The sequence below is a fragment of the Delphinapterus leucas genome, chromosome 2 (genome assembly GCF_059928025.1).
Source record: "Delphinapterus leucas isolate spDelLeu-1000000601 "Yukka" chromosome 2, BTC_Dleu_Yukka2, whole genome shotgun sequence".
NCBI classification, from domain to species: Eukaryota; Metazoa; Chordata; class Mammalia; order Artiodactyla; family Monodontidae; genus Delphinapterus; species Delphinapterus leucas.
The window spans coordinates 50,149,934-50,222,022 of NC_143130.1; the positions used below are offsets into that span (position 1 = coordinate 50,149,934).

Below are 72,089 nucleotides of genomic sequence, written 5' to 3' on the forward strand. Positions count from 1 at the left end.
CAGAACGAGAACTTATCTGGGGACAGGGTCTTTATTTACAGAGGTAATCAAGGTAATGAGGTCATCAGGCTGGGGCCTAATCCAATATGACTGCTGTCCTTATACAAAGAGGAAATCTGGACACAGAGATCCATAGAGAGGGAAGAAGATGTGAAGAGACGTAGGGAGAAGATGCATCCCTATGGCCAAGGGAAGAGGCCTGGAACAGAACCAAAGCTGCCAACACCTTGATTTTGAACTTCCAGTCTCCAGAACCCTGAGACAATAAACTCCTTCTGTTTAAGCCACTTAGCCTTTGATACTTTGTTACAGAGCCCTAGAGCACTAATATACCAACTAATTTTAACCATCTCAGTAACTTTAAATATCCCCTAGAATCAATACTTCAAAAACTACAAAACAAATTTAAATGACTTAAAATTATTTTTACACTGTTCTATGTAATGGGAATACTAACAGAACTAATACTTATTATACATCTACTATGTCCAGGATAGGATTTGCAGAACTTTGTATATATTTTTGTTCATTTTACATGTATAGCCATGCTTTCAAAATAAAATTTTATCTAATTCAATCGAAGCATATTTTGTGCAGTAAGAACATTTACAGTAAACATGAGTAATTTAACTGAGTACCAATTAAGGGGATTATACCTTGCTCAGCATATTTCATTAAATTATGTATCATAGGAGGTGGAATCATCTCTACATTATGAGCAACGATACTTGTTGAATTCTTCTCCAACATTTCACCCACGTTTTTGATGTGCAACGTAATTGACTGTTGAAAAGTTTATAGTAGGTTTTGTCAAGGACCCTGTTGTGAACAGAGATTATAAATAACCACACAGTAAGTCAAGCAGGTTTATCAAGTAAGCGCTCTGTATAAAGTCCTAGAAGGAGGAGAGGAAAATGTAGAGGATCCACCTCCTATCTTTGGGTAACTAAGAGTCTAATTGGTAAAAAAGGCCAAAGGCAAGTCAAGAAAGTGAATTAAAATTATACTTACAAATAATATCTCATCATTCTAAAAGAAAACAAACTCAGGAAAAGGAACCATAGATCTTGTATGCCTGCAATGCTAGTCCCACTTTATACCTGTTGTGTAAGCTTAATTGTTAAAAGGGCTTTCTTTTTTTATTTTTAAAAATTTATTTTATTGAAGTACAGTTGATTTACAATGCTGTATTAATTTCTGCTGTATAGCAAAGTGATTCAGTTATACATATATATATTCTTTTTCATATTTTTTTCCATTATGGTTTATCACAGGATATTGAATATGGTTCTCTGTGCTATACCATAGGACCTTGTTGTTTATCCCTTCTATATATAATAGTCTGCATCTGCTAATCCCAAACTCCCAATTCATCCCTCCCCCTTGACAAGCACAAACCTGTTCTCTATGTCTGTGAGTCTGTTTCTGTCTTGTAGAAAAGATCATTTGTGTCATATTTTAGATTCCACATATAAGTGATAGCATATGGTATTTGTCTTTGTCTGACTTACTTTGCTTAGTATGAAAATCTCTAGGTCCATCCTTATTGCTACAAATGGCATTATTTCATTCTTTTTTATGGCTGAGTGGTATACCATTGTATATATGTACCACATCTTCTTTACCCATTCATCTGTCAGGGGACACTTAGATTGTTTCCATGCCTTGGCTATTGTGAATAGTGCTGCTATAACATAGAGGAGCATGTATCTTTTTGAATTATAGTTTTCTCTGGATACATGAGGAGGGCTATCTTTCACTCCTCAAAATGTCCAGATTTTAATGAAAAAGTCTGCAGTCACCCTAAATCAGGGTTTCTCAACCTGGGCACTATTAACATTCTAAGCGGAATAATTCTTTGTCGTGAGGGCTGTTCTATACATTGCAGACGTGGCAATATCTCTGGCCTGTATTCACTAGATGCCAATTGCAATGCCCTCACCCAGTTTGATAACGAAAAATGTCTCCAGACATTGATAAATGCCCCTGGGGGTAAAAGAACCACTGTTCTAACCCAAGATTACATAAAGGTGAGGAGGGGGTATGGTACAGGAATGAGGATTAAGCCAGGAAAAACTATCTCAGGAAGGTTAGATTTCAACATCCGTAGATAAGGAAACTGAATTGGCTGAAGAAGGGGGACATTCTGCATTTAAAAGGAGGAGAATGGAAAAGAGTAGGTTGAGAGTCAGAAGTACAAGAGAAGGCAAAGATTGGGACATTAAACAGGTTAACCAACCTGTTTACCAAGCTACACCTATATCTATGTACCCCTCGACAACGTTTAAATAATAATAAGTTGCTAAAATCTCTTAATTCTTGGGGGTCCACAATCCTTGACATAGTGCCCCAGAATTAGCCTGGTTGCATTTCTTAGCTTCTTTAATATAAATAGAGGAGCAGAGGGTGATAACCCTTCCCTCCCCCAATTTTTTCCTGAGAGAAGAACAATTGAGAGCATGAAAACAATAATACTAGCAGCAGTTTATTTGTGCCCTCTGTATCCCAGACCTTTTTCAGACATTATCTGATTTAATCCCCTCAAGACCTTGGCAAAGGCAGCGTTCACTTCCCTGGGGCTCAGTTTCCTAAACTGCGGAGCGAAGGTTGGTGGCATCACACATATAGTGTCCGGTCCATGACTTGAATCCAGATCCAGCGACACCAAGCCCGTGTGTGTTGACCTTGTCGCACAGCACGAGCTGGCAAGACAGGAGGCAGAGGATTTCCCAGTTGAGAGGAACTCAGCCAGCTTAAAGACAAGAACAAAATGATCATTCTTTATACCGAAGCTCTAAAAAATGTGAGAGGGTAGTAAGGCTCGCTCTTCTTTACATCACATTAACCTTTAATGATCGCAAGTGTCCTAATTCATCAAAATGAAGTGATCATCCTCTGGTTTATTTCACTGAGTTGTTAGGCAATCATTTTGGATTAGGAGTTTCTAGACTGCCTGATGTTTAATAGAAGTATAACAATATGATTCTGAATCCTGGTTGTGGTGAAACCCCTCAAAATGAAGACTTAAGCTTTTAATTTTTGTTTAAGACTCTCCCAGGTAAGGATATTCAATATCCAGAGGCAGGCTCTCTTCCCAGCTCATTTCATTCTTAGTTCTTCACTTAGTAAATTTAGCTTGCACTTGCAGCTGGGAGGAAGTCATCTGGTTGAGGAAAGACAAAGTCCTCACAGCTCCAGTCTTGAAAAAAGAACTTTCATTTAAATGTAGTCACATGTGATTTGGACAAAGGAGAATTATTAATACCTTCCACAGAGTGAAGTAGGGTGTCAGCTGGGTCAGAAAGTATGCTTTTTGTCTGTCCGAGTTGAACAAGCATGATGTCTTACAATAGCTATCTCACTGTATCCACCCCCGAAACCCAGAGATAGATGTTTTATAACCCCAATACAGAGTTGGAAAAGGGGAAGATCAAGAGAAATTAAACAACTTGCTTGAGGTCACATGGTTGGGAAATAACGTGGTCACAGTTCAGACCCAGGTCTACCTGACCCCAGAGCCTCTGTTCTTTCCACTAAGACAAGTAATTCAAGGAAAATGTAACTATTTAGCTTAAGAAAATGAGGAGATCACATTTCCAGCCTACCCCAGAGAAGACAAGGTGAACCTTGGGTCAAAGGAGTGGTACTGAGATTTTCAGGTTCCCAGGTTGCGGCTCCAGTCAGCACCCTGCCGTGCACCTAAATACCACACCCTCTGAGAAAAGTAGCTGTTGAGCCTTACCTTCTTGTCTCAAAGACTTAATGACTCTTTACCCTCAGGATGTCAACATCATGCTAGACTGTGGCTTTCAATGATCATTTCCAGCATACATGATATTGCAGAATGTTCAATGGGAAGCAGACGAGTTCCCTGGGATCTGAGCACAGGCTTTTTCTCTTGCTCATGTTCCCCTGCGTGCCATCAGCCAGGACCCTCGGGCTGGACACAACCTGTTTCCTGGATGGGTCACCTGTCCACATGCTCTGCAGCCATGTAGAAGGACCCAGCAGCGTAAGCTATGAGGGAGCAAAGAAGGTGGAGGGTTTCACGGGCTTCCCTCTTGGCCCTCATTCCTCTGTTCATTCAGTGCTCTGGGAGAGGATTTGCAGTAGGAAGGAAGACCCACTGGTTCTGTTGCTACAGAAAAATATGAGAGTGAGGGAGGATGGGGAACACATGAAGAAGCTCATAAACTTCCAAATCACTTCAACAAATACTTATCTGCCATCACCTGAGTGACAGATGCCCTTCTAGGAACTGGGGTCACAGTTGTGAATGAAGCAAAGTGCCCCCATGCAGCTTATATTCCTGCAGGTCAACGAGAAGATCCAGGAGCAAATATAGGAGGTCAGAGGATGATATGGGTCGGGGAGGTGCAATGGTCTATAGTGTCTTCACACAAGACCTTTCCAAGGAGGAGACTTGAGAGCAGAAAACCAAATAAAGCACAGAAATGAGCCACAAGGATATCTGGGAAAAGAACGTTCCAGAAAGAGGGAACCACTAATATAAATCCCCCGAAGGAAGCCAGTGTGGAGGAGAGAAAGGAGGGTATAACAGGCAGTTGAACTACTGGGAAATCTACATCATGAATTTTAATTCTATATCGTATTCCTTGTAGAAATAAACCATATTTATTAATTCCTCTGTTGACATACATTCAGGTCATTTCCAGTTATTCACAATCACAAGCTATGATGCCCACGCTAAGGTTTCTCTTATGTACATATAGGGAAGTAGAATTGCAGATCACAATGAACGCACACCTTCAGCTTTGTTACATGTTGTCAAATTATTCTCCACTGGGGTTGTTCTAATTTACAGCCCCTACAATGGTATATGAAAACTCCCTTTTCCTCACATTTTCTCTAATATTTGGTGATACCAGGTTCTTCTTTTTTTTTCATTTTTGCCAATCCAATGAGTTTGAAACAATCTGTCTATGTCATTTTAATTTTTGCTTCCCTCATTACCAAGCAAAGGCAAGGAGTACATTTTTTTTCAAATGTTTCTTGTTGATTCAGGTTTCCTCTGTCATGATTGACCTTTCATATCCTTTGTTCATTTTGCTATGGACTATTTCTCTTTGATTAACTTGTAGAACTTTTTACTATATTCTTGATATGAATTATTTATTTTTATTATTATTATTTAAAATTATTTAACACTAATTAAAAATGTTATCTTTGAATGTAGGATTTCAAAAATATTTGGGGTATCTGTAAACAAAGAGAAGAGTTATCATAGAAGGGTTTTAATTTAATTTAATCAGATTCATTAACCTTTTTAAATTTGCACTTTCGGTACTGAAAAAAATTATTGCCTCTCATAATGTCATAAATGTATTCTCTTCCATTTTTGTCGAAGAATTTTAAAGCTCTGCTTCCTGATTTTAGTATCTGAAGTTTTTTATATATGTATATGTATAAGATATCTGTATCTATTTTCTTTCATATGGAAAGCCCATTCTTTCCCATTGGTGTGTAAGACCACCTCTTATCCACTGCCCATGTCTATGTGGGTTTGTTTCTAGGATTTTTTATTCTACTACCTGTGTATCACCAGAACACAATTTTGAATGTGATAGCTTTAAAATAACTCCATATCTAATGGATATGTGCTGCTTCTTTACTCTTACTCTTCAAGATCACCTGAGCTACTTTGGGCCCTGATTTTTCAAGATGCATGAGCTAGTTCCATATGCATTGACTAGCTCTGTGGGAAAAGAAAAAAAAACTTTTGAGGTTTTAATAAAAATTTTTGATTAGTTTTGGGAAAATTTATATCTTTAGGAAAATAAATTTTCCATCTATGAAATATATATCCATTATTGAAGTCTTTGTGTGGGTCCTTTCAATATTATTGTATAATAGTCTCCATACAGGTCATCCATTTATTTTCTTGAATTTATTCTTACACACCTGGTGGGTATTGTGCATGGAACCCTTTAAAGCTTCCATTTTCTGATTGGTCATTGCTAATAGTTAGGGACACAACTACATACGTTAATATTTAAATATTGACCTTGTATCTGTCAACTGTCTACGATCCTGATAATTTTTTCACTCCAATAATTAAAGTTCATATTTCCTTTCCCGGGGGTCTAGGCAAGTCATGTGCTGCCTAGGACCTAGAGAGGGTAACAGGGGAGCTCATTGTCTTATTCCTCACTTTGAAGGGAATATTCCTCATATTTTACATCAAACATGATTTTTCCTTTAAATGTTTGTAGGTTTCTTTATCAAAATAAGAAAGTTCCTTTTGTTTCCAAAAAACTCAAGGAATTCTGATACACTTGTGGAAATTTAATTGCCATTCCTGGACTGGAATCACTCAGGTAATGAACGTGGTCCTTTCTCCACCAATACAATGATAAATACTAACAATATAAACGTCTACATGTTCATACCATTTATAGAGGATATACTTGTTAATTGCTCTTCTGTGGGCTAATATTTGAGGTTTAGCAGTGGAAGAATGTAGGATTTTCTATAAAACCAGTCTCTTTGGGTTTAAAATAGTCTCTTCTGAGCAGCATCTCTAGTATTTAGCTTTAGATTCCTAGAGTAATGGAACTCTGTCTCTTGTCTCACAAAAGTAATGTTGAGAGCTCAAAATGTAGAAAATTATCTACAGAAAATTACCAGAAAATTCTTACAAAAAGTATGAAACTAGTAGACCATACTAAACTCAGTTTTCAAATCTTTTATTCTTACCAGCATTTCATAAATAACTTGGGATTTCAAATGGCCTGTCAAAGTGATATGCACATTTCTAGATTAATTTATTTGAAATGAGTGTATTTTTCGAGAACTTTCTTGATAGGTCCAAAACTACTCTCAAAACTTTATTTTGTTTCCTGTTTTACTATTAATCACACTTACTTTTCTAATGGTGAGAAATATGCTTTTAACTATATATAACTGAAATTGAAAAATGATATAATAATTTAAAATCTTTCAGAAATGCAATACAAACTATTTGAAGGGGTTGGAGGGGGTGGGTTGAATTATTGGAATATACCAGGATAATCCACAGATTCTTAGTTATCCAAAGAAATAACTAAGGAAATAACGTACCTTCAAGGGTCTCAAGGATTAGAACCAGACACAGGATGCTATTTTCTCTCTCTCTCTCTCTCTCTCTCGTCTTCCATTCATCCATCATATCTCTCATCTCCGCTTCTCTCTCTGAGCCTTCCTCCAGTAGTGGAGAACACGGATGCCCTGTATAATATTTGAGAGGTCCGTAAGACCACCCTCGAGTTCAATAATTTACTAGTAAGGCTCGTAATTCTGAGAAAAGCCATTATACTCAGAGTTATGGTTTACCACAGTGAAAAGATACAGAATAGAAACAGCAAAAGGAAGAGGCACATAGGGCAGGGTTCAACACATGCCAGGCATGGAATCATGTGTATAGCCCATATTACCCCAGTGACCATGTGCAGCAACATGCACAGAATACTCCCAAACTGGGAAGCTCACCCAAGCTTTGTTGTCCAGAGTTTTGATTAGGAGTTGACTATCTGTAGACAGGGTGATCATACACAAGAATAATCTTAGTCTCCAGCCCCTCTAGAACTTGAGGTGGCACCACATGACCCAAGACCATCCACCAAAAATTATACTGTTAGCATAGACTATCTGGCCTGGCTGAAGACTCCTAGGTAAAGAAAGATGCTCGTACCAGGCAGGACATTGCAAGGGTTTAGAGACTACCTCCCTGGGGCTGGGGGCAAACAGCCAAACTTTTCTTTGGCCAAGGTTAGTCCTTTACTGTACATCCTGAGTCATGGAGAAGAGCTTTAACAAACCAGGAAGGAAAAATTTTATTCCCTGTTAGTTGCAGTTAAAAAAAAAAAAACAAAAAAACAAGGAAGAATTCTGATACGCCCAGCTTGGAACACCATTGTTTATAAAATGAGGAATATGACCAGCCCAATTTGTGCCATGTGTTCAGCTTTGAAGTCAGAGAACTGGATCATTTACCAGAAAAATTTCATGTTTGTCAAGGAAAATAACCACAACAATTATTACAACAACAAACCTAGACATTAAAAAGGAAAAAAAAAAAAGGCAATAATTTATTATCTTGTTCTTCTTGTTTTGAATTAAGTTCTGTTTGCTGAATCCAGGGGTCCATTGATCTAAGGCAAGTAGGTCTTCTCTTATGTTAACTAATTGTATGATACCAGAAATATCCAATCAATTCCTTCATATTTATATTATCAGTGGGAAAATATATATATAAGTCAAAACAGCTGAGTGAGATTTTAATATTTTTTAATTTTTGCCACTCTGACTAAAACTCAGACAGTTTTCAAAGTTTTTATTTTGCATGCTCTGATTCCTATTGGAGATATCATTACTTCTGCTGAGAACCAAAATTCCAGTTTTATTATTATAAACCAAAAATATTATGAGTTTTAAGAAAACAGGAAATTATTAGAAATTTGGATTTTAAAAAATGTTATCACAAATATCCTTTCATAGCAATTACTTAAATTATTACACTATGATTTAATTCTGTACTTATTCCTGCTTTTATAGAGAATAAATCTTAATATGGAAAAAGCTGGATATTGGCAAGTTATAGCAAACTGAAAAGAAATATGTCCTTAAAAGCATTCTATTAAACCCATTTCCTGTAAACAAAACAACTCCAGATATTCCTTGAAGTGATTACCCAATTAAACTCTGGAAATAGACGTTCCTGAGATTTCTTTTTATTCCTGACTTGGAAAAAATATCTTAGATTCAATAGGGAATCATAGGACATAGGTCTATGACACCTATGGTTTTAGCTGAATTCACTGATAAACTAGTTGCAAAGTAAATTACAACACAAACAAAACTATCTCCCAGGGCAATGTACTTGGCATACTGCAAACTTAAAAAATAATAACAATAACTATTATAAATCATCTAGCATCACAACAATGCAATTTTGACATGCTTTTCTTCACAAATGTAGAAGATGCCTGTCAAAGAGCACCATACACATGACCCAGGGCCATAGGTAACAGGTGACAATGGAGAAATCTGAATTCAAGGCTCACTCCAGAGTGTATGCCTTAGTCAAGTAACCTGAGAAAGACAAGGTTACCTCATGGAATCATCATCGGTCTCAGACTCTCCTTCAATACTGGTTTTATACTATTCACTCTCATGTCAATGCTTTCAGCCATCAAACTGACTTTTCCTATGCTCACCTGTCTCCCGTGATTTTCTACGGTTTCCTAACTCCATGCCTTGAAGCATGTGGAAACTGGTGCCATGGGGAAGGTGGAGAGAAGGAAGGAAGGAAAATTTTTGCAGCTGGAGGGGAGAGTATAATCCCATCCAGCCATTCTTTAAGACTCAGGTCAAACCTTAACCTTCTACCCAAGGCTTTGATTGGGGAGTGCATGCTGTTGACCACGTTGCCAAAGACCTGCCACGCTCTGGTTGGCAGACAGCTGGGATCTCACCATCCGTGGTTCCCAAGTGTCACGAATGCTAAGCCTCATCTATCCCAAGACTGGACAGTCCCCCGTCAGGACAGCCATACACCAGAAACAAACATCATCTATGGTCACTGTTTAATTTAGACCTTGTTAGCAGTAAAGACATTTCTGATAACATTTTTTAAACCATCTAGTTATTTGTACATTTTCAAGAAGTTGTATATTTTTCTTAACTGCTTAAGTTCAATTGTTGCTATTTATCTTGAAGTAAGACTAAATATTTTAGAGTTTGGAATGACAAGCTGATATGCTCTGAATTCTTTTACCTCGCCAAATTCTCATTTTTTATAAGGATAGTGTTTGCAAATTTATTTTGGAAAGGACAGTTGCCTCAGAAAGTCATTCTAGAGCTAAGTGGATTTCTAAAGTCTATGTTATTGTTAGGCTGTCTAATCCTTTTTCCAATTCCCTGATGGTCAGGGAATGTATAAAAAAACAGAAAAAATAAGCAGGTCTAAGACATGCCAAAAATAAAAACTTAAGGTTTCAAGTCTTTATAGATTGTCTCTCTTCTTGATGTTTTGAAAAAGTTTTAATTTGAGAAAGAAAAATAATTCTATCGCCAGTGATATTTTAGGTTCATGAAGGGACTTTTTTATACAGTGCTCAAATGACTTTTCATTTAGTCTCAAGACACTTAAGTAAAAATAAACAGATGCAAATAATATATTAGCATGTTTCTCAAATACTCATTATGCCTCAGACACCTGACCCATACCATTTCATTGAATCCCCACTGAAAGGCAATTTTAATCACGTTCTTGCAAATAAGGAACTGAAACACAGAGTGATGGAGGAATTGGTTAAAGCTGCACGGAGATGGTCAAGATTTGAACCTGGGTTGTGTGTCTCTAACCTTAAACACTGTACTGTGGTGATTATGCCAAGAGGGCTTATGACCAGGGCAGCTGTGGGGAGTGCAGTCTAGAGCGAAGCTCCAGTCTCCCTCTCCACCTGACCTCACACTATCAAAGGTCACCAGACTGTTCTCACCCATCTGGTTCCTGTCCATTCAGGATAGGATGAGAGATGCACTGCTATTCATGTTAATCTTGCTTCAAATACTAGATACACCTGTAATTGCAATAAAACTGTCCTCTTTATTTCATTTTAGGTACTTAGAATTAGAACTTCTTTTTCGAGACATGAATTGAACATGAAACATTGTATCTTCAGGCCATAACCGATACCGCTAGTAACAAGGGTTACACTGCTCATCTATTTCCAGTTTAACATTTTCTTAATTTGGTCTACATAGGATCACAGAATTTGGAGTTTTGAAAAAGAGCTCTTAGATTCATTCTGTTTGTTTCAGTAAAAGTGATCCAAATGGTTAAGAATTTACTAGTCCCTTTAGGAGATGTTTTATCACTAGCTATAAGTTGTGTTATTTTTATCATGATCTATATAACCAAGGTTATTCTTAAAGTATACACAGACTTACCATCTGCGATCAGATTTTCTCCATATACGTATCCACTCAGTAGTTGTTTATTTCTACCCCAGATAAAAATGGCACCACGTGTTAGGTATATGGTACACGTGTCACAAAGTTTTCCAAGTCTGTGCATTTCTCTGACTTCTGGCATGAGACAGACTCAGGTGAAATCTCTCCCCTAAGTGCAATCTTGTAAACAGGTGGGAGAATTATCAGCTTCATCTCTAAACACCAGTTTTATAGTTTAGGCTTGCAGACCCCAGCTGCTCCCTCAGTACGAGTCTGTTGAAATGATAGAAACCACCAGTAAATCTCAAACTCTACTGTTTCCAAAATATCTTTGGAATGTAACATGTTTTGAGTTTAATAATAATGAAGTAGACTCTTAGATTCAATACCAGGTTGGAAGAAATACTTAAGTAATGACAACAGGTATCATAGACCCACAACACAGCCCCACATCCTGATTCATTTGTCTTTGATGTAGTCATTTTAAAAGCCATTAAATCATGAAGAGCTCTACTAGGCAGAAATGTGAGTTGCTGGATTAATGCTTCCCAAGGAGAAGATCTCATTTCTGGCCCTAGGTTCCCTCCTACACATCTCCAGGATCTCCCTCAGGATTTCCCAGGGCTTTTCCACTGGTGTGTACACATAGGAGGGTCTCCAGGTCAAAAGCAGCACTGGGAGGGCAGGGAGCTAGAAAAGGCCACAAGACAGATAGATATCAGCCCACCTGTCTCTCAGGGCTCAGATCCAGGAGGGGCAAAACCATGGGTCCAGAAAGAGCCTCGGACTGCAACCGCTCTGTACTTCACTTTACAGAAGAGGAAATAAAGGCTCTGGGAATAGATCCCTGGCCATGGCTCCACTAGAGTCCAAATCTCTGGGTTTCTTGTCCAGTACACTCATTTATAACAGTGGCCCCCAAATTGGGGTCCTCACAGCTCTTAAGAATTCCCAAAGGTAGCAATGGAAGCCCTACCATTATTTCCTACATTTTGTAAAGCCCAGGAAACTCCACGTTTATCTTCAATTAAGCCACACAGTGTACTTAATAAACGCAGTGGGATATTTTTCAATTAATGATATTCATGAGGAGTCAGAAGCAGATAATTAAAGGGGTCCTTGATTAAAAAGAAAAGTCAGGAACACTTGCACTACAGCCTAAAACACGCTCTGAAGAGCTATGGGGGGAACACGTGTTTGCATGCACATAATTTACGTGGTCACATGAGCAGATGCACATGTGTATGTGCCAACTTTGCAGGGTGTCAATATCCATTCAACCTGCGGTTGATATGCCGGCAGCTACTCCTTTTAGGAGAATGCATTTGTTTGACTGAGGTGACAATCACCTCAGCAGAAATAAAAGGAAAGGGATGGGGAGAAAAAGAACAGACAAAGAAAGAAAAGCAAAAGAAGGTCTAAGAATTATTCAGGCACATACTTTCTTCTCTTTAGCTTTATGATAAGACCTGACCTAACCTAAGACGTGGAGATTCAGTGGCAGAGCAAGGAGATTTGGGCTAGGGCTGGAGGAAATGGTTTCCCTACCTTGCAAATGGAGAAGGAAAAGAAACCAGTTGTTCTTTTTCAAAAAGGATATATGCAAACAAGGAAATCTCGGGCATCTCCTAGTCAGCCAGATCTATGCATTCAGTTTGCCGATGCCTAGAAGGGAGATGGATTGAGAAATGGGACACATGATCTGGATGTTTGCTGATTGTTCTTTATCTACAGTATCAACAAATGTGATCTCTTGTACTCAACATGTGCTGCTTCAGGGACTGCTGCATGGAAGGGACCCCAGTGCCACTGGCTCTCCTGTGAGGCCCACGTTTGGTTGGCATGGTGTTCCCGAGCAGATGACCCCAAACCATCCTGCCAGGAAAACAGTATGTGCATTGTGTCAGTAGTTTAGGGGGTGGCTTAGCATCCCAGAATTCCAGCTGAGAAGTTTGGGTCCTATAGTTCCATGCCTGGAAAATAAATAAATAAATAAGTAAGTTAAACAAAAACGTGGTTACTCCAATTATTTGCATCTTTTTATTTTTCTAGGATTTATTCATGAATAGCAAAACAACACAATTTTTGCAGGAAATTGAGATTTAAAAAAATTAATGCTTAGGGGCTTCCCTGGTAGCACAGTGGTTGAGAGTCTGCCTGCCGATGCAGGGGACACGGGTTCGTGTCCTGATCCGGGAAGATCCCACATGCCGCGGAGCGGCTGGGCCCGTGAGCCATGGCCGCTGAGCCTGCGCGTCTGGAGCCTGTGCTCCGCAACGGGAGAGGACACAGCAGTGAGAGGCCCGCATACCGCCAAAAAAAAAAAAAAGAAAAAAAAATTAATGCTTAGAATTTTAGTGTTAGAATTTAATTTTTCCAGATAACTTTTCTCAGTACCAAAGAACACCTTTTTCAAAGGAAACCTTAGCCAGAGCCTCAGTATACGGCAAAAACAAAGAGCCAGGGCGGCTTATGGAGGGATGGTGCATCCTCACCCTCCCTCTCCCAGCCTTCTGAGGCTCAGAAGAACAGGCTTTAAAAGCTGCTAAAGTTGGGATTAACATACATACATTACTGTATATAAAATAGATAGGCAACAAGACCTACTGTATAGAACAGGGAACTAACTATGCTCAGTATTTTGTAATAACCTATAAGGGAAAAGAATCTGAAAAAGAATACATATACATGTAAAACTGAATCACTGTGCTAACACAGCATTTTAAATCAACTCTACTCTAATAAAAAAATAAATACAAATAAAAGCTGCTGAAAGACACTGATCCCTGTCAAACAGAAAATATCCCCTTCAAAGATACCCATTTATATTTTTATCAAGCATTTACACCTAATGTGAATAAAGGCAAAATTAGGGAAGCTTGTGGATATTACATAAATAATTACTTCTGGGTCAGGTGCTCCCATGATGGATGGAAGTAGGAAGAGGCTGTGCGGTCCCTGTTTCTCTGTGAGGAGTCCCAGCTTACCGTTCAGTTTTAACAGCATTGATTGAGCCCCTAATATTGCAATAAATCCTAGGGACGTGTAGCTGAAGCCCAGAAGAATCTTGTTTAGCTAGCAGTATAGCACTAGCTTCTAGGTCAACCCCGGACCTCATGGGACAAGGAAATAAAAAGCCACATGCCCTGTCATATAACAGTCCCCCCAACTCTAGGACGTTCTTACCAACCCTGAACAGACTCTAGACATTATTCCCCAGAGGTTGCCCACTAAGCCCAAAGGTTGCCACCAGCCCACAGATGTGCCTTGTTTGATTTTCACAGTGTATGATATGATATGTGAAATAAAATGTACATATAAGATAAACTGTATTTATAAAATAATATGTGTATATATAAAATACTATGTATATATAATATGCATGTATAATATATGTGATTTTTTTAATCTAGAGATTTAATATTTTAAAGTTATAAAGTTCCAAGTCAAGGCCCCCATTTTCACATGAAAACAGCAGACTGAAGCACAACTTCTCCTGCAGATGTGTAAACACTGTCATGTTTGCCTCCCCAAAGCAGTTTCACTCATTGCTTTTGTGAGGCTTAAACGAAATAATATACGTAAATGACATTAAAATGTCCCTGGCACATAGTAGGTGTGCAATAAATGGTAACTATAATATTATCATTTGTTTATTTGCCTTGCCAGGTGAGGTATTTTGAGTTTTAACCCCTGTTTTTCACCCAGAGTCCTTTAGAAACCACTTGTGAATTTACATTTCCCACATCTTAAACACCATATATTGTCTGGGGTCTGTTTAGTTCAGTCGATTTCCAATACAAGAAAGTAGAACATATGTGAACTTTTAGAGGAGAATGAATGACTGCATTGTGTTTTTTTTTAAATAATAACTTCCTGAGGTTTTATGAAAGAAAAATATGGATGGTAGAAATGGTGTGGAAGCCACTTACATTCTCTCAGAATTTGTGCTTCTGAGAGAGGTAAGTCCAGGGACTGTCCAACTGCCAGAACTTTCAAGTACTTGGCCCAGGCCTGGGTCAAATGGAGATGCTAAACAAGATGCTGAATTCATTAAGGGCTTGTCCTGAATCCTGAAAATGGTGCCAAGGGAGCCATGAGAGGTGTGGCCACAGTAGAAATATGCAATCAAGTGGAAAGTTCTGGCAGTACCAATGGCCAAATGATTAAGGCCAAAGATATTTCCAACCCATCCAATAATCCAAACAGTAACCAAAAATGTTGCCTCTGCTATGGAGAAAATATAGTAAAACAGTGCAAAGAAGGGTGTATCAGTCTGCTTGAATGTGATCAGCCAACTCAATAACTTTTTGGATTTAAGCAAGGAGAGAACAAAAAATAAGTCTAAATTTATAACTAGTAAAATTATCTCCGCATGTAGCTATTTTTTTAAAACTTCCCAAGACAAGCTGTAAAATGAACGTATAAATGAATGTAGGTGTGTACTCAGTATGAGTATTGTTTCTATATATATAAATATATCTATACATATAAATATATTCAGTATTTATTAAATGCATAGGTGTCAGGAATTTAAAACACAAATTACGTGATAATTCTGTAAATCCTCAAAGACTGTTCCTACAAAAAGATGATTCAGTAGTGGGGCTGCCTGATTGAGGACCAAATGTAATGTGAATGTTCCTCATATTCTCCCAAAGAGTGGTAAATTCCCTAAACCAATGCTACTGGAAAATGTGAGGGGGAGGGGAGAAATTGGAGCTGGTAGAGGTGACAACATGGCAAGGAAGTTGGAAGGAGTTGTAAGTTCTCTTAGGAAACTGGGAAGAAAACTCAAGTTGGACTCAACTTGAACTCCTTTCCCACCATCACCTTCCCACCCCCAGAGGATGGATCTGCTGTAACATCTTTCCTTCTAGCCCTAAGCACATTAGGACTCTGCATGGTCTCTTGAAGGTTTCCAAGTTATTTGCCCCACATGTCTTCAGCTGAATGGAGACTCAACGTGGTGAAACCTAGGGGAAGAGGATCAGCAAGACCAGGAAATCAATCAACCCATCTGAGCTGTCTCTGCTGAGACATCAGGCAAACAGGTCTAGAGAAGAAAAGGAAAGCAAGCTACTAAGTTGCACTCCCAGCACTCATGTTCTTATTTTTCTTTCCCAAAAGATGGTGAGCCTTAATTATTTTCATATCCTCAAATTGAAGTCCATAGTATACTACCCCATAGTATTTGCTCAATTAGATGTTTGAGTGATTGTGCAAACTTAACTTGGGGGCCCTCTGGGGCCTTATTTTAGAAAGCACAATGGCATACCATTCATGCCATTCCTTCTCAGCTCCTTTTGCTGGATCCTCTTCCCCTATTTTATCTCCAATTGTTGGAATAACCCTGACTTTCTTCTCTTCTCCGACTATATTTTTATTCACTCAAAGTTCTATCTCTACATTTTCCTTCTCTACTGAGCTCCAGATACATGTATCCAACTGCCTACAGGACATCTTTGCTTAGATTTTAACATAACAAGGCCAAATCATATCTCACAATTTCCCACACACCAAACTTCTATTCTCATCTTAGTACTCCGTGTACTTACTATATGGCTCTAGCCAAAAACCCACGTGTCCTTGATCCTTCTCCTTCCCACACTGCCTACATTAAATCCATCCAAAAATCCTTCTATATCCATCACCACACTGCTCTGACTCTATGGCTACAATCCTAGTTCACAGCACTCTCATTTCTTGCCTCCAGTCCTGAAATAGCCTCTTCACTGGTCTCCCTGCTGCTACTTTTGTTATTCTAGAATCTATTCCCCACATGGCAGGCATTGATCTCTAAACAAAATAAATCAGACCATATCACTCCCCAGCTTCAAAATCTCCCTTGACTTCCTAATGCATTTACCATGAAATCCAAACTCTTTAATTTGACTTACCAGGTCCTACAAGGTGCTTTACCTTGCGCTAACAATTCCCCCCACCCCCGTGCTCACTACATGCCAGCTTCCAGAGTTGTTTTTATGTTTTTTAAACAAGGAAATTTTATTTCCATCTTAGGGTTTTTAACTTCCATCTTAGGTTCCCCCTGAGGGTCCTACCCCTGCTTGGAATTTCTGTCCCAATACTTTCACACCAGCTCTTTTCAGTTTTCAGTTCAAATGCCATATACTCAGAGATATTTTCCTGATCACCTAAATAATGCTCTGTCTCCTTCTTGCAAAGATATCACTTTCTAGCCTATCATCCAAGGTTTTTCTTTTTAGTTGCCAAACTCTTACCACTGTCTGAGATTACTTTCTCTTCCATTTGTAGGCGTGTTTATTTCACATCATTTCCCTTTAGAATATGAGCTTTCTATTCTATGAGAGTCTAGCCGATCTTATTTAACAATGTGCCACCACAGCGCAGCACAATACGTGTCTCAGAAGAGGTGACCTGTTAAATGAATACTCTGCACATCACCACTGCATTGGTCCTAATAAGAAGACAATGCCAATGGTAGAGGCAACATAAGTTCTTGCCCTGCTCATCACAGCCTGCTTGACCTTGGGCAAGTTGCTTAACTTTTCCAGACTGTGAAGTAGGAATTAAGGAAGAAGGCTGAACCTTTCATGAAGTTGAAAAGTAAACTCTTCAAATGGAAGAAATGGCAAAGATAACAAACAGGGGATTGGGATCTTGGCAAGGAGAAAGGTGGGAAAGACTAGGGTCCAATATCTTGGGAGTAAAACTGTCTGGTATGTAGGTGATGGGAAAGACCTGTGAAGATGAAAGTCACCACTGTTTAAGGAATGGCAGAACCCTGCAGTTATGGTGTGAGAAGGGATTTACCCTCTGATATTTGGAAACATTTTCTGTGTCCTTCCCTCTTTTATCGGGATGGAATGTCCTTGCCCATCACATTTATTAAGTGGAACACACTGACCTAACTTAACAAACAAGCACCAATAGCATGTACTATCTGTATCAGTTCTCTTGAAAGTGGGCAAATGGCCCCACTGGGTGGGTGGAGAAAGAATATCAGAACACCTATGAATATTGATGTTGATTTATCTCATTCTTCTTATTACTATTTTTGTCTATATTTTTTTTTGATGTCTGATCTTATTTATTTGTTACTCTAAGAACATCTCATTTTTGACTGGACTCAGACTTAGAAGTAGAAGTTCTCAGAGAGGACAGCCTCCGTCTCTTGGCAATCTGTTCCTGGCGTTTTTCTTTGGCCTCCTTCATTCTCTTGGCCAAAAGTTTAGCATATTCTGCAGCCTCTTCCTTATTTTTCTTAGTACGCTGTTTCTTCAGAGCAAATCGCCGACGTTTGTGTTGCAGAACACGTGGAGTAACAAGACGCTGAATCTTGGGTGCTTTGGTCCTAGGTTTCTTACCTTCTTTGTTTAGGGGCTTTCTCACAACATACTGGCGGACATCATCTTCTTTAGAGAGACTGAAAAGTTTGCGGATTCTGCTAGCTCTTTTGGGCCCCAGGCGACGAGGCACAGTAGTATCAGTGAGTCCAGGAATATCCTTCTCCCCTTTTTTTTACAATGACCAAATTGAGAACGCTCAGATTGGCATCCACAATGCAGCCCCGTACAGATTTGCGCTTTCTTTCTCCAGTCCTCCTTGGTCTGTAACAGGAATGCCCCTTACTCAGTAGCAGGCGGACTCGGCCATGGGTCAAGACACACTGCTTCATGGGGAAACCCTGTTTGTCGTTCCCACCACTGATTCGGACCACATAACCCTCCATTCTTCACCCAGAGCGTCAGCAGCAACTTCTGTGGCCATACGCTTCTCATAAAAGGTTCGAAGTTTTCGTTCATCGTCCACTTCAATGAGTTTCTGGCAGCCAGTGGCCGGGAAAGAGATGTTCAGCTTCATTCTGAAGCTGCCGACCGCCTCCGAGGCGCCACGAAAAAGAGGTATTTTTGTCTATATTTAATGTGCGTAACATTTTATTACAGTAGTACATGTAAAATGCGTATAAATCCATATACAAAAGCAAGACTACATGCAGCTGTAGTTTTTTTTTTTTCCTTCCTAATCAGAGTCTTTGGTCAGTTTTAGATATGACTGGTTTTGATGACATATGTAACTCCATATTCCACTTTATATTTCAATCATCTTTTTTAACTGTATATATAGATTAAGTTTCTACAATCAGATTATGCATTTATTAAAGGTAGGGCCCTTGTCTCACACATGGGCATATTCTCCATAGAGACCATCAGAACATCTTAAAGTATGACCTCTAGCACTCCATAAAATCATCACCCTCATCACCATCATAGGTATATGTAAGTGTATACATATGTATTGTATATGTATGTTTGACATCATATGTATACATATCCTTTTCACAATGTATACCCCATATGTCATATATATACATACATATATATAGGGTATCTCCAACATACAATATAGGATATATGTGTATATTATACACACACACAAAAGACTGAAAACTTGGTTATCTTTTTAGAGTCACAATGATACATAATTTTCTAAGAAGTCAACATAAAAGGCATATGTGATGTTTACTATAGCTTTGGCATTAGAAGACTCTATGAAAATTCTTTGATCTACATTCATCTGTGCTCCAGGTATTGCTAACTTAATTGCCAGAAATGTAAATATAAATTAATGGATAATTTTTTCAATTGTCATTTTATGGATTGAAGGAATGGTAAGCATTTCTTCTGAACATCCATAATTATTTAATGATATCTACATAAAGGCTTTTAATTATATGGGAACAGTGATAATAATTATAAAGGCCCACACTCAACGGATAAAACATAATTTCTCCAGAAAAAATTATTATGTCTCTTAAAAGTGAATTCTTTCTGCCATTGAATGGCTCACATGACATTTTTCAACAATTAAAGCATAAGCAGCCTGCAGTTTTTACACTTATTGGGGAAAATTTTTTTCTGTTTTTTTAACCCCCCTCCCTCTAAGATTTTATTTATTTTTTAGTGCCAAGCATATGTCTACCAAAAAAGACTAGTAAAACGGAAAATCAGAGTTGATTTCGTATGTCAAAACTTAGTTTAAATTTGATATTGTTGCATAATGGAATTAAGCGTTTATACCCTCGTGTTTGTCAATGTGTGCTTACCAGCAACTAAATAGCATCTGTCTGTCTGTGGAAGCGTCTTGTCACATCTTTTCATTTCTTAACTATAATGTCAACATCCAAAGTTCTATAATTTTTATATATATGTATATATATATATATTTACCAATATTTGTAAAATTAAGATGAAACAAAAATCTAGTATTTATGTGTGTGATAACTTTTATAATAGTGTTTCCTTCTGCTATATAACTTGCACTAAGATTACCATAAATAATGTGACAGAGAAGATCATTGTCATTTAAAAATTACTGAAAATTGATGATTCAGTGTCCTTAGGTGACGCTGGCAGCTAACTAAACTGCATTAGAGACATTATTGCAATGTCAATAAGTAGTCTTACTACAATTTCTTTTTTCTGAAAACTTAAAAAGGGAGCTTTTATTGTTGCAAAACTGTTTACCTTTTTTTGGCTTCATACCAAAAAATAATGCTGAAATGACCAGCTGAAGTTAGAATATTTCTATACTGCATTTCAAGATTTGGGTTCAGGGAGTGGGGGATGGAGAAATTAAGGCTGGTCAATGAGATTAATGTTTTAAAAATAAAAGAGAGAGAGAGAGAGAGTCCAATTAGAATATCCTGGGGTTATTAGCGATAACGGTGCTCATATCCAATTAAGATGAAAACCATTTTACCAGCTTAATGTGCCACCTCTGGCAGTGTGGGTTTATTAGTTTTATCAGACTTGAGAACTGAAACTTGAAATGATACGTATGCTGGATACCAAAGAGACACTGTTAAGACTTAGAGATAATTGATATAAAATGAGAAGCCTCAAAAGTTGTTGATTAACAAGCATTGTGGATGTTGGAGACAGGAAGAAATTGGTGTTTTCAGGCAGTGTTTGAAATGAAAAAACTCACTGAGCTGTGCAGTGACATTCTGAAGTCAGAAAGGAACCATGACCTTCCTTAATGTCCAAAAATTTAGTAATATGGCATATTCATATGGGACAAGACAGCCTTCAAATCCATGACACACCATCTCTATAAAAACTCAAATGAACAAAAGCGATTTTTTGTGATGAATGTCAGGTTTCTTGTTTTCCTTTACAGATTAAAGGATATAATAACTAATGATTAGTATTAATAATTAATAAGAAAATCTCTTGTATTATCCTCAAGCTTTTCAAGATAGGCTACATAACCAATAAAACTTATTTTCATTAAGTTATATTCCTTTATGCTTTTAGACAATCATTTGAACTTTTCTAAAAAAGTATTTACATTTCTATACCATCCATTTGGGTATCACAGAATGATTAAAAGCAGACAAATACATACACAATAAAGCTTCCCACTTAGGCAGCAATAAAATCACTGTTGCGTTGCTTCAATAGACATTTCCTTGACTAATAAAATTCTCGTCACTCATTTCTGAAGCTGGCAGGGGAAAGCCTTTATTGTGCTGGTGTAGTGTTCTGGATGCTTGTCTTTGGTAAAATATTCAGTGCACGGCCAGGAATGTGTAATGGATATTGTCAGGGGGGAGATGGCCCTGCGGCAAGCCTGCACTGGTGCCCGGTGGTCTGATACAAGTGGTTCTTCTACGAAGTACTCTGGCACTTCCTCTGCTAAAGTGTTTGAGCCCTCATATGAAAACTCCCTTTCATGATACTAAGGAATGAACGTGAGAGGCTGGGGCAAGTGTGGTCTATTTGGGGGGTGAGAGGACGGCGTGATGGAGTAAAAAAAAACACAGGCCATCAAGCCAGATCACAGGATAAATGGAATAGTCCCTTTCAGAGAAATATATTAGGCTCTAAGGTGAACCTTGTTTGCATAGATACCTTATGATGAAATTTCAGATCATGTTGGTTTCATGTGAGTCTTTCAACTTCATAAAGGAATGAACATATTACTGTGTTGGCAACACGTAGAGCTGTTTCTGCCAAGTAGAAAATGAAGGGCTCTGAATAAACCTTACGCTGGCACAGGTAACACATAATTCTTCTAGAAAACAAAGTAAAAATTAAGATTTTTTTAAAAGTTATGAAGTTATTTCAGGTGGGTGTGTATGTGTGTGTGTTTGTGTGTGTGTATTTCCCAGACTTTTCTGAGCAATGCATCTTAGAGCCAAAAGCAGTAATTACCAGTTGGGATTTCTCAAAGGGCACTATTTATGTGGTTTGTTGGATAGCATGTGTTTTGAATGCTTTTAAACGTATATGTATCCCTTGGGTGTCAGCAGTCAACTTGCTTAACTAGTATAGGTCAACTTCTAGACAAACATCATGATCAAGATGGCATGAGCATTACTGAAAATGGGTCTTAATGAATCAATAGATTAACCATACATATACATATTTTAATGTATATAAAAGAATCATATATATTTGGGTATTCCATTGTTTAACTGTTAAATTGTTATCCAGAAAAATACCAGGAGCTCCAAATGACGGAAGAATTGACCATAAACATAGGACAGAGAAGGCACAGGAGATAATGCTCATTAATGGTCAAAATCATTTGATACCATCAGTAAATTTAAACTTTATTTTAATTTAGCTTTAGCTAAAGTGAATCCCTAAGAAGTTTTGTAAGACCTAGGTCTGAGGTGTGAGGGTATGGTATGATATTTATTTTCCTCTTCTCAAATGGGATGAAGGGAGGTAAAAAAATAGAACTGGAATTATTCACTATGAAAAAAAATATTGGCACCATACTGAGAAGTATTTCACAAAACCATACTTCAAGCAAGGCAATGAGCACAGACCTGGAAGTTGGTATTGGAATATATTTTAAGGAAACAATTTCAATTCACCTCAAGCTAGGAACATAATAAAAGCCTTGAAACATTTATTCAGGGACATATTCATTGTAAAAAATATAGAAAATCCAGAGAGTTTATTTTCGCTTATCTGATTTTAGTCCATCCAAGGAAAAAAACAACTTTAATAAATATTCTTCCAGAAATTTTTCTACTGAAAAAAATTAGAGGGCTTCCCTGGTGGTGCAGTGGTTGAGAGTCTGCCTGCCGATGCAGGGGATACGGGTCCGTGCCCCAGTCCGGGAAGATCCCACATGCCGCGAAGCGGCTGGGCCCGTGAGCCATGGCCGCTGAGCCTGCGCGTCCGGAGACTGTGCTCCGCAACGGGAGAGGCCACAACAGTGAGAGGCCCGCATACTGCAAAAAAAAAAAAAAAAAGAACCCAAAGCAAAGGCAACAAAAGCAAAGATAAGAAAAGTGGGACTACATCAAATTAAAAAGCTTCTGCACATCAAAAAGAATCAACAAAATAAAAAGACAACCTATGGATGGGAAAAAAATAATTGTAAACCATATATCTGGTGAAGGGTTAACATGCAAAATATATAAAGAACTCAGACAACTCAACAGTAAAAAAAACTCCAAACAATCTATTTAAAAAATGCACAGAGGGTCTTCCTTGGTGGCACAGTGGTTAAGGATCCGCCTGCCAATGCAGGGGATATGGTTCGAGCCCTGGTCTGGGAAGATCACACATGCCATGGAGCAACTAAGCCCGTGTGCCACAACTACTGAGTCAGTGCTCTAGAGCATGCGAGCCACAACCACAGAGCCTGTGTGCCTAGACCCTGTGCTCCACAACAAGAGAAGCCACCGCAATAGGAAACCATGCACCGCAACAAAGTGTAGTCCCCGCTCGCCGCAACTAGAGAAAGCCTGTGCACAGCAACAAAGACCGAATGCAACTAAAATAAAATAAATAAATAAATAAATTTATTTTAAAAAATTGCACAGAGCAACTGAATAGACATTTTTTCCAAAGAACACATTCAAATGGCCAACAAGTACATGAAAAAGCGCTGATCACCAATCATCAGGGAAATGCAAATTAAAACCACGAGATATCACCTCACATCTGTTAGAATGGCAATCATCAAAAAGACAAGAGATGATAAGTGTTGGTGAGGATGTGGAGAAAAGGGAATCCTTGTGCAGTGTTGATGGGAATGTAAATTGATTCATCCACCATGAAAATCAGTATAGAGTTTCCTCAAAAAATTAAAAATAGAACTGCCATATGATCCAACAATCCCACTTTTGAGTATATATCCAAAGTAAATGAAAACAGGATCTCAAAGAGATGAACCTCCATGTTCATTGCAGCGTTATTCACAATAGCCAAGATATGGAAACAACCTAAGTGTCCATCAATGGATGAATGGATAAAGAAGATGTGATACACACACACACACACCACACACACACACACACACACACACACAAATGGAATATTATTCAGTCATGAGAAAGAAGGAAACCTTGCCATGTTGACAATATGGATGAATCTTTAGGGTATTATGCGAAATGAAATAAGTCAGACAGAGGAAGATAACTACTGTATGATATCACTTACGTATGCAATCAAAAAAAAGCTGAATTCAGAGTAACAGAGACTAGAATGATGGTGATTGCCAGGGGATTGGAGGTGTGGGAAGAGTCAGATATTGGTCAAAGAGTACAAATGTCTAGCTATAAGATGAATGAGTTCTGGGGATCTACTGTACAGCATAGTGATTATAGTTAATGATACTGCATTACATACTTGAAAGTTGCTAAGAGAGTAGATCTTAAATATTCTCACCACACAAAAGAAATATAGTTGGCTCCCCATATCTGCAGGTTCTGCATCTTCAGATTCAACCAAGTGCAGATCAAAAATACTTTTTAAAAAATTCCAGAAATTTCTAAAAAACAAAACTTGAATTTGCTGCACACCCACAAATATTTACATAGCATTTACATTGGATTAGGTATTATAAGTAATCTAGAGACAATTTAAAGTATATGGGAGGATGTGCTAGGTTATATGCAAATAAACACCATTTTATATAAGGGACTTGAGCATCCTCAGATTTTTGTATCTGAGAGAGTTCCTGGAACAAATTCCCTGTGCGTACTGTCAGGCATGACTTATTAATTATGTGATGCAGTGCTGGTGTTAGTTAACATCATGGTGGTAATCAGTTTTGCAATATATAAGTGTACCAAATCAACATATTTATACCTTAAACTTACATATTATTATATGTCAATTATATCTCAATAAAGCTGGTGAAAATGTTTTTGTAAAAACCCTAGACATATATAATATGGGATAAGAGGAGTTTTTAACAAGTTTTTTAAATTTTTAAGAAAATTAATAATAGACATGAAACATCTTTCCATATCTAAAAACATTTTATTTTGTTTAGTGGCTTTTTGTATTTTTTGTACAGGGATACCAATATTATCAAATTACTGTTTTAAGGGGGTGATATTCAGATTGTTACCAGTTTTACAATGATAAACAACATTGCAAAGGATATTCTCTTGTTTTGTTAGGTTATTTCCTTAAGATAAATTCTAGAATTACTTTTAAATCAAGAGATATAAATATGCAGTAATGTCCATATAGCATGATGACATTCTGACTCCTCCTCACATACTCAGAGTAAAGACCTGAAAAGAACCTGAAGAACACAAAGGAGGTCACAGACAAAGGAAGAAAACTGGGCTACTCTAGGGGCAGGAAGGGAGTAAAGATGCAGACGTAGAGAATGGACTTGAGGACATGGGGAGGGGGAAGGGTAAGCTGGGACGAAGTGAGAGAGTGGCACGGACATATATACACTACCAAATGTAAAATAGATAGCTAGTGGGGAGCAGCCACATAGCAACAGGGAGATCAGCTCGGTGCTTTGTGACCACCTAGAGGGGTGGGATAGGGAGGGTGAGAGGGAGACGCAAGAGGGAGGGGATATGGGGATATATGTATACGAAGAGCTGACTCACTTTGTTATACAGCAGAAACTAACACAACACTGTAAAGCAGTTACACTCCAATAAAGATGTTAGAAAATAAAAGCCATATGAATAGGCTTACACATGGTCCTCTCCTCAGAGTTAAAACCGAATAGTGTGCATTTGTGTGTACATGTCGGCATTAGTTATCTATTGCTGCATAAAAAAATTACAACAAATTAGCAGCTTAAACAACACATATTTATTATCCCACAGTCTGTGGGTTAGTTATCAGGATGAAACTGAGCTGAGTTCTCTGCCTCAGGATCTCTTTCCAAACTGCAGTCAAGATGTTAGCTAGGGTTGGGATCTCCTCTGAAGGTTCACCTGGGGAAGGAGTTACTTCCAGGCTCACTTACATGGTTATCAGTTGGCATCATTCATTTTCTTTTGGGTTTTTGGACTGAAAGAATTAGTTCCTATCTGGCTATTGACCAAAGGCTGCCCTCAGCTCTTTGCCACGTAGGTCTCTCCAGTATGGCATCTTGCTTCACCAATGCCAGCAAGGAAGAGAGTTACCTTGCAAGACAAAGGTTACAATCTTATGTAATGTAATCATGGAAGTAATATCTGTCACTTTTGCTGTATTCTTATTGTTTGGAAATAAGTCACAGACCCAAACTCAAGGAAAGGAGATTATCTACGAGTGTGTACACCAGGAGGCAATAATCACTGGAGGGTCATCTTACAGTTCACCTGACATTGTGGGTCTGTGGTTGGAGGTGTTAAAATAACTTGAGATATGCTGGTTTGGGTGTATGTACATAGGAAAGTTATTTCTGGACATGATAGGAAATATTTTCTCCAGCTGTGCAAAATTGTAGAAAAAACAGTTTATTTTTTAATAACCCTCAGTTTTAATCATTTAATTTTCTTAGTTACAAAAATTAATTTAATTTGAACATTTTATAATTATCAAAAAACATTTAAATTTCTTAGATGTCAAAAATAATCCTCGAACTGCCCCTTGTGGCTTTCATAATTTAACATATAATTGAATTTAAAACATCTTAATTGGTAGACAGCTGGTGTGTACATACTTTAACCACATTACTTATTTCTTTTAGAAAAAAATATAACTATTAAAATACGGCTTTTACTTCATTTCAACTTTGCTTGCCTCACAACATAGATGTGAGCAATAGTAATTCTGGCATATAAATGTTCTATTATTGGTATAAATGGCACTTTGAAAAATATTTCTATTAATCTCTCATGAATGTATTTAAAATGCATGTGTACAAACATGAAATCACAAGAAAGAGGAACAGATGACAAAAGATATATTAGGTGGTAAATTTTCTGATGACTGTCAATATCTCATTTTGCTAATATCCATACAATATTTTTCTTATTTTACCAATTATTTTGTGTCCCTGAAGCTGAAAGTCCATGTATACAAGGCCATAATCTGTGATTGGATAGCAGATGGAGCCCAGGGTTACCACCTTCCCCGAAATTGGCCTATAATCGCAATAATGAGCAGCTTGAATTATTGGTTCAACCAATGCAAATGTGTTCTGTTTTCTGACAAATAAGAACTACTTCCCGTAGTACTGTCCCTTTCTTTTTTTTTAGGAGATAGGAAAAAATGGCCATACATTAATGATTTTTTAAAAGGGCTAACCAGAAACTGAAATATTTGTGAATAAAATGGAATTTAACAACAAAGCACAGACTGCCCAGCTTCATTCTCATTAAAGAGAAAAGTATTTATGTACCTAGTAAATGTTTAAAAATAACTAAGCAGCCAGTAGCCTGACTTAGAGCTGGGGTATAATGAATCTGCAAATCATTATTGATTAAGCTGTGAATTCAAGATCGCTTCTTAACCTAAGAACATTTCTTCACCCATACTTTCTTTTATTTTGTCAAACGAATTCAATTCAATTAGTAGTTATTGAACACTTTTCCAATACATGGTACCTTAGAAAGGAAAAAAATACTCAGATTCAATCTTTAGCCTGCTTGCCAGGGAACACAGTTTTCCTAACCAATGTCAAGGCACTCTTCCAACCAACCCACATGATCTCCCTAAGGCAGAAGTCTAGGTCATTTACTTATAGAACATTTTGTCCTCTGGCATGTTCACATACAGGATGTTTAGGCCCTTAGCAGAATTCCTTGGCTCCACCAGGAGAATAGCCTTCCTCCGGACAGTGAAGTAATAAGGGTACAGTATGCGTAGAGTCAGTCAAATAGAACAGCAGTGGAAGCCAGGAGTCTCCATACATAAAGCAGCTAAGGTTAGCAGAGGGTCCAAGACCACAAGCATGTCCTAGCACCTCCTAGATGTCAGGCCTTGGAAGAACTATGTGGAAGAAGACCACAATGCTTTCTCAATGCTTCATGGAGACGACATCCACAACAGGAGCCTTGAGGTTTCAATTCTGGCTCTGCTACTTACTCACCAGCTCTATGGCCTTGGACAGAGGACACATTTTAAATCTGTTTCTCCATCTATTAAAATAAAACTTGGAACTAGTATGTTACATAAATGTTTAGAGCGTTAAATAAGATAACAATACATAAAAAAGCAAATTGGACCTAAATCCTGCTCCATTGTTCATGATAAATGGCAGCTCAGTAAATATATGATGAGGAGACAGTGAGTTCATATTAATTAATTTATTTTTTAAATCTTTTTAAGAAAATTCAACTGCAGGTATATGGGCTAGGAAAAATACTTTGTCTATAAGAGCAAAATCTTCAGTAATGATGGCATCCCTTGACTCAACCTTATATACATTAAGTTCCTTTGGAAGCAACTTAAGTGTCCATCAACAGATGAATGGATAAAGAAGATGTGGTATATATACACAGACACAATGGAATACTACTCAACCATAAAAAAGAATGAAATTTTGCCATTTTACCAACATGGATGGACTCGGAGAACATTATGCTAAGTGAAATAAGTCAGATAAAGAAAGACAAATACTGTATGATATCACTTATATGTGGAATCTAAAAAATACAACAAACTAGTGACTAAAACAAAAAAGAAGCAGACTCACAGATATAGAGAACAAACTAGTGGTTACCAGTGGGAAGAGGGGAGGGGGGAGTGGAAACATAGGGGTAGGGGGAAAAAAAGGTTATTATGGGATTATATGAAATAATGTGTGTGAAACTTTTGAAAATTGTAAAGCATTACAAAATTTAAAGCCTTTCATTTGATTAAAAAAGAGAGAGATTAAAAGCCTTGGTGATAAGAGGAAAATGAAAAAGGCCAAAGGACTGTCGTAAGTGACAAAATAAAATAAAAAAAAAGAAGGAAGCAGATATTTACAAGGAAGAGAGTCTAAGTTTTCTTGTGCATTTTCTATATGTCTGACACTTTGCAACATATGTATATTTTTGTTTTTTTTTTCTGAACTTAACTGAGGGTTTATTACAGGTCAGGCACTGGGTCATTTATGGGCCATATTATTTTTATTTTCCTGACAAACCTGTGAGCTGGCATCATTCTCACTTCACAGATAAACAAACTCTGGTTTAGGAAGGCGAGGGGTCTGACCCAAACTCAAATAGTAAATACACAACAACATCTGCCAAATTTCAGGCCTCTGTTCTTTACCACCAGTGCATCTTGATAACATAGCTTTTGGTGTGCTATCTCTGAGAATCTTCATAATTAACCTACACTTCAGGTGTAGTTATTGTCAGAGAGTATAAATAGGGAAACAGAAGCAAGTCATATCATTGATAAGTGCTAAAATTCTGACCTCAAATGTTCTTCTCTTTCCATGATGCTTCTCAGGGAAATGAAATATTAATAAAATTCTATTTAAAATACTCGCTCTAGAATATTGCTCAGCCATAAAATAATGCCATTTGCAGCAGCAGGGATGGACCAAGAGATTATCATACTAAGTGAAGTAAGTCAGACAAAGACAAATATCATATATCACTTACATGTGGAATCTAAAAAAAATGATACAGATGAACTTATATACAAAACAGAAATAGACCCACAGACATAGAAAACAAACTTATGGTTACCAAAAGGGAAAGGAGGGGAGGGGATAAATTAGGAGTTTGGGATTAACATATACGTACTACTAGATATAAAATAGATAACCAACAAGGACCTGAGGACCTACTGTATAGCATAGGGAACTATACTCAATATTTTGTAATAACGTATAGGGAAAAGAATCTGAAAAAGAACATATATATGAAAGTGAATCACTTTGTTGTACACCAGAAACTAACACAACATTGTAAATCAACTATACTTCAATAAAAATAAAATGGTAACTTCTGATATTTCTCCATATAATGTTAGGTCTTTGACCATGTTTCCAGGGCTTCTATTTATGTATCATATATGCCTTCTCCTCTTCAAATTCTTTGCCTTACCAATGTTTCCAGATGGCTCTTTTTGCCCATCCAAATCCAAATTACAGCAGCCTTTGCCTCTTTCTTTTCTAAAAAGCCCTTCTAGTTCCAATGATTTAATACCACCCCATCACATGCCCAGCTGTACCCCCCAGAACTATGCTTGTTCACCTTCAGCTCCTTGAGGACCACAACCACAGCTCAGGGTCTTCAGAGCCCAAATGCCTGGAACCCCATGGGAGCACAAAAGAGATTGTGTCAGGCAAAGCATACAAACACACATTCATGAATGCTGTTGATTCCACTTGAAATATGCTCTTAAAAATATCTTTCCCTGTCTTGTTTCAATTTTGGTAAGATGATGTTCCTTAAAAAGAAATATGCCTTTAAAAAAATGTACTTACACTTTTAACGAGAAGGAAAAAAAGAGAATAAAATGTTTCCTATATCTTGGAATGGCCAACTTTTGCCATTCTGATTTACCTAAGGTATGTGTTTGTTTTAAAGAATTTCATAGGAATCTTTTTTTTAATTTTTAAAACTACCTTCTTATATAATATTTTGAAAGTAATAACAAACAGTAAATTGTATTACCAATACTATAAAGTGTACTAAAGTGTAGTAAAAACAAGATTTTAAATCAAGATTTTAGATTCATTTGCTTATAAACACTAAATACTTTGTCTTCTTACTCACGGAAAATGATTAAGAACCTTTGAGAAATCAAATATGACTATAAATTTAAAACATAATACCTCACAGGATCAAATTTTGACCAAACAACAACTTTAGCATGCAGCTTTTAATACAAGTTGATAGTGAGCTTTGTGTTCATTGAACATATTATGGTCGGGGGGGGTAATTTAGCACAATTTAATCAAAAATTCACTTTTGCATGAAATCAAAAGTGCTTCTAAACTGTGTAACTGCTGAGTTGTAGAGTTATTCCTCACGGACAGTACAATCTTTTTTTTTTTTTAATTCAGAAAGATTATTCTCCCAAAACATCTATCCAATGAGGAATTTCGTTAATGTGGTAAATTTTTTTCCGCTTCCTTCCATCTGAATATTTAACATAAGAGAAAAGTCCTGCTCTATTTTTCAGCTGGAATCACAGCAGTTTCTGTTTCTAACCTGGGAAGAATGTGGTTGGGCCTGAAAAGCCCCCTGTCCTATTGTTAGACTCCCCGGCACTGATCCTTGCTTTTAACATCATAATGAAGGATGCTCTTTAGTGGATTATCTTGAGAAGGGATTAACTCCTTCAAGTCTTCTAGGGGGCAAGGTGTTTTGAGCCCTAAATACACACCAATTGCCTGCTTAACTTTTCATCTTATTTTGAAAACTGCCCAGCTGGAATTCAAATTCTTTTCCATAGAGCTGAATTTTATTAGTAGCAAAGTTGGAGTTGGGGGCAGCAGATGCTAAATATAAGCACTGTTCTTTTAATCTCATGAGGCCAAATGCTTCAGATATATCACTGAGACAGGCACGTCAGGATAAGACTCAATCTAAACTTTGCTGTAAACTCTGCAAGTGCCTAAATCCTCGCCCCATCTCACAGGCCCATGACTTAAGCCTTCCAGAAGACCCTACTTTTACTAGGACTCTACCTTTAAACCCCATTTGTCTACATGGCCCTCGTACCATAGCTTTTAACATTATCATCGACATTTTTTTTGAAGTCACTCTCAAAATAGAATTCAAATGTCTAGTAAACACACATACACACACTTGAAAAGAGGGATAATTGCTCTATAATTTATAATCAAGTGGTTTCTTTAGCCTTTGCATCTTTATCTTAATAACCACTTATTTCTCTCAGCCTATTACACTAATACCGAAATAATGCATTTGTTTCATATTCATCTTACCCCTTCTCTAACCTCATTTCTGTTAGTAACTATCCTATTGTATTATCATAGGATTTGCTAGATAGTTTTAAACTTGTTCTTTCTCCTACTTTTCTGTTAATTCAAACTTTTTTTCCATAATAGCTTACAAGTTTTCTTTTGTTCAACCCAAGGAATATTTTTACCACCGAACACACATTTTAATGGTGCTTGTTAGACGTAGAAAATTCCTTTTAGACACATCCACAATAAAACTTTTTTTGGAACTTTGTCTTTCAGGCTGATTTGTTTTTTTAAATCAAATAGCAATCCACAACACCTTCACTTAAAAAAAAAGGTATCAATGAATTAGAAAATGCTTTATTGATTGTGTAAAAGTTTTAAACATAAATATCACCAAAACAACCATAAAAAGATCTTGAGAAAATGAAGTTTCATAATTCGTTTCAAACACCAGGTGCACTTTCTTGTGAACCAAATGAAATGAACTCTTATTCTTTGTTTTAGATATATAATAACTGTATTCTAGAGGCTATGCTTTAATTGTAAATAATCCTCCACATTCTTTCACTGTAAACTCTTTAAAGAGTCATGAATTTTATTTATACTCTCTCTCTCTTTGAGAGTCTTTTGTTTATTTGCTGTTTCGTTCTTTGTGAAATAACACTCCCAGAGGAAAATCCTCCTCTCTGCTTAAGGAATTAGGCCAGAGACAAAAGCAGGGAATTCTTTAAGCCTTGTTTTGTGCTAAGAGAAATGTTTGACATTTCTGTGGAGAGGTGTTTAGTTTGGATTCATTAGGTCTTAGGAACTCTTTTCTCTTTTCTGGCCTTTCAGATTCTGTCACTGTTTTTTTCTGTGTTTGGTAGACTGAAGAGAATTTACCAGGGTGTAATTAGGTTTCCTACATTCAAATAGCAAAAATCCAGTTTTAAATAGATAGACCAAGTATTCCCCTCGCTCAGCAGGCCCAAACCTGAATCCCACTTTCTGATACCCATCTGGGTAGAAGAACAGGCAGCAGCGGAAGCAAGGAAGAAAATGGTTTTCACAGAATTTTATGCCCTGATTGAAATAAATACCTCTCGTAAGCATCTCTAAACAAAGTTGCTTGACCATCACTCCCACAGTTCTACCCAGGAAAGGCAAGATATTTGGTTTTCCTGTGCTTCATCTAGAAACATTAAATAAATTCAGCTTTAACAATTTTTTTAATACAAAAGGAAATTAAAAAAAATTTTTTTTTTATTTTACAACACCTTGACTGGCCTCCGTTCCTTCCCAAGATCATTTTAAAAATGTGTATTGTTGGGGCTTTCCTGGTGGCACAGTGGTTGAGAGTCCGCCTGCCGATGCAGGGGACGTGGGTTCGTGCCCCAGTCCGGGAAGATCCCACGTGTCGCGGAGCAGCTGGGCCCGTGAGCCATGGCCGCTGAGCCTGCGCGTCCGGAGCCTGTGCTCCACAACAGGAGAGGCCACAACAGTGAGAGGCCCGCGTACTGCAAGAAAAAAAAAATGTGTATTGTCTGGCATTGAAAACGGCACATTCTTGACAGGGCACCACAGCCAGATCATTTGCCTTCACAAACAACCGAGATACTTTGCTAGATTATTAGTTCCATTAGTAGAATCAGTAGAAGCTCAAATACTTTGCAGTTCCCCAAATCCTCTAGCTGGAACTAGAGCTTGGTCATAGGTATCCTTTTCTTCTTGCATGTGACTTTATTGACCAAACCCAGGATGATTTGCTTTCCACTTTTTACTGCAGGAGTGGAGGCAGGCAAACATGGAGGTGCCACTCAAGAACAATTCAGAGATTAGCAAACACAAACCACACAGACAGTACAGTCTCCTTTCCAGCTAAATCCCAATTGATGTTCCAGAGCTTGCTAGTCTCAGCTCAAAGGCCTCAGACTTTCAGTTTAAGAAACATGCCCTTTGGCCATGGCTAGGCCATATGTTCCCCATTCACAGCACACCTAGAGAGTGATGAAGTTAACAGGGCAACAGAGGAGCCATGGCCAAGCCCCCACCAGTGACATCCTTATTGGAACACAAGCTTTCTTTGGCTAGCTGACAATAACCCTTTGGCATATCTGGCTGGGAAAGCATTAACCAAAAACAAAAGACTGAAACACTGAAGGAAGGCCTAGTGCCCATGATGAAATAGGGAAAGACCGGATAATAACATCTTTAGTGGATTGCACCATTATCAAGTGCACCTCCCCAACCCTCCCAACCCCCAAAAGAGTACCGACTTGTCTTTATCAAAACTGTGGAGAACCTGTGAGCCGTGTCAATCCAGCCCCATCAACAAAGATGTACATAAAGCACTAACCCCCTTCAGCCTACGGTCTCCAGGAGAGTTTTCACCGTGTACCCCAATGGAATTTTTTGTCATTGGATGTTAAACTCTACCATGTTTGTTAAAATTACTTCTGATCTTAATATTATTTAATAGAGTGAAAAACTCAGAATGTTTTTCCCCTTCTCTCTGAAACCCTAAATTGTACATTGTAGTTCAAGTTCTGTGAGGACCTGGAGGTTCACATCAAAAACCATTTTGCAGTTCCGCATAATTTAGAAGGCTTTGAGAAGAAATGTGAAGTTAAGAAAAAGTAATGGTTGAAATCATTGATTCTTTAAGAATGTGAAAGATAAAACCATCAGACTCTGTTCACTGAAGAATAAGTAGAAAGGCATAACAAAATAAGCACTTATATCAATAAATAGTAATTATTTGGGACATTAGAAGAAAGATTTAATAATCCAAATGTGAACCATGGGTTGAAATGCAAAAGCTTCCTATCCTAAAAGAAAGAATGTAATGGTCTCTGGGCAAAAAAAAATGGGATCAGAAGTAAAAGAAGAAACATGAAAAAGTATAGTGAATTTAAGTATATGCACTACAGTTCACCAAATGTCTTTCTTTGAATTGAGTACTAAAAAACCTAGGGATCAGACAGGGGTTTTGCAAAAATGGAAAATGTGCCCAGACCCTGATATAAGGATGGCATGTTACTGATCAGTCCCCTTGGGTAAAATCTGTCATTCTCGACAATGAGTCCATGCTTTAGAGAAGCGTTTCCATCTTCATCCCCTGCACTGGTCCTAGAGTAACAGGACAGGCAGGAAAGGGATCCAGCTAAGGAGTTTCAATTTCTTACATTTGAGAGAGCAGAGGGAAGAAAACAAATGTCATAGTCCTTAAAGTAACACTATTTTGGGTGATAAGAGATGGATAAACTTGTGAGATGGATAAACTTATTTCATCATATAGAATAAGTTTGAGTTGGCCAGATATATTTTAATAGTTGTATTTATCATTTTCTCTCTTGTTAAAAATTCAAAGTCAGAAAGAAGTTAAGCTCTTCTTAAGTACCAAAAGAAAAACAAAATTTGCTTGAAATATGCCTTGGCATATTAATTATTCAATGGCAAGTAGGTTGGGCAGGATGCCATTAAACAAAAGACCAATGATAAGTACATAATGATGGAATTTGCTCTGCAAGTAGGCATCTATTCACACCATATAAAATCAATTACTATAATTCCTACAGGACTTTTTTCCCCCTTAATCTACCAAATATAAAGTGTTCTAACATGCTAAGAAAGCTATAGAGGACAGTCTCCAACTTAACCTGGAGCTCTTGACCCTCAGCACCTCAATGTGAAAATTCAGGGTCTTCATTAATTGTAATTAATTAGAACAAAATGTGCCTCTATATTTTAAATTTTTGTCTAAACATACTTCTTATATTCCAGACAAAAATAGCTACTACCCTTGAATAACATTCCTGTTATTTGTTCATTACTGCTCAGATAATAACTTTAAATAAACATGATCCTTAAACTTCTTAATAAAGACAAATTGCCTTCTTTAGCCATTATAAAATGTGGCATGTTTCATAATCAAATGTGGGTTTAGAGTTTTGAGACTCTATACAAATTAGCCTTTCTTTTCAACAGTAGCTTTATTTTTCTTACAATGATCAAACCATGTTCCATCCTCCCTCACCTACTGCCAGATAAGGCAGAATGATTTGAGGCATTAAAGATGTGATTACGTCCCATATATTCAGTTGGTTCCTAACTCTTCTCTCTGTGTGACATCTAAGATGCACAGGACCATATTGCAAGAAAATATGATTTATTTCCAAAGGGAATGGTTGAAGCAAAAAGAGATACATATTTAGAAATGGTGTTTTGTTGAACCATTTCTAGAAATGAGGAAACATCCGCAGACAATTAACATAAGTAATATTGGCTTTTTACAGAACGGACTTCATTTAGACTCTTAGATTATTTTGTGTCATACCATTTAACAGGATAGCATGAAAGTTAATTGTACTTTTCTAACAACTGCAAACATTATTCCTATTTCTCACATTACAAGCACAGTACTCTTCAAAATTTGAAAAGATTTCTAGAGAAATTTTTTTTTCTCCCACATTTGAATTAAATATAAAAATCAAATATTTTGCTTACAGGCACTAATGGGAAGTTTTGGTACAGCATTAAACAAATTCCCAATGTAACAAGATAATTTTCTATATTTGATGTGGATAGTAAGGGTTCCTTGGTAGATATTATTTTAAATATGATTATCTCACCTCCTTTTTTTTTATTGTTACAAAATAAAGACTTTTTTCCCTTAGGTTGCCTGTCACTTTTGAAATGGGAAACATGATGCATTATGGCACATTTGCCTTGTTATGCTTTATCAAGCTCATTAGAGAAGATGCATGATCTGAACTTTACAGAGGAAAAAAAATACATGGACACCCTCTTTTTATCTTCTCTGTTTACCTCTGAAATCATGCTGTTTTACTTGTTGCACCAACTGACCACTTATTAAGGAAAAAATAGTCTTGTCTGTAAAACTCATGGCTTTCCTTTACAATAGCCCTAAATTTAAACTGTTAATTCTCAAAGAGTGATATCTCTAAATTTCTAGCTCAGAATGCTTCATTTTATTTTTCCATTGTCATGCTATGCTAACAAACAACTTCATATGTGTGTATAGATTTGATGGAAAAGGTTATTTTTAACTCAGTTTCCCAATGTGATACACTTATAATAAAACCTTCAATGAAAAAGCCTCAGTTTAATAAAATCAACTTTAATCCATAAACTTAAACAAATCTTATTCTTCTTTAGAATTATACAGCATGCTAAAAATTCATTTTTAAAGAAAATTTTAAGACTGAGCTTTAAACTGATTTATGCCAAATAAGGTTTAAATAAGTCTTGAAAACCCCAAAATTATTACAGAGATAAAAAGCCATATCTTCTTACTTCTCTCTACTGTACTTTGAAAATTTTATTTGCACTAAAACCTAGACAGACTCACTATGATGAAGGTCATCAGATAAAAATAATGTTTCTCCAAGTTTAATTCAGTACTTATCAGCTAGAACAATTCCTCTCTAATCCTTCAGATGTTAACAGCTAGTGAGATGTAAAATGCAATGAATATTATTTTTAAAAGTTACATACAGAGTTGGAAAAAGCACTTGGGCTTCAAAATAAGAAAGGTGACTTATTTCATAGCAAATAAACATATTATCTGAATTTCATTTTCATTAATCTTTTCTTTCTTTCTTTCATTAATTTCATTTTCATTAATATCCTTTATTTCTGACACTTGTGTTGATCAGTTTCCTTGGTAATAGAAAGAACAGCAAGGCACTTACATTAAACATGATAACCAAATTCCAAAATCATGGAGAAATGCCCTGTAATTCCTTAACATATTGCCTGGGAGAGTCTTCTATGTGGCCCATGGGTCAATCTCTACTTGCAAGTATGTTTTCAAAAATTAATATCTATACTTTTGTATCTGTAATTAATCAGTTCACACACAGAAAGTTCATGTTTTATGTGTAATTGGCATTTTACAGTTTCAAACTTGTAATCACCGACATCAGCTCATTTTCTTCCTTCATTTACCTTAGAAATATTCTGTGTCAGGTACTTTGCTGGTACTTCGCTGTGTCCCTGCCCTGATGGCGATGATGGTCTGGAAGAAAGATCAATCTTAATCTAATATCACTCAATTAGATAAAGAATTGAGGTAATTATAACTGAGATGAGTCTTGTGAAGGAGGATGCGTGGGGCTCTGCAAGCACATGTCAGGGGCCCCTGATCTAGTGTGGAATGTCAGGGGGTACCCAACCTAGTGCAAGAGGTCAGGGGGCCCCTCCCTCGCACAGGATGTCAGGGGGACTGGACCTAGCCTGAAGATATAGGGATCTAGCTCAGGGATGTTAAAGTGAATTCAAGGTTCTAAAAGAAGGCCAGTGAGGCTAAAAGGAAGTAATACTCAAGGGATGAGGCTGGCAAGGGTAACAGGGCCAGATCATGAAAAGCCCTGAAGTCATCGTAAGGATATGATTTTTGTTCAAAGACCTATGGAAAGCCATAAAGAGATACAGAGAAAGCTTCAATGCAAGGAGAGTGACACAACCTGACTCATATTTTTTATAGATGATTGACATAGACACCCTATGAGGTAGACAAAGTGTGATAAACCCCATTGAACAAATGTAGAAACTAAGACCTTAAGATTGAGTTCCTTGCTAAAGGAGGGATGTGCAGTGAATGGTTGGTATGTGCATTTGCTCACACATGGAGTGTATCTGTGTGTGTATAATTCTCTTCTTTTAATTTCCATCAGAGGATTCTGTCTACTACTGCACACATTCAAAATCAAGGCCATGCTTCTCATTATTTTTTGGTGATATTTCTTTTCAACGCCAAATGCGAAGATGTAAGTTAGGTAGTTTGTGAACCAAAAACGTCTAAGAGAAAGTTTCTTTAGTAATGGATTTTTCTTTAATGTGTGCCTATTGGTTATCTAAGGAATTTACCAGATACATTATTTTTTACATAATTTTAGAAGCATTTTAGCTTAAAGACTAGAATGGCATTTGAGTAGTAGCAACAGTGTTCATTCTAAAAAGCAGATTAAATAGAATATTATAAACACATCATAAGCTCCACATACAATAATTCCTTTATTACATACTAAATAATAATTATAAGTAGGTTTTCCAGCATTTAAGTATTCTAAACATGAGATCTGAGCAAAATATGGTATATTATATTCTACTTAGTTCTGACAAGTGGGCAAGCACCACTTGAAGGTAGAAAGCCCATCATGGTTTATACTAAAGTAGAGGAACACTTCTCCCTGTCACTTTTTTCTTTCTTAGCTCTCTCTGTTCTCGGGCCACATGCTAGGTAAGAGACTAGCTCTGGGCAATCTTTCCCCAATACTTGGTATATAGAGTTTGTCCACTTCTAGGAACCAGAAGGAAATATTTGGACCTAGTACTTCTCCTTTCAAAGAAGGAAGAATGAATATGTCACAGCAGGAATATCTCATTTTTTCAAGGTTGAATTATTGAAAAGAGCAGTAGAGTATCATAACCTCTGCAATGGTTGTGGAACTACCAGCAACTTCCACCTTGTATTGTAAACTTAATCAAAAGTGCCTGCAAATTAATTGGCTAATGATTCCAATGCCGAGAGAAGCTGGAATTTATAGCCACATCTGCAGACTGATGGTGTCTTGTTCAGTTTAGGCTGATATAACAAGATACTATAGGCTAAGTGGCTTAAACAACAAACAATTTCTCATAATTCTAGATGCTTGGAAGTCCAAAATCAGGGTGCCAGCATGGTTGGGTTCTGCTGAGGACCTTCTTCCTGGCTTGCAGAAGGCTTCCTTCTTGTAGTTTCCTCAAATGGCAGAGAGAGATCTCCTGTCTCTCTTTTTATAAAGGCATTATTCCCATTATGAGAGCTCCTCTTGCATGATCTAACCTAACCCTGATTTTCTCCTAAATGCCTTATCTCCAACTATCACTGGGATTAGGGTTTCAACATATGAATTTGAGGGGAACACACTCAGTCCATGACAGACTGATTTGCTTACACCAAAGCTCAATTACCCCCAAGGAGTATGGTAAGCCCTATCTCACAGCACAGAGTGAAAGAGAAAAAGCTTCCATCAGCTTTGGTCCCTCTTGTCATCTTGGGTTTTCAGGTGGCATTGTTTGGTAGGCAGCTGTATAAAAAAGTGTAGAAGTCAAGGGATTTGGAAGCCAGCAAAGAGTATAGAAGAGGAGCCAAGAGCCAAAGGCAAGGCTCTGGGGAACATTAATTCCTGTCACATTGATTGAGCCCTTCTGTTTTGCATAATTTAGCATCAAACTATACATCCTCTCATATGTTTCTAATTCCTCTTATAGACAACTCTTATCTTGATGGCTAAACTGTTAGATCCTTGAGGTCAGGACAGTATAACATAATGCTCTTATATCCAATTATTCACCAAAAATAGAAATGAGGAATTGAGGGAACTATCTGAATTCTACCACCAAAACCCAACCAACAAAGCAGCAGTGATTTAAATATTCCATTACACAAATTAATTACTCTGTTTTGTTTTCTTGGCTGAACTGCCTGAATCATTGTCTACTTCTTAAAGTAGGTGAGGTGAGTGATTCCTCATGAGGTAGTGTGAGGTGAAGGAGGGATACCAGATGACAAGAGAGTTTCTCTTGGACATTCTGGAATTCAGGTTCCCAAATGCAATGAGCTAATTGGGTGAACATTGTCTTTTCTCAGATACCATGAATCATCATATGTTTGAAAGACTCTTTGGGAGTGTGAATCCCCACAAGATTGGAGTACCTTCTCTCCAACACCTCATAGAACAATGCAGCATTCTGTGATTGATGCTGAAATGTACTTTTGGTTGTGCTTCAGTATACAAAAAAAAAAAAAAAAATGTATTTACAAGGTCAGTTTCAAGTTCTGGTTATGTTTGTTCTTCCCATCATTCTCTTTGTTTGAATCTAAAGAATTGTCTTAATTTGTGCTATGGACTGTTTTCCTACCCCCTAAAAATTCATATGTTCAAGCTCTAACCCCCAAGTGTGGTATATGGAAAACAGGACATTTGGGAAGTTATTGGTTTAGATGAGGTCATGAGGGTGAGGCCCCCATGATGGCATTAGTGCCCTTATAAGAAGAGACACCAGAGAACTTGCACTCGTTCTCCTACATGTGAGAACACAATGAGAAGGCAGCTGTGTGAAAGCCAGAAAGAGAGTCCTTACCAAGAAACCAAATTGCCTGACACCTCGATCTTGGAATTCCCAGCCTCCAGAACTGTGATAAATGAATTTCTGCTGTTCAAACCACCCAGTCTATGGTACTTTTTTTTTTTTCATGGCAGCCCAAGCAGGATAATACAATGTATATGCCCAAGAGAACATCGAAAATCTTGGCAAAACTAAGGAAGTTTACTTTAAGGTATAATGAGAAAAGTTGTTGAGAATGTCTAACATGGGACTTTTAAAATATTTGATCATTTGGAGTGATTTAGAGGACTTTATGGTGATACAATTAAAGAATGTATTCCATTTAACATAGTCAATTTCATTTTGTAGAAATTTTGGTTTACTTGGTAATGCAACCTACTTTTTAAGATAATATTCCACAACTTGTTTGAAGAAATTTTGAATGTAATATAAATATATAGATTTCTTTGATTAAACCAAATGTGATGAGAGAGTTAAATTTTGTGCCAAGAATATCATATGGTATTATACCTTCTCTATTAAAAAAATTAATGTTTCCGATTTAGAAGAACTCTTTATAAATTCTTGAAATTTGAAACTTTATTTCACACCTGGATTCTCAGTGGGGCACCTGGTACATTTCCCTGAAGCCTGTCTATGTTGGTGTATTAGTATGACCATTTCTTTCATAAATCTGCTTTTAAACACAGAAGAGGCATGCTGTTTAAAAGCTGGTGAAAGGTGATTGCTAGCTTTGAAATAAAAAAGCCGAGTTTCATTTTAAAAAACAAGACCCTTCTCAGTTTGACTGAAATGCATTAAACAGGATAGAGCGACTATCTCTTGTAATTGTCAGCAGATTGGCAATCTGACATATAATTCTGGCAAACCTGTACTTAATTGCTAAAATATGACTTCCTAGCAACTATAAGTATGTTCTGGCAATGTCAAGTTATCCCAAACCACATGACTTGATTTCTGCTTTAGAATTAAAATTGTAGATTTATCCCAGGTTGAAGCTATGCCTCATGCATTCTGCAAGAACTCTATAGACTGCAGACAGGAAAACGGGATTTCGTTAAAGCATTGCAGTGCCCCAGGGGTCAATGTCAGATACAATCTAATTTAACATCTTTATTAAGGATCTCGAAGAGGGAGTAAGCCACATATTAATGAAATGTGCAAATGATATTAAACTGGGAGCTGGTGTAACCACCAATAAGGACAAAGAAATAATAGAAGTGCACCAAAAGAGGTTAAAAGTATGAGCAGAAAATTATTACATGAAAATCACCTTCTTGGGATTGATAGTTTTGGAGATGAGCACTGGGAGTCAGAAATCTCAAAGTTTGGGAATTAAAAGGAAGAAAAAGAGGGCAACCTTTAGCCAGTATCTAATTAAGACACCAACGTAAACACTTTACATTATGTAAATTTATCCAGGCTTAAATCAGAAAGATCACCAACTCTAAAATTTAGATACAAGCCAACTCAAATGTTGTAGCTTAACCAAATACAACATAGACAGCTATTAAAAATAACTAGTATGGGGCTTCCCTGGTGGCGCAGTGGTTGAGAGTCCGCCTGCCGATGCAGAGGACACGGGTTCGTGCCCTTGTCCGGGAAGATCCCACATGCCGCGGAGCCGCTGGGTCCGTGAGCCATGGCCGCTGAGCCTGCGCGTCCGGAGCCTGTGTTCCGCAGCGGGAGAGGCCACAACAGTGAGAGGCCCGCGTACCGCAAAAAAAAAAAAAAAAAAACTAGTATGCCTGAACAATATAGACAATCAGAACACGTGAAATAGCATGGAGAGACAAAAAAGCAGAACATAAGATACATGCATGATGATAAAATATAACATAACACATCCTAAAATATGGTATGCTTATTAAACAAGCTCCAGAAGCCTTGAGCCCAGAAACCATGTTTCCAGTACATATTAATTTGAAAAAACAGATAAAAGTGTCCTTTTTTTAAACAGTGAAACAATTTAGAAGCCCTGACCTTTTAGCCCCTATGTCTCCATGCTTTCCCATTTTCCACAAACAGTTGAAACCACTTTAAATATGACACTGCCAAAGCTGTTACTAAAATAGGATGCCCTTGGGGTAGCATCTGATAAGCTGTCAGTCTCCAGGTAGGCATCTCCTGGCTGCCTATAACTTCTTGAAATCACTCTCTCTGCCTTTTCCACCTCAACTTCTTCCATGACAACAATCTTAGTCACTCTTAGATATCTGGTTATTTTGACAGGAAATTTTAAACAAAAATCCTGAAACAATGGTTTGCATTTTAGGGCTATTGCCCTTTCCCCCATCCCTTAGAATTCCTCGTGGGACAGCCCTGAGTTGAACTACACACAATGGAATGTGCACAGCATGGAGCTGGAAAGGGAGATCTTACATAACAATGGTGTCCGGGGAATATTTGATTTCACCACTTTACCTTTGGTGCCTGCTCAATAAAAGGTAGCTTCTACTTGTTTTCAAATTCCTGCCATGATCCCTTACCTGCCTTGAGGATCCAGGAAGGGAAGTAAAGTAGGAAAATTCTCTGGTGCCCCAGATATACCAAAAGGGAACCAATTGACCTAGCATTGAACCCACAACAGTGGCTCCTTCTAAACAGCAAGTAATCAGTAGCAAATCATCTAAAATGCCAGTGTAGGTGGATTCAAAGAATTGAAGATGCTGAGGTTCTAGTGTAGTGGAAAAAAAAAATTTTTATTTGTGCTGAAAAGGACCTAACCCATATCACATAACTGTGGGGTTTATTACTCCTGTATCAAAATAATTCAGAGATATCAGTGGATGACCAGAGTCATGGGAATGGGGTAATGGGCATGTGAGGGAAGATAATAAACCCAAATAAAGATTTCAGCTAATAGGGTAATAGGCTGAAAACCTTCAAGGCTATTCTTGCCAATGAGGAAGAGGAATTATTTTAAATATACTGGAAGGAATTACTAGAATAATGGGAATAAAATCAAGGAGAAAACAAGTAGGTTAAACCTCAAGAATTTTATTATAGTTTAGCCTTTTCATGGACTTAAGATACCTAAAGGTGAACTTAACAAATATGGAAAACATATTGAGAGACAGTTTCATTAATGATTCCTAAATTATAATGAATTAGAATAAGCTTCTCTACAAGAAGTGTAAGATTTCCTTTAACTCACTAAATGAGTTCATTTACAAAGTAGAATATCCATGTAACCTCCTCACTATATCAAGCACCAATGAACACCACTCTGCTTCAACAGAAATGGAAAAATATTTTCAGAAAGTAATTTCACTTTCTTGGATATTTTAGCTTTTTTTATGTATAATTAGAGAACACATCAGAAGTTCAATTATAAGAATTTGTTTAATACTTCCTACTATGATAAAATAGAAGCTTTTTTCTCCTTAGAGAAAAATAAATTCTACTTCCCTGTCTCTGCCTTCTTCCAGGTGTATATAAAATACAAATTGTTCATGTCACGGTGCATGGGAAGATGTTTAGTGCCTGATCTGTGCCAGTTAATCTTCTAGATTGCGGGGATGCAGAAAAAAATCAGACTTAGTCCCTACACTTAAGAATTTCACCATCAGGTGAGAGATATTAACCAACAAGCAGTTTTATATTAGAGACTACACTGAAACAATTGAATTAATAATACCAGTAAGGTTCCAGGAATAACACAAATAATAAATTACTTGGTTTTCAAGTATTAAGATACAATTTCATTAAATGGAAGTATGGGATTTTTTTTCAAGGAAGAAAATATTAACTTTCAAAAATCATCAGAAAAGCCTGTGGCAAATGTTGTATTGTTCATTGATATTTAGTTCTCCTCTTCTGAAAGCGTGGAAGGATTGTAATTCCCTGTCCCCTTGAAATCAGTCATAACCATGTGACTTGCTTTGCCCAATGAAATATGAGGGGAGGTGAAGAGTGGAACTTCTCAGTGGAAGTGTTTAATTGCCAGCCCTGGAATTCTCTCTTGCTTTTCTCTGATAATCACTGAAGGGCATGTTGCTAGGAAGGTAGAATTCAGAGTTATCACCTGGAAGAGCATCTGGAGAGTCACTTAGATCTGCAAAGAACTTTGCATGAGCCAGAATTAAACCTTGGTTGTTAAGGTCACTGATACTTAGGGGTGTTTATTATTGCAGCATATATTTGCCTATTCTAACTATATACACATTAAACTTAAGGACAAATATGATGTCTTCATTATGAAATAAGTGTTGCTCAAAAAATATATTAATTCTTGGGCTTCCCTGGTGGCACAGTGGTTGAGAGTCCGCCTGCCGATGCAGGGAACGAGGGTTTGTGCCCCGGTCCGGGGGATCCCACATGCCGCGGAGCGGCTGGGCCCATGAGCCATGGCCGCTGAGCCTGCGCGTCCGGAGCCTGTGCTCCGCAACGGGAGAGGCCACAACAGTGAGAGGCCAGCATACCGCAAAAAAAAAAAAATATATATATATATATATATATTATATATATATATATATATATATATATAAATTCTAAATGAGCTAATTGCAAGCTACACAAGAAGCATTCATTGCATGTCCATAAGGTACAGAATAGTTTAACCAGCAATGTGTCAGTGTTTTAATTTTATAGAATAATTTGAATTTTGACTTTTCTCAGCTTACTACTATCCATGAGTAGGGAAAATAAAACAATCTGGTAGAGAGCAGCTGTGTTATCAAATGGACATTCCCCTTCCATCCCACAGGCGGCCTGTGGGTCTGCATCTATACATACCTGAAAAACATTCAAGATCCTCTAAAAAAAGCAAAGTGGTTTTACTATTTTTATTGTTAGACTCTTAAAAGAGATTTTGACAAGAACAAAATACAAGTGATCAGGAAACTGTTCTTAAAATTGACTATATAGTTATAAAGATGGGTAAAATTAAAAATAAATATGTCTAATCACAGAATAGTTTATCATGTGAAACAAAAATGAACACTCTTTTGCATTGAAGATCATTCTCTCGTATCTAATTTAGAGAGGTACTTAACAAATAGTATAACAAAGCCTTTCTTTCTATTATAATAAGTAATTGATGTAGACTTAACCATTTTGCCTGATGGATTTCAGAGCCGAAGAGTGACAGTTGTTCACAGTACCATCATCGAAAAGCTGCATTCTAGATGATTTGGGTTTTTTTTAAAGACATTTGTCTGCATCTTGAAACAAGAATACATCCTAACCATGAAACAGCATTGTTATAGCTCTTTTCTTGAATTACCATGTGCAGAATTTCAAAAGAACTTTGGAGCTCTAGCTTATAAAACCGTTGAGAATGACCTAGTAATTGGTCTGGACTTTGAGTCAGAGACCTATTTTCCTGGTCTCTGGACTTAGACCCCTTTCCCATCCAAACCTTCTAATAGTCAGCCATCAGAGTTAATTTTCTAAATATAAACCTGACCTCTTTCCTTCTACTTGAACAACCTCCCAATCTTCTCAATTGCCTCATGCATAAAGTTCAACTTTCTTAGTCCACTCCTCTTTCCAAAACACCCTTTGCTCCCATCTTGCCAAGTGGGTCTCAATCCCCAGATTTATTATGCTCTTTCATTCACTTACCTAAGTCATATTTCCTCAACTTCATTTTCTCCACTGGTAAACTCATCACTCAAAATTTACTCATATGACATCTCTTTGGTAAAACCAAAATCACTTATTTCTTTTGTGGTGCTTACTCTGGATGCATGTTTGTTTATATTACTGCATCATATGCTATGTTTCCTATATGTTATTATACTTATTTAGCTACTTGTCCAAGTGGACTGACCCAATCTCTTCAATTGGCAAAGAATATATTTTTATGGAACTTTGTATCATGCCATTCTCTATCAAATAGTTCAATGTCTGGCATATAATGTTGTGTAAATATTTGATGAATGAGCAAATGAGTGAATGAATGAATGAATGAATGAATCAGACCTGAGCTCAGCTGATGATTTTACCAATAACCTGCTGTGTGACCTTGGCCAGACCCATTTATTTCTCTGTGCCCCAGATTCCTGATATGAGAAAGGGGGATGTTAATTGCTACTTGCCATAGAGGGATACTGTGAGGATTAATGAAATAATTTTTGTAAAGCAGTTTGAGCTCCCTGGAAGAAAGGCACTATGTCAGAACAAAGTGTTATTATAATTATTATGTAGCACCTTTCATCTGAGAATCTCAAAGCACTTCAGAAAACATTAACTCATTAATCTTCCCAATGCTCCTGTGAGAAATTCCCATTATCTCCATTTTAGAAAAGGGGAAACTGCAGATGGGAAAGGTTAGATGCCTAGCCCATGATGCCATCCTGTTGAATGCCAAATTTCAGGACTCCCAGCTCGGAGACAGCCCTTTGAACCTCCAGGCACTGTAACATCCTCCATTTCCCTGTACAGAGAAAGCCATTGAGGAGCCTCAATGGCAAAGATCCAGCTGGAATGAGAGCCCAGGTTAATACCTTCCATAGAAGAAGGGGTGGGATGGGGCAGCAAGGTGATGACCACAGTCCTTCTCTCAACTGTAACAGTGAGAAGAAAATGTAAGCAACTCCCGCAATCAATCGCTCACCTTCTGCAAAGGCTTTGGCTCAAATCTTTTCATCAGCCCTCTTTTAATTTGACACCTTTCTGGGATGTCTGTCTCTCAGCCAGAAAATATCTCGTCACCTTTGAATACAAAGGTAGCAGTTTAGCAACCAAAGAAATAATCCTAAAATACTGCATTCAAAGGAGCTTTCCTCTCCTAATACTGTTTTTCCTGCTGAATCCCATGAATGTTAGCTGAGACAGGTGGTACTAATCCTCCTTCTAAAAGGAAAAGGAAGAATGTTAGCTATTCTGCATATACTTGGGGCGGGAGGGAAAACTATAGTTTAGATAAAGATGCTTTACATCAGGAACATCTAGCAAAGTGGAGTCATTTCTATTCATAGCTAACCAGAGAGGCGACATTTGTGCTTTTCTCACAAATGTTCAGTTCGTACTTCCTGGAGGTTGTGGTCAAGATTACTGGCCCAATCATGTGGGCAAATATGCCACAAAGATACACGGCATGTGTGTCTTGACGTCCTGGAAATAACAAGATCCTGTCTAGAGCCCAGGTGAATTTGACAATCATCATTCCAATACGGATTCTTTCATAACACCCATTTCTAAAGGAAACATGACATTTTGCCTTGGTTTTAAATCTGGAAGAACAGAATTAGTTCATTTTGATGAGTTTCATGCTGACAACTCCTCTGAAACCTGGAATGGAACATCTCTCAACTTCCTTCACACTTGTGACCTTTCTCTCCACCCCATTCATGAGCAAGTCCACCCCTCTTGAGGTTAATCACTCATGCACTGTACCCCTGGAAAGATCTGAAACTCCTGGCCTTCCTGAACTTCCTGAACATTGTCTTATTCATCTCTCTAACTTCCTCATGCCTCCTTGGAAGCCATCTGTCATGGAAAGAGAATGAGCTTTGGAACCAAACTAATCTGACAGTTAACCCTAGTGCCTGCCTATGCACTTCCTAGTTGTGTGAGCTTCAGCAAATATCTGAATCTACCTGAGCCTATTTTTGTGGCCTGCAAAATAAGAATTATAAGCCTACATTGAAAGCTGTTTGAGAGAGAACAGGCACACACAGTAGTTTCCTGAAAAGACTGGTGCACTGAACCGATAGGACCTCCAAACATCGAGCAGAAGATTGAGTCTAAATTCATACAACAAGCACCAGAAGATGAGATGTACTCACAATGCTAGGAAAGACATCCCAAAGAAAGTCCCAGAAACAGATATTAGACCTAGGCAAGGCATTAACAATGGGAATCCAACAGATGAAACCGAGCAGGGCTCAGTGGGGGTCGGGGGAAACGTAGAACAGACCAAGGTTAAAGCCTAAACTGACGGGTAGTAAATGCCAGGAAAACATGAAAATTAAGGGTCAAAAGGTCACCACCAGGACCAGAGTTTCATGATCTTCCTCCCTGTAGGAAACTCAGACTTGGAGGAGTCAAGGAATTAGGGGATTGGATTAAGAGTTAGGCCAGAACTTAAGTAAGAATCTCCAAGTCAAGCGACTCCAGGCAATCAGCCAGAGAAAGCAGATAAAGGACCACCTCGACAGAGCTCATAGGGAAGAACGTCATACATGAGTAGGCCAGAATGGAAATAAATTACCAGAATCCCAGGATACCACCCCACCAAGAACAAGACAATGCAGAAAACACTAGCATAGGTCATCACTCCCACTGCTCTTGATGAGGATGGGATGCCAGACTTGGAGTGGGCGGGTGGTGAACCCACAGGTGTGAGACAAGTCCCTCCATTGTGGAGCCTGGCAGATCATACCCCAAACCATCCACACTCTGACACTCCACTGATGATCTTTCCTGGTCTCCTGGTTTCGGGTACCACCACTGAACAGAGTACTGCCAAATGCTCATCACTCTCCTTCAGCTTTTCCCTGGAGCTTCAGGCCCACATTTCAAAAGGCTGGCAGGCATTTTCACCTAAATACCCAATGGACATCTCAAATCCATTAATGTCTCTCTCCACTTTTATTAGTGGCATCAAACATCTCCTATATACCAGACTCAAAATGGTGCTTGGACCTTCCAAGTGGGGATTGAATAGACACACACTCAGCCCCCGGGGCCAGTGAGAACGGAGTATGACTGTGCATTAGCTGTGTTGGAAAAGGCTTCTTTGTCTCAACCAGAGACACATCTACCACATGTGGGATAAGGGCAGAGGTCTTCACAACGATGAGGTGCAGCAAGACTTCAGTGGTATCTGTGAGAACTAGAGTTCCTTCCCAGGAATGTAGACGATGGTCCCTGGGGCTCCTCTGTACACAGACTGAGTGAATTAGAGGTGACTGAACAGAGAAGTGACACAGTTAGTTTTAGGACATTGAATTGGTTCCAAAATTTAACCATCATACTACCTTCTAGCTACTGAGAAGAAATGAGGCTTCTAAATTGAGTTCATTTATAGAGAAGGAAATAAAAAGTATTAGTAGTGACTATAACTTTTAAACCTACTATCCATATATCTCCCACAGGGTCCAGCACGTGTTATGTAACTAAATATTTACTGAACAAAAAAAGTACATCTTTGATTTTTAGATCCAGCCTTTTTTTCTCTATTTTGTTACCTGTGAGATCTTACTTTCTAGGTAGGTTTTGTTTCCCCCTCCACTGTTTAGAATTCTATGTAGCACTTGACTTTCCAAATGGAAAGTACATTTCACACAGTGACCAAGTACTATGAACCAGTCAGCATTGTGCAAGCACTTACTTAAAGGTTGGATCTGTATGGGGCAACTCATTTCCCAACATAGAGATTAGAATAAACCCAGGTGAACCAGGGCAAATGTATCCTAGACCAGTTTGCCAATAGAGAGCAGTAACAATAATCACCTCCTTTTATCCACCCTTTACGATGGACCAGGCACTGTGCTAGATCGTTCACGGATTCTAATCTTCACACAACAAGCAACAAGACCATATAATTGCCCCTTTTCAGTGGAGACGTTAATCGCACAATGAATAAGTAGCCAAGTAGGGCTCTAAACACAGATCCGTCTGCTCCCCAAGTGGGGCTCCTCCCATAATTCAACTCACCCCCCAGCAGAGTATTTGCAATGCTCTCAGGCCCCTTTGGTGTGTACCTTGGGATGATCCTTGCCAATGTCCCCAGAGTTCTCAGAAATTTCATTTCCAGCTTAGACTCAGCAGAAGACACATTTCTTCCAGACTCAGCAGAAGACACATTTCTTCCATTATAGTTTAAAAACACTAAAAATAGAAATTAAAAGTCTGTATGCCAGAAAGAGTAATGAAAGAAAGAGTCCTCCTTGCTCAGACAGAAAAACCCAATGAAAAAAACACATAGTTTTTAACTTTGAATTGGTTTCTTAAACATTAAATTTACTCAGCCAGAATGAACATGTCAAAATAGAGAATTCTCCATAGCACAGATTTGGAGATTCAACATGTCACTGAAAATGAAGATGTTTTTGAATGAAATAATTCTTCTGGTAAGTTATGTCTGAACATGACCACTGGAATTTCAGAATTGACTACAGGGAGATAAAAAATGTAAATGAGCTCTACCTAGAGGATCCCAGGCTGCAGGGTTTTCTGGAGAAAGTGATAGGAAGTTGAATAGCTATGGTTTCATCCCAAGTAAATTAACCTTTCATTAAGGGCCAAACTTCTTATTAATGCCAAAAGGCACCCCCAGATGTTTCTATAATTCAGCCATTTCCAAAGAGCGGGATTTTACTTAGAAAAAAAATGCTTTATAACATTTTCCCTTTGCCAAACATACCTAGATTATTTAGCATCTTCTTCTACACTGCTCTTTTTAGACTGACAAGTTTCCTTCCAAAATTGAGGAAAAGAACAATGATGAAAATCCCCACCTTACAGTGCTTCTGTGCTCAACAAATCTTATTGGCCTTTGAAATTCTGACCTCCATTTAGGGACAGGTTTAATTGAACCCTAGATCTCTCTCACACTTCCCGATCCAGAAGATTCAAGGGAGGCTGCAAATCCATCCAATTTACTTCAGCAGGATGACTGGTGGGTTTCTGAAAGGGAAGGCTTGCTGCTGCTTCCTTGGCTTTCCAAGTTTAGAGTTACAGCTTTAATTTACAGACAGGTCTAGACAGCTGCTATAGTTACCCACTGATGCTGGTGTCACTACATAGGATTGAAATTATGCCAGGAGGCAAATAAGGCCCACACCCAAGGCCAAATAAGGTCAGGGAGAGAGCTAGGTAGAGCAGGAAGCAGGAAAGGCAGTGAATTCTTAGCTAACCCTGGGCCTTGAAGAGAAAAATTCAGATTGCAATATCAGCTAGAACTGAGGGCTCTGTGATTCTGTATAAGACAGAGTGGAGAGGTCATAAGAGCTTTTCCTATTGGATCTCATACCATTATATACGTAGCAATCACTTGCTTGTCTGTATTCCCTACTAAAATCTTTTAAGGGCAGAGAATGGATCAGTTCCCTTCGTCAACACATCCCCAGTACATAGTATAGTACCCACCAAAGGGTGGGCACACAAAATAATTTTTGAATATCAGATGTCAACCAGTGACCTGGTTCTGTCTTCTGGATAATATTCATTCATTCAACAAATATGAAATTGCCCTCTGCATGCCAGGCCCAGCATCAGTGGGATGAGGTTAAATGACACATGAATTCTAATGAAGCAGATAAGGCTGTTTCCAACCTCTCACTGCAGAGAAAGAGCAAGTGGTCCAGGCTTTAAGTTAGTAAGCTCAACTCTAAGATACAAAGATGCAGAGGAAGGAATAATTAGATCCTAGGCAAGAAAAGTAGTAACATGACAAGGAAAGAGGAAAGAAGGGACATATATGCAGGTGGTCCTAGGACTGGCTTTACCTGAGATGCTCTGGTTTTCTGCCTGGATCTGAGTGTGGAAAGACAGTGGCCAACAGGTGTTCTGGCTCCCGGGTGAGGTGGGGCTCCACAGGTGTTCAAAGTTCTTGATTGCAGGGCCAACAGAGAGCAGTGCCCTTGGGGAGATCTCATAGCCCTAACAGCTGATTCCCTCTCATTACTCCCCAGGTCAGTGTCGAGCAGACAGCTGCTCCTGGCATGTAACCCTTTGTTCGCCTTGGCAACAAGGGTGAAGGCCCCATTCAGTGAAGACCTGAGACTGCAAAGCCTTGGTTCAATGCTATACCATCATTTATTAGTTCACTGGCCTTAGAAAAAAGCCCTTCTCTGAGCCTCATTCCTTCATCTAGACAATTTCTGCTCTTCTTTGCCACCTAAGTTTCTTGAGGATAAAAAGACCCATAGATCTTAGAGAAAAGCGAAGTTTAACACTATGGCAAAGGGAGAAGAGTAAATGAAGAAAATGGTTTTCCTCCTAATTTTCTTCTCACTATGGAGATGGTGATGAAAAGGAGAGTGATGGTGGTAAATAGCTAAATATACGAATTCAAAAAGATATAATTAATTTGTGTATTCATTCAGCAAATTATGAAGTACTTGTTATGTACCTGTCCTATAATATCTTTTTTTAATTGAATTTGTGTAATTTGTGTATATAATTAATTTGTGTATTCATTCAGCAAATTATGAAGTACTTGTTATGTACCTGTCCTATAATATCTTTTTTTAATTGAAGTATAGTTGATTTACAATGTTGTGTTAGTTTCAGGTGGACAGCAAAGCGATTCAGTTATATATACATATACATCAATTTTTTCAGATTCTTTTCCCTTATAGGTTATTACAAAATATTGAGTATAGTTCTCTGTGCTATACAGTAGGTCCTTGTTGGTTATCTGTTTTATATATAGTAGTGTGTATATGTAATGCCAAACTTCTAATTTAACCCTCCCCCCAGTTTCCCCTTTGGTAACCTTAAGCTTGTTTTCTATGTCTGTGGGTCCATGCTGTTCTCCAAAGTGGCTGTCCCATAATATCTTTTTTTTCTTTTTGGCTGCGCTGCGTGACATGCGGGATCTTAGTTCCCCGACCAGGGATTGAACCCATGCCCCCTGCAATGGAGGTGTGGAGTCCTAACCACTGGACTGCCAGGGAATTCCCTGTCTCATAGTATTTAAACAGAACCTCTCCCTGGTGTTTGATAATGATTTCTCATCACATATAACGTTCTCCCAAGTGAGGAATTCAAGCCAATGCCTGGATATCAGTAAAATCACTTATCAGGAGTGATACACGTCAGGAATTTGTAACTTCAGTAAGAAACTGGGTACCTTAGTGTGATCAGTAATCATTTCCTTCTGCTGTATCAGCTTTCTCTTAAAGCTAGGAAGTTGATGCATATGTATTTGAATGAAATAAAGCATGTAAGAGGAAATACAAAACTGAATCTTTTCAAAGCAATAGGTCTTAAAGTGTGGTCCCTGGACTGGCAGCTTCAGTATCACTGGAGATATGATCAGAAATATAGATTCTCGGGCTTCCCTGGTGGCGTAGTGGTTGAGAGTCCGCCTGCCAATGCAGGGGATGCGAGTTCGTGCCCCGGTCCAGGAGGATCCCACATGCCGCGGAGCGGCTGGGCCCGTGAGCCATGGCCACTGAGCCTGCGCGTCCGGAGACTGTGCTCCGCAACGGGAGAGGCCACAACAGTGAGAGGCCCGCGTACCGCAAAAAAAAAAAAATAAATAAAAATAAAAAACAGAAGCCAAAAAGAGCACGCTAACTTCTCTGGAGTTGTTGTACTTTAAAAGCAAGGGCATGGTAACAGCCTTTTTGAATGAAATGCCTTCTCTTTACATTAGTCCGCGTAGCCGTGAAGTCACACCCAGGACTAATGCTCGGGGTCAGCCGCAGTGGTTACAGTCAGAAGGTGGCCAGCAACAGCTGCTTAGGTAAATCAGAACTTCTGAAGGCATCCATCCTAAAGTTGTCCTGAGGTCCTCTGAGGCACCCCTTCCCCCAGCTTGTTTCATTTATTTATTAAAAACCTTTAATGAGGACAACTTTCCATGATTTTTAAAATATATCATGATCTATTAATATGACTCTTTACCCTACCATGTTCACATCTAAGAACACTTCACTAAATAGATGCCCAGGCAAAATCAACTGGTGTTAATACCTCTAATTCAACAGGTGCTAATGTGAAAATAATCGTGGCCACAAATTAAACAGCTGGTGCTGTGCCTACGTTTTTATTTTTTCTTAATGTGCCTATAAACAGATCTGTGCTATGTATAGATTCGCATCTAATCAGATGAGGTCTATGTAAAACTGTTCTTTGGAGCATCTGTAAACATTCACTCACAATCTTGGGTTATACACTTTTTCACTTCACTTTTCCTAATTCCCAGTCACCATTTTTTATCAAATAAATCTATATTGAAAAATGATTGCATAGATGGCTAAAGAGTGAAAAATTCAGTATGTTTGGATGTTAATTTCACTGAATTAACAGCGACCAGTAGTTCCGCTCCGCAGTTCCATTAGTTTGCTCTTGCTGAGAAATGAGTCCATAAGGACCATGAAATACAATTTTGTCTTCAATTCCATCCACCAAATTCTTATTGCTCTTCTACTATAGGCAATACTATATTGCTTTATGTCTTTACTAACATTGCATCTAACAGTTCATCACTGGGGATGTTAGAAGGGCAACAAGTTTAGCCCCTAACAGGACTTACTTGAGAAACTATCAGAGAACTATAGACTTAATTGAGAAAATTAATACAAGGAATTTTTTCTCATGTGGCATTTGAGAAATGAAAGCCTGCTGCTGACCTATGTCTTCTGGCAGTTAGCACCTTCTGTCTCACATAAGGCAGGATGAGATTGTAAACTATCCTAAGAATTTGATGTGTCTTCCCATTTAAGGGGGGAAACAGATAACATCATGTCCTGGATTGACCAGTTGTTTCTTCCCATTGACTGAAATAATCAGGTGTTCAGCATCTTACCATCTGAATTGCCCAGGCAACTTGGTCAAACCAAGACTTAGAAAACTAACCTCACTTGCTCGAAATAATTTACTATTCATCATTAATACATGTGGATTTTTAAAATTGAAATATATTTGACATGAAACATTGGGTAAATTTAAGGTGCACAATACATTAATTTGACATATTTGTATATTGTAATATGATTTCCATTGTAGCAATAATTAGAACCTCTAATTATATATAACAATTATATATATACCTCACATTATATAATTATCACTTCTTTTTAGTGGTTGGAATAATTTCTAGTCTCTTAGCAAGTTTGACATTTATACAGTTGTCTATATTCACCAGAATGTGCGTTAGATCTCTAGGACTTATTCATTGTAAGTTTTTACCCTTAAATATCATCTTTCCTATCCCCCCACCCTCCATCCCTTGGTAACTACCATTTTATTCTCTTTTTTTAATGAGTTTGACTTTTTTAGATTCCACATATAAGTGATATTATACAGTATTTGTCTTTGTCTGGCTTATCTCAGCATAATATGCTCAAGGTCTATCCATGTCGTCACAAATGTTGGGATTTCCTTCTTCCTCATTGCTGAATACTATTCCTGTGTGTGTGTGTGTGTGTGTGTGTGTGTGTGTGTGTGTGTGGACCACAACTTCTTTATCCATTCATACACTGAGGGACACCTAGGTTGTTTCCATATCTTGACTGTTGTGAATAATGCTGCAGCAAACATGGGAGTACATATATCTCTTAGATATTGTATTCAAAACAATTTAAATAGCTGATAAATTTCTCATCCAAAGAGAATAAATATGCCTTAGTACAACAACTGAATTATAAGAAGATAAAGGTGTGAAAATTTAACAGTAACCTAAATTCCAAATGGAGGATTAGTTAAAAATATAGTTTGCCATAAAATAAAATAGTGAACATATTTAATTTAATTATTATAACATAGATGCCATGGAAATATATTCATGCTGTATCTAAATTTAAAAAGCAGATTACACTACCATATTTCAATATGATTCAATATTTCTTCAAAATACATGTGTGTATTTATACATGTTCTCTAAAGTGTTAGGAGAGGTCATTGTGTATGTTAGAATTACATTTCTTTAGTTCATATTTTCTTTTTATTTACTTTACTTTTGTAATATTTCTTCACTGATGATGTATTGCTTTGTGACAAGAATAAAGCAGTACATATTAGTTTTATACTTTTAATGAGATACATTTCTTAGTACATGATTGTAGAAAAGCCTGAAGTTTTGACAAAGCCAAAGAAAAGATCATCAAGAGTGGTTTCTAATATTTCTCAGGAAGCTAGTTTCATACATGAGAAACTCCCCATACACCAGGCAGAGTTCACTGTGTATTGTCCTCTCAATGTTTGTAGTTTCTCTCTCAGCACTAAAAAGATTACTGTTGTTCCCAGGATGTTTTCCTCCTTCTTCTAGCTCATTTTTAGTTGGATGTCAGAATGTCTCCTGTGGAATTACATCACTACACAGGTAAAAGGTAAATCTAAATTTGTGACAGAGTTAAGTCCGTGAAAGAGTTAAGTCCTAAATGTTTGTTACTGAGTTGGTGGGTTTAATCTCAGGCTGCAGATTTCCATAAAAACCATGACCCACTCTTGTTCTGTTCCAAGAGCCATAACCCATATGTACTTGGAGACCATCATGGTTCTAATGGGTGAGCAATCGATTGAAGCTTAGACAGCGTATGTAATGTGTGATGAGGGTTCAGATAATTGGCATGGGGATCCAGAAATGAGGGACTTCTTTCCCACATTTTCCTCCCCCGTTTAATAATAAGTGCTTGAGAGAGTGGTCTCCTTGTCCCTGGCAGGAACCTCACCAAGCAGTGCAGGGCAGCGGCTGGAGAGGGCACAGTGAAAAAAGAAAGGGGCTTGATGACAGAGTGGCATCTGAGATGAGCCCCTAGGCCAGGGGTGGGGCTCTGAAGGTAAGAGAGAAGCTCTACGAGCTGGCTTCCAGGAGATGTCTTGATCCTGGAACAAAAGTTAGGAAGGATTCTGATTGCTAACTGGGCCCCTTCAGTGACTTTGAAGCTTTAACTTCTTGAGGCTTACCACGAAGTGAACAGGAGCCATCATCTGGGTACTTTCTTGCTCTCCCAACCTGAACCCAGCACACAGCCCTCTTTCAATTGTCTTAGGACTTGACTACTCTAAAAACAAGTATGACAGGGACAACAATGACAATAATAATGCCTACTTACACTTACCTATAGGTTTATGAATTGCAAAGCATCTTATAAACTCATTTGTCCTAGAAACTCACAGAAGTTATGTAAGTTTCCTGATTGTCCTTATTACTTTTAGGAAAGACAAAGTCACAGGTATGTGGAACGTAAATCTTGTTTCAGTCCTTTGTGTCTTCAATAACTCATTTCCATGACAAACCATCTTCAGACTTTCCTTGGCATTTTATCCAAGGTTGTGTGGCTCTGTAGAGCAGGCTGGAGAAGAGAAGAGAAAAAGACACCAAGGAGGCCTCAATGATGCCTCTAGGGCTGGAGGTGAGAAGAAAGGTGGAGAAGGAGGACAGAGAGAAGTCCTAGAAACAACCCTCTCCTTCCCCTTGGGACACACTTCCCCAAATCAAAGATCTAATGGAAAGACCATAGGAAGAAGGAAGGTAGAAGAGAAGGTCACTTGACCACCTGGCTGATGGACCCTGTCCAGGTGGCTTTTTAGTATATAAAAGAATATGGAACTTTTGTATAGAATGGAGTGCCTTTGTGGTGCTATGTCATTATAGGACAGCTTGCAAACATGTTTTGCAAACATCTCCTTGGAGTTGGCCAGAAATATTTCCTCAACACATAGAATGCTGCCACTGCTGAGTGAATGACTCTAGGCTCTGTTGTGTGTTCAAGTTGCTAGGCTCTTTTTATTTTTTTAATTTAACTATTACTTTTATTATTGAAGTATAGTTGCTGTACAATATTATGTAAGTTACAAGTGTACAATATGGTGATTCACAATTTTTAAAAGTTATACTTCATTTATAGGCATTATAAAATATTGGTTATATTCTCTTTTTAATCATGTAGGATATATGCTGGCTGCAGTCACAAATTTGCTCTTGCCATTTAGTGATGCTCCTTATTACAATAATTCTTCCAGCACTTAAAGATAAGTATCTGCTTTAAGAAATGAAACTCCAAAAAATCTATGTGCACATTGGTATTCGGATGCATGTGGAAGTCAGAAGTCCTTCAGAGAGCTCAGTAAAGACAATTGGGGTATTTGTTTACGGTGTACAATGAAGATGGAAAACAAAGTCAAAAATATAGAGAGATTGGCCTTGCCTCAAATGTCTACTATTCTGTGCTTGTTAGAGTAAACATAGAAGTTAAAAAGATGTGTACCACTTCAGTTACATCTGAAATATGTGAAGGCAAAAAACCCAAACTTCATCTGAATTATCTCAGACCACTTTTACAAGGTATAATCAGAAAAACTGCCTACAGTGCTTATAAATAATACCTTGGCTCCACCTCCAACTTTCTGAGTCAGAATCTCTGAGGGTGTTTTCCCAAATCTGTATTCTTAACAAACACCCTGAGTAAATTTAAGGTACACCAAAATTTGAAAAGTACCGGTCCTGACCAGCATTATCAAGAATTTATAGCAGAGACACCCAACCCCCTACTATTCATTTTACAGATTTTTCTTGTTTATATCTTGAAATTTTAGCTGACTATTTCAGGCATTCCAATAGATACTTCTGAGCTTTTTTTTTCTTCTTGAAACGTGGAAAGACATGTTCTTTGGAAACCTATAACCTAACTCCCTTATTCTTTACATTTTTAATATTAAATCATTGCAAACATGTAGAAATCTATTGATAAGAATATATTAAACATTTCTATACCAACCTAGGTAAATTTCTACCTATTAAATTATATTTCGTCACTAAGTGAAATTAAAAAATGAAATCCTTATGTGCATTAACACCCTCAATAATATGCAGTGGGACTTAAAATTTAACAAGAGTCAATGTAAAGTGTGTATATGACATGTAATATATAACATGAATACAGAACCATCTTATTAAGAATTATCTAGTGACAACTTTGTTTGTTTGTTTGTTTGTTTTGCGGTACGCGGGCCTCTCACTGTTGTGGCCTCTCCCGTTGCGGAGCACAGGCTCTGGACGCGCAGGCTCAGCGGCCATGGCTCACGGACCCAGCCGCTCCGCGGCATGTGGGATCTTCCCGGACCGGGGCACGAACCCATGTCCCCTGCATCGGCAGACAGACTCTCAACCACTGCGCCACCAGGGAAGCCCTCTAGTGACAACTTTGAATCTTTTAACTTTCCTTCTTAAGAGACCACCCAGTTAGACACATAGGTGAAAATATAGCTGAGTATAAGGGTACTCACTTATAGTTGATAGTATTATATATTTTCTAACTTTATGGATAATGAAAAAGAGATAATTGGGAAGGAAGGGAAGAAGAGAAGAAAGAAGTAAAAGTATAGTGGGAGGGTGTCCAGCTTGGAATTTTTGATGACTAAGTAGTAATCAAAGCACCAAAAGCACACGCTACCCACAGTTTTCTTTCTTTGAATTTCCCGCTGGGCCCATGCAAACCTGGTACTGGTCACCTCCATGCATTTGCAAACTTGGCACCTCATACCATCCCAACTGTCTTCTCCTGTTTTCCCGAACACATGCATCCAAAACAAACGGCATTATTTTATTCTTTTTCATCGCCGAGTAGTATTCCATTGTCTATTTATGATACATATCATGTCTTCTTTATCCATTCATCTGTTGATGGACACTTAGGTTGCTTCCATGTGTTGGCTATTGTAAGCAGTGAACATTGGGGTGCATGTATCTTTTCGAATTAGAGATTATCATACAAAGTGAAGAAAGACAGAGAAAAACAAATGATATCATTTATATGTGGAATCTAAAATATAATACAAATGAACTTATTTACAAAACAGAAACAGACTTATGGACATAGAAAACAAACAAACATATGGTTACCAAAGGGGAAAGAGGGGTGGGAGGGATAAATTAGGTGTTTGGCATTAGCAGATACAAATTATTATATATAAAATAGGTAAACAACAAGGACCTACTGTAAGGCACAGGAAACTATATTCAGTGTCTTGTAATAAGCTGTAATGGAAAAGAATATGAAAAAGAACATATATATATTATATATATGTATATATATTAAGTCCTCTACATATGAACGAGTTCCATTCTAAGAGCACGTTCCTAAGTCCAATTTGTTCGCAAGTCCAACAAAGTTAGCCTTGGTACCCAACTAACACAATCGGCTATATAGTACTGTAATGCAATAGGTTTATAATACTTTTCACACAAATAATACATAAAAAACAAACAAAAATAAAGATAACAGTTTTCATCTTACAGTATAGTACCTGAAAAGTACAGTACTACCGTACAGCAACTGGCATCCAGGGGCTGGCATCGAGTGAACAGGCAAGAAGAGTTACTGACTGGAGGAGGGAGAGGAGGTGGGAGATGGTAGAACTGAAGGATCCTCAGCAATAGGAGACGGAGGGCAAGCTGCAATTTCACTCATGCCTGACGTTGATGGCACAGTTGCTGGTTCCTTGCTGGAACCAGATGCACGTTTGCATCTGTGAAAGCCTGCAACTTGAAGATTCATATGTAGGGGACGTACTGTATATATATATATATATATATATATATGTATATATATGAAACCGAATCACTTTGCTGTACACCAGAAACTAACACAACATTGTAAATTAACTATACTTCAATTTAAAAAAATTAACCCTCTAAAAGAACAAGTAAATAAAAAATAAAACTGACATGATAACGTCGGGTTTTAGGCTGACCTGGAGTTTAACAGCTTCCTGTGTCACAGCCAGCACAGCTCAGGGCAGTGTCTCCTATCTTCATAGTCACTTAGTCATCATTTCCATGGGGCTCCCTTGGGTCCTCAACAGTTACAAAGGTGGAGTCATCCTGATTACCTGCTAGTTATCAGTTTGGGCAGAGAAGGTATAGCAGTGCCCAGGGAGACGTTTTGAAGGGTAGATCCATTAGCGTGATAGAATGCTAAAGCCAGATGGTGGCTAAAAACAAATGACTTAACCAACATCTGACACCCAAAATAATATGTATTGATATGTTTATAGAGCACTTGCTACATATTAGGCCCTGTAATGTTCATTCTATTCATTATTAGAAATTCTCATCATAATCTGGTTAGTCAGGCATATCACCCCAAAATTAAGGAGCAGAAAATGAGGGCTCTGATGAGCTGGAGAATGTGACCACATTTACAAAACTGACGAATGGAGAATCTGGGATTCAAATCCGGATCTGCTCCTCACAAAAGGTTTTAAACTCTCCTCAATATATTTTTTATGGAAAACATTTAGCACTTATAGGCACACCAGTTGCCATTTTCCTTAACAATCAGCCTAAAATCTTTGCTCAGACTAGGCCATCCCTCTTCTAATTGCTTGGCTAGTCTGCTATGGCATATCCATAGCACCATCTTCTTTTCTACTATGCTCTATTAATTATTTCATCAAATTTTTATCAAGCCCCTATGGTATGCCACACACTGTCCTGAGTGTAGTCTTTTGTCCACCTAATTTATGAATATAAATTTTCTTGAAAGCTCCATATCCAGCTGCTATATTCATCAAAAATATAGACTGACTCTACTATATCACTCATATGCAAATTGTGGGTCACAGCCTCCTATTAGAGATATCAATATTGTGGTTTGCAACCAGCATTTATTTTTAAAGTGAAATGGAATACAATAGAAAACATGTGCACATTGCAGGTAGCAAAGTAAACATTACATTGGCAACTTTTGCATTTGATTTGCAATGTAAAATCTATTTCTAACTGTGGCTCTCAGCAAAAATAGTTTGAAAAACACTTCCCTGGTCTAAAGGCTCTTGAGAGCAGTTATGTCTTGTTTTTCTGTCTCCAACTGAGCACATCGTGGCCGCTCTGTTGGGTGGCCTAATACCTCTAATTTGGAGAGAAATTTCATATCTTGTTGATTCTGAATACTGACTTTGAGAATTGCAAATGATGTTCTAATGTTCTTAATGTGATTGTCTATTCCTCCATTTTTCAATGCATTATTGGACAATGGGTTGTTTTTGCTTATCCTTTAGGAGTTGATTTTACAAGTTTTCTCTAGCTTTATTGAATAGCAAAATACAATGAATTTTTGTAAAGGAGAAAAAATTTCATTAGTAATGCACTCATTCCTTTCCAAAACACTTTTCATCATGTGGACATGGTCTTCGCACTTTGAATGTTAATTATCCACTTTAGATGATACTGGATATTCCTGTGGGGAAAATATATTTGATGAGTAAGTCTAGGGGTAAAAAATGTTCAGAAACTTATCTTTTCAGTGTGATTTATGCAAGGCCAATTATAGAAGGTCACACGAGATAGGAAACTACAGGTCAGATCTCAGATTTGTTGCTCTATCTCATGATTATAACAAATTTCCTTGAGTCTATACTTTTAGTTGGCCATGTTATTTGTTGAAATGAATCTGTAGAATGGTTGGTGGTTGCCAGGGGCTGGGGGGGTAGGAGAAATGGGGAGATGCTGGTCAAAGGTTACAAATTTCCAGCTATAAACAAATAATTTCTGGGGATCTAATGCAGAGCATGGTGATTATAATTAACAATACTGTATTATATACTTGAAAGTTCTTAGGAGAGTAAATCTTAAAAGTTATTACTACAGAAAAAAGGTAATTATGTGAGAGGATAGAGGTCTTAACTAACCTTATTGTAGTAATCATTTTGCAATATACACATGTATTAAATCATCACATTGTACACCTTTAACTTACATATGTTATATGTCAAGGATATCTCAATAAAGCTACGGAAAACTTGTAAAATCAACTCCTAAAGGATAAGCAAAAATAAGTAAATCTCTGAACCATGTCAAATCATAATTTGGTGACGCAGAAACAAGAATATGATGTTAAACTTGAAAACTGTCTTCCACAAGGTCTATCCAAGGGATTTTATTGTCAATTTCATGTGTATGTCAAATGGAGACTGGCTTTGAAGTCAGAAAAACTCTGGATTGACTGGAGTTGGGGGAGGGATGGGAGAGGCTTTTATAAATAATACAGGAAACCACAGTTTCAAGAGGAAATCGGTGCTAGAAATTGAGCCATCACCATCTCCCAGTGTTAAGGTAGAATGTTAAAGATTAGATTAGGGATAAAATTCACATCTCCTCTAGGTAATGAGACAACCCCTCAGTGCTGGATAGATTAAAAGTCAACTTTGTCTTTGTCTGTTCTTAGTTGCAAATTGTCTTGGCCCAGAATGAAATCAAACAGTGTAAGTGAAAAAATGGCAAATATTCATTTGGAACTACTTACCTCCCTCCTATAGAGAGAGCCTGGGCTTGTTTGGGTTATAAATGTTTTCTTTTGCCTCATCACTCATCTTTCTTGAGAAATCTCTGCAAGGCTCAACCTAGAATTATCCATGGATTACAAATTGTGGGATTTCAATCTGTGATTGGAAAGAATAACCTGGCTTTGGAGTTGCGTGGACTGAGTCCTTTCTGGCAGGATGCTTACTTGCAACACTAAATTTGGAATTAATAGTATGATTAGATTAATTTCAGAAATACTATGGAAAGTACAATGATTTGCTCTGAAATCTTGTAAGATTACATACCTTAAGTGTCCTCCATAAATGCAGAATTTTGGGTCGTAAATAGACAGCTATTTCCAAAAGGCCTAAACATGCCCTAGCTGATACTTCCCCATCTTCTCTCAAACATTGATTGAAACACAACGAAAGACCAGAGGAGGAGAGCAGAGGAAAATCTCCCACATTCAAGAGGCACCCCTCCCTTTGTTTACCCATACTCTTTCATCCAAGGTATTGAAATATTTGTTTCACATGCCATCTCATCTTCAGTTGCATAAAAGAGACCTGGAAGAGAATAAAGATTTACCAGTACCAATTAAAATTTTCTATTACCCAGGCATTTCTGTTCATGAGTTTATGACTCACTGAATAAGCCATCTTCCACATGGTGACTATGGCAGGAACTCTTGTTATAATTTATGTCGTTTTGCCTAGCCACCTGGTCCCACATTCATTGAATCCCAAATAGTGTCACAAAGAAAATCTGGCTACTTCAATCTCCAAGACATTATAAAGCAGACATTACACACACACACACACACACACACACACACACACACACACTTGTATATATGTATATATGGACATACATATATACATACATACAAATAAGAGGATAAACTAAAATGCAAATTCTAACACTAAAATTCACTTTGCTGTAGGAAATATGTTCTTTCTCAATCTAAGTCCTACTGATAACTTTCTACCCTAGAGTATAGACATTGTCAAATGGAATTGGAAAAACATATAACCATTCAGTAAAAACTGTGCTCTGTGACTCCTTGCTAAAAACAGGTCCCATTCCCAATGCCAGCTCTCCCAAATCAATCTCAGATACCTGGATTATTCCCACCAAAATTTGGTCTCACAGTTACAACACACCAGATGCACAACCCCTGACCTTTCGAGGGCCTTCCTGCAGGTTCACTTTGTCCTCTGGTGTGTTAATATGTGCAGCGGGACTGTGCATGTTTGGGTAATTTACTTATTAAAAACATTAAAAGCTTCTGGCTCTTTGACATCCAAAGAAAAAGCAAAGCCATCAAGTGACTCCTGACCCTAGCTTATCAGACGATCGGTGTCACGTTGTCAAGGCCTCATCACTAACCGTATGAGGAGGCCACATTTTATAGGTGTTTACAGCAGTTTAAGGTTCATGCTGCCAATCTGTGTCAACACCAGGCCATGCAGGGCAACCAGCCGGGTTAGTGGAGCCAAGCACAGGAATGAAGCACTGGACAGAAATCCTCATCTAATTAAAGATCGTATCTTTTTTAATATTTTTTTTTTAATCAAAAGGAACAAACAGGGCTTCCCTGGTGGCGCAGTGGTTGAGAGTCTGCCTGCCGGTGCAGGGGCCACGGGTTCGTGCCCCGGTCCGGGAAGATCCCACATGCCGCGGAGCGGCTAGGCCCGTGAGCCATGGCCGCTGAGCCTATGCGTCCGGAGCCTGTGCTCCGCAACGGGAGAGGCCACAGCAGTGAGAGGCCAGCGTACCGCAAAAAGAAAAAAAAAAAAAAAAAAAAGGAACAAACAAAGCAGAGGAAAGCAGTCTTTGTAGCTTTCCCTATGATAATCGGTAGTTTGATGGCAATGGCTTCAAATATTTAAGTACTACAGAGATGTCAGCTAGTCAGCCTGAACTCCATGCGTACCTGGAAAACGTGGTCCCAACCTTTTGCTAAATCAACAAACTATTTTTTTAGCCACTGTTTTCTAGGTGAGAAGACTGTCACCTTGTTCCGGTGAAAAACCTAAGCAAGTTGTCTGAATAGTTTTGTGCATGAATTAGCATAGTGCTCATAGCGTTAGTACTTCATGGGTTTTGCGTGTGCGTGTGTGTGCGCGCATGCGTGCATGCCACGTGCACCCTGGTTTAATCTAATTTGCGGGCAATAGCGATTCAATATCCCTCATATAATTGCACTCTGTCCACAGTCAGTGAGTCTGGGTTTAACACTGAAAGGAGAAAACAAGTTCTTTTAGTCACTTCAGAAATCAGCAGAACTGAGCTGCATTTGAATACTCTGACTGATGAAAAGGGGTGCTTGTGTAACTGAAATGTCTAATGTTCCATGCCTGTGCTTTTATTCCGTACTTCAGAAGAGGTTCTGAGAGCACCTGCATGAATTTGACATGCCTGAATAACTGGAAAGCACCTGAATCTGTGGGAGGCTAATTCTCTTGACCGTTCAACTTCATCTTCCCTAGTTTCAATTTTAAAATAGCTATCACTTGCTAACGAGATCTTTTGTATGAATGGTCTCTCCCTAAGGTCAAGTCTTCAGACTGATAAACAGCTAAATTCCACATTTAGACTGAAATATAAAATCTCAAATAACTTGAATTTGAACTTTCACTTATTTTGCAGCCTTATGAGAGTGAACCCAAAAGTGAACGATTTGGTATTACAAGTTTCATTTTATGCCCATACACACAATAGCAAAGTCACTCAGGCTATTTCTTGTATGCTTAATGAAAAATTGACTTCTTTATTTTCCATAAAACCTCTAATCCTCCTCAAGAGACTTTCTCTCCCTCCCACACTCTCCTTCCACACACACCCACAACTTGGTGGCATAGGAAGAGGAAAAAAGTTACCTTGCCAAGTTTCAGAGTGAGTGTCATTGCCGGCTGAAGTCATCACTTTCTGGTAACTAAGCTTCTCTCAGATAAGTGCTCAGTGTTCTGGGGTTTCTGCCCCTTCTGTCTGCTCCCCGCTGAGATGGTGTCTGTGTATGAGGAGGCTCTCTGGGTCCTCAGGGCAGTGGGAAGATGGGGGTGGGGGCTCAGATTCACACAGGGACTCTGGATACATCTGGAGTCTGACGAGGATCGGTAGCTCTGACCCCATGCTGAGACAAGCGGTCCTTTTTCACCTATTCATCTGTCACTCCTCTGGTCTCAAAGGGTCCATGCACAATTGCATCTTTATCCTAACTCTGGACATCTGCTAGCTCACAACCCAACCCAATATATCCACATCTCCTCATGGAGGATTGTGGGAAATTCTGAGACTCACAGACCTCATGCTGAACATGCAAGTAGTGCAGGCTCAGGTACATCTTTCAAACTCAGATGCCGCCCTGTGGCTCCAGCACCAGTAGGGCCTTTCTAAGAGGAGTGAGACCACACCAGGGAAGTGGACAAGGCCCCCTGCCCTTGACTCCCCTAAACATCTCTGGTCATTTCTGACACAGCTCCAGATCTGTTCATGCCACTCTTTTCCCCCACTATTGGTTGAGCAGAATTTTAGCTCTGCACATGACTTTCCTGAATAAAAATTACATTTTCCACTTTCCTTTGCATCCAGGTTGTCAAATGACCAAGTTCTGGCTAATGAAATGGTCAAACTGGGGGTCAAAAATGGTCAAACATCCTTAAAGTTACAGAGCGTGGTCTTCTTTATCCCTTTTTGTCTTTACTGGCTGAGACGTAGATGAGGTGGATAGAGCTAGAGCATCCTTCTTGGACAATGAGGCAGCCTTGGAAGGGGGATCACGGTAGAGTAAAAAGAAAGCTGGAGCTTGAGCCCCATATATTGTGGAGTGCCATCCCATCCTTGAACTGCCCTTCTCCAGGCAACTATACAAGAGAAAAATACATTTCTATCTTATTTCAACCACTGTTTAGATTTCCTATCACTCAGAATCGAGCCTAATCCTTACACATCTCCACCTTCCTCACTCCCACACTCTACCTGAGCTAAAGGGAGAATTTCCTCTTCTTGTCTGACTTGCAAACGCATCCCTTCTTAAGGAATGCTAAGCCTCATGGCTCAGCCTTTTTGATGGAAGTGGAGGTATTCCTCTGGAAGAAATAAGTGATCTCATCTTCCAAGCTTGACTCCAAATAGATTAACGAGAATTTAAAGGAATTTAGCAGTTATTTTCCAACGAAGGCCAGCTGGTTGCAGATGCAACAAAATCCAACGTCTGATGTTAAAAGCTGAGTCTTTCGTCCATCCCTATTTCTTCTTTCAGTCCCATTAGAATAATCTTAATTCTTCTTGAGGCAACTGAGTACTTTGGACAAGATAGGTGGTGATGGTTGTGGGACGGTAACTAGGAAATAATGCACTAAGGAAGAGGGCAAAGGAAGGACGTGGGTAAATTTAAGAAATATCATCACATGCACACATACTCATACACATGTGTAGATAAACATATATCCTACATAATGAAGTAATTCCTGCCCCACCAACCTGTAGACACAAATGAAGTAATATTAACTTCAAGTTCAAAGCCCTGCCTAGTTGATATAGAGCCTCAGGAATTTCTCCCCCCAAGCCCCTCACAGTAAATACTCCTCTCCCCAAGTTATTCCTGGGCAGGGCCTTGCTGGCCAAAAGATAATGTGTCCAAGAGACACCACCTCTGGGCAGTCCCTTGTCATGGTGCAGCCTTGGGTACTGACAGAGGGGGCTGGATTGAGCTCTCACTGCCCCTGTGTTGAGCTCCTTTGTCAAGTACACAAACTTCACAGCCGTGCATGGCAGTCTGCTGCCTAAAAGCCACTCCTTACCCCACCTTGCAGCCAACACCCTGCTTTTAGAATCAGGGGTCCCTCTCTTGGGGTTCCCAAACCTGTCAAATGCTTGAGATGGGACACTCCTTTAGTCATGACTATGTGACCCTCAGTCGCTCTGTAGACTGCCCCAAATGGGGAGAGTCTTCTTTGCTGGCCTCCAGGTCACTCAACCATCAGCCCAGTACTGCTCACATCCCAAATTTCGTAAACTCAGTTGTGAAAACACTCAGCGAATGTCTGTTTCTCCATGGTAATGAGACCTCATCCAACCATTCATCCTACCGCCACCCCCATTCCTCAACCAAGGACTCAAGCCCACAGTCTCAGCCCCTGGGTGCTGCCCTCTTGCACTCCCACTCCCATCCCATCCAGTAGGAGGCTACCCTGAGCTCCTGGGCTCCAGCCTGGCCTTCCTTCAATAGCTTAAATGCACCATGTTTCCTCCAACTATGACGCTCAGTATGAGCTGTACCCTGTGCCCCACCTGGTACCCCACCTCATCCCCGACTCTTCAAGTGAGTGGCTCCTGGTCACCCTTCAGATCTCAGTGTAAACATCACTTGCTCAGGGCAGCCTCCCCTGTCCCCTAGCAGGATCACCCATTATCCTCTTGGTTACTCCCCTTTTCCTTTTTTTTTTTGCGGTACGCGGGCCTCTCAACGCTGCGGCCCCTCCCGTTGCGGAGCACAGGCTCCGGACGCATAGGCTCAGCGGCCATGGCTCACGGGCCTAGCCGCTCTGCGGCATGTGGGATCTTCCCGGACCGGGTCACGAACCCGTGTCCCCTGCATCGGCAGGCAGACTCTCAACCACTGTGCCACCAGGGAAGCCCCCCTTTTCCTTTTTAATGCTTCACACACATCATGTTCTGATATTTTTGTGTGCTACATCTGTGTGTACACAGATCCTGAGAGTGGCTTGATGATATCGTGTTCCAGACTTCATCCCTCGCAAACAGGCATTGTGTCACCTCATCCTTTTACTGCAGTTGGAATAATAAGACATCAGGGAAAATAAATATAGAATGAATTCCTCCAAAGTAGAGGAAACCTAGGAATTTGAACTTCTAGGCTAAATCTCCTAACATACAATGAGATCAAGTGAGACAATGATCTTAAAATTTTAGAGAAGAAAGAGAAAAGAAGACTATACCTTCGACAGTCACAGTTTTTAAGTGTCTTCTCTGACATATCCATGTTGACACTATGGAATTGTATAAACACTTGATTAATTCATTTTTTTTTAACTAGCGTAACAATGAATATGGGCTGGATTATTGAGGGTTAAGCAGACATGCATGGTTGATCCAACCTTCCTATTTGAATTCTGTACCTCACCTTTGCATAGACAAGCCATGGAGCTTTTCTCTACATGCCAGTTCTCTGGACTGTCCTGTTAGTGGCCTCTCTCTAATCTTTTCTGGGATGTAAGCAGAGCTGTGCAGGAGCTGGCCTGAACAGGTTTTTAAGAGCCCATTTTCACCCCTCTTCTTAACTCTGCATTCCGTGGAGTCCCACTGGGAGCTCAAAATTGGCTATATTTGGCTTATTATAGAAATCATTCAACACCACAAAAAGGGCTTTATTTCCAAAGAACCAGTTGTTAAACATTTACTAGCACACCACTGGAAGTAAGGAAATTCATAACCAAATTAGGAATCCTGTCTTTAAATGAGTTAATTTAAGATCACCAAGCCCTGATCGCATTACCTCTATTTCTTTGAAAAGATCATGTATATTTATTTTGCATGTTATTTTTAAACCTTGCATGTGTTTCTTGGGTGAGACTCTTAAGCCACAGTAAGATTAAATGACAAAATAAGATTAAATATAGCCTCCGATGTAGAAGTGTCTCATTAAAATTAGAGTTGCTTATCTACTCTGGCCTCATTGACATTGATTACAGAACCTCTATGCACCTTTTTTTCATCTGATCAAAAAAAGTGAATGGCTGCACCACTTTAAGATGATGGTCAGACAAATATCATATGATATCGCTTACATGTGGAATCTAAAAAATGGTACAAATGAACTTATTTACACAATAGAAATAGACTCACAGAGGTAGAAAACAAATTTATGGTTACCGGGGGGAAAGGGGGGAGGGATACATTGGGGGATTTGGACTGACATATACAGACTACTATATATAAAATAAATAACTAGTAAGGACCTCCTGTATAGCACAGGGAACTCAGTCAATACTCTGTAATGGACTATATGGGGAAAGAATCTAAAAAAGAGTGCATATATGTATATGTGTAACTGATTCACTTCGCTGTACAACTGAAACTAACGTAACATTGTAAATCAACTAGACTCCAATAAAAACTTTTAAAAAATGATGGTCAGAAACAGTAAAGGAAAAGGGATGGGTGGGAAGAGAAGGAGGAGGGAGAGGAAGGGGGGGGGAGGGAGAAGGGGGAGGGGGTACCCCTGAGATACACAGGACCCCTGACACCTGTGCTCTGTGGACCCCACACACACACCCTATGTCTTCTTAGCAAGGGCTCTGGTTCCCATGACAGTTTTTATCTCCACCCACTCCCACTTGAAAAACTGTTGTCTCATAATAAAGACTTTTAAAAATAAATATGAAAAGAGAAGTTAAGGGGAGAAGTCAGAAACCTGGTTGAGATGAATGACAAATTCTGAGAATAATCTAATAGTTACCTACACTTAAGTTTTGGAAATAGAGAAGACTCCTTACATTTATTTAACAAGCCGTGGCCAACATTTTTCCTTCCTCTTCTTTTAAGCTTTGGAGTAAAACAACTCTAAATTTAAACTTACACCGAATCACATAAATTCTCCATCTGGAGCCCGATTCTGATAATATGTCCTTTGGGATCGATTTCCCTCTCTGTCTTTACTTTATGTGAATTTATAAATTCATAATGCAGTCTTCTGGCTCTTTTAATAGAGAGGATTTCCCTGAGAGAGCAGAAGTCATTGGTGTCTTTAAATACTCACACCTGCACTCCTGAACAGATACGAGCATTTTGTTCTGTAGGAAACAGTAGGACAAAAGGTAGTGTGACAGAGGGAAAGGAGGCTGATGTTGAAGACTTGAAATCAACAGGATCAGAGCTAACGCTTACATGATATGTATCATGTGCTAAACATTGCTCCAAGTACTTTACATGTAGTAACACATTAAATCCTCTCAAGATCCTAAGAGGTAGTAATTGCTATTATCCCAAGTTAATGGCAAAAAGGAGGTTAGGTAATGTATCTGGGAGGACACACAAGTAAGGA

General features: G+C 38.4%; 1 pseudogene; it reads right to left on the minus strand.

The window, feature by feature from the left end:
* Positions 1-18,004: 18,004 nt before the first annotated feature.
* Positions 18,005-18,860, minus strand: LOC111187335 (small ribosomal subunit protein eS6 pseudogene; annotated as a pseudogene).
* Between the last annotated feature and the right edge of the window lie 53,229 nt (positions 18,861-72,089).